Source organism: Myzus persicae, unplaced genomic scaffold, assembly GCF_001856785.1.
Source record: "Myzus persicae strain clone G006 unplaced genomic scaffold, MPER_G0061.0, whole genome shotgun sequence".
Taxonomy (NCBI): Eukaryota; Metazoa; Arthropoda; class Insecta; order Hemiptera; family Aphididae; genus Myzus; species Myzus persicae.
The window spans coordinates 1,688-73,776 of NW_019104135.1; the positions used below are offsets into that span (position 1 = coordinate 1,688).

The 72,089-nt window shown below is 30.5% G+C and overlaps 3 protein-coding genes across 7 annotated transcripts; 1 reads left to right on the forward strand and 2 right to left on the reverse strand.

The window, feature by feature from the left end:
- Positions 1 to 12,857: 12,857 nt before the first annotated feature.
- Positions 12,858 to 19,234, forward strand: LOC111039124 (M-phase inducer phosphatase 3-like). Of its 2 annotated transcripts, XM_022322452.1 has the most exons (11): positions 12,858 to 13,318; positions 14,115 to 14,322; positions 14,849 to 14,879; positions 14,971 to 15,136; positions 15,315 to 15,430; positions 15,499 to 15,634; positions 15,700 to 15,831; positions 15,900 to 16,197; positions 17,546 to 17,714; positions 17,775 to 17,960; positions 18,722 to 18,998. In XM_022322452.1, exons 2-11 carry the CDS (start codon positions 14,166 to 14,168, stop codon positions 18,996 to 18,998), a joined length of 1,668 nt encoding a protein of 555 aa, XP_022178144.1. In that variant the 5' UTR covers positions 12,858 to 13,318; positions 14,115 to 14,165. The 2 variants fall into 2 exon arrangements, with proteins under 2 accessions (XP_022178144.1, XP_022178145.1); XM_022322453.1 differs by lacking the exon at positions 12,858 to 13,318 and having other exon boundaries at positions 14,166 to 14,322; positions 18,722 to 19,234.
- A 5,207-nt stretch (positions 19,235 to 24,441) lies between these two features.
- Positions 24,442 to 41,073, reverse strand: LOC111039125 (hexokinase type 2-like). Of its 3 annotated transcripts, none has more exons than XM_022322455.1 (9): positions 40,737 to 41,073; positions 30,315 to 30,477; positions 30,112 to 30,254; positions 29,823 to 30,041; positions 28,451 to 28,550; positions 26,961 to 27,150; positions 26,701 to 26,856; positions 26,031 to 26,304; positions 24,442 to 25,371 (listed from the first exon to the last, which is right to left on the reverse strand). In XM_022322455.1, the coding sequence occupies exons 1-9, from the start codon at positions 40,836 to 40,838 to the stop codon at positions 25,261 to 25,263; spliced, it is 1,458 nt and encodes a 485-aa protein (XP_022178147.1). In that variant the 5' UTR covers positions 40,839 to 41,073; the 3' UTR covers positions 24,442 to 25,260. The 3 variants fall into 3 exon arrangements, with proteins under 3 accessions (XP_022178147.1, XP_022178146.1, XP_022178148.1); XM_022322454.1 differs by lacking the exon at positions 28,451 to 28,550 and adding an exon at positions 29,567 to 29,675; XM_022322456.1 differs by lacking the exons at positions 28,451 to 28,550; positions 40,737 to 41,073 and adding exons at positions 29,567 to 29,675; positions 31,843 to 32,171.
- An 18,729-nt stretch (positions 41,074 to 59,802) lies between these two features.
- Positions 59,803 to 64,948, reverse strand: LOC111039126. Of its 2 annotated transcripts, XR_002605071.1 has the most exons (5): positions 64,469 to 64,948; positions 64,266 to 64,401; positions 62,676 to 64,182; positions 62,331 to 62,543; positions 59,803 to 62,271 (listed from the first exon to the last, which is right to left on the reverse strand). XR_002605071.1 is itself a non-coding variant. In XM_022322457.1 (3 exons), exons 1-3 carry the CDS (start codon positions 64,671 to 64,673, stop codon positions 64,121 to 64,123), a joined length of 351 nt encoding a protein of 116 aa, XP_022178149.1. In that variant the 5' UTR covers positions 64,674 to 64,855; the 3' UTR covers positions 63,905 to 64,120. The 2 variants fall into 2 exon arrangements, 1 of the variants encoding a protein (XP_022178149.1); XM_022322457.1 differs by lacking the exons at positions 59,803 to 62,271; positions 62,331 to 62,543 and having other exon boundaries at positions 63,905 to 64,182; positions 64,521 to 64,855.
- Positions 64,949 to 72,089: the final 7,141 nt, after the last annotated feature.

Sequence of the window (72,089 nt, forward strand, 5' to 3'; positions counted from 1 at the left end):
TATGTAAATAACACCAACTTCTACAAAACCCTATACTACAATATTAATGACCTAGATGTCGATGTATTGAATGATCGATAAAAAAAATATTGTGACCAACTTAAAGTGGTGAAAAAAATTGTGAACGTTAAACAAAAGTCGCCTTGACTTATACGTGCTCGGCCATTTTATTTACATATTGATGATCCGTGATAACTTACTACGCACACATTTAAAAGACCCGCATGTATACATTTTGAAAATTGCCTATTTTTAACTCCTTAAGAACGGTCCGTTTGCAATATTCCTAACGTTTTGAAAAGAACCAATGGCAGATGGCGCCATTGTATTCATATTTCTGCTGTTAGCTGTAAATACTTTATTTGGCGATCAGGAGTGACCGAATGCAACCACTGGTACGAGGTAGTATAGTCGGTTTGTGCCATAGTGCCTCGATATTTATGCTTTTTGTGGAGATAGTGAAAAAGTAGATAAATGTGTTAACTAACTATGAATGTATATGTATATTAAGAATGTATACTTAGTTAAACTAAATTTTATATTTAAAAAACATCTCTCGTAAACCTCCATCTATGTAATATGTGAAGGGGGTGTCAAATAAATATGTTCCTAAATATTCTCTCGTCAAATTGAATTACAAATTGCAATGTAATTATTGCACCAAAACTGAATAATATAATAACAATTTCTATTATAAAATAATTTATATTTTGAACATTTTTGCTCAAAATACTATTGTGTCAAAATATATTTTTTGCATGAGTATTTTGTGTCAAGTGTCAATGCCAACTAGATAATAAATTAATTGATAGCATAACCTGAGCAGTAGCGTACTAGCGTATATATACTGTTGTATCGGTGGAGTGAAGGGGAGGATCCACGGAAAAATCTTACCTCTTATCTTATCAAAAACATTGGCATTTTTAAGTATTTATAAAAACACTTTTAATTTTCATTAATTCTATGGATAAAATATATTTCAAACTACAATATAAATAAGAAAATATGTACAATGTCATTATAGACTTTAATACCACGGGATATTTTGCCCAAAACCGTGAACACGATCATTTTTTAAGTATGCTCAATAGTCAATACATTGAACTATATAATAACTAAAATATAGTAATATATAATAATATAATAATAACTATTATATAGTTTAATGGCTCAATATAACTCGAATCTAGGGCGTTTCCTCCGTGCCTCCCCACCACACAAAAAAGGATACTTCTCCTTCGAACGAAAAATTAAAAGTAAAAATATTAAATAATAATATTCAATTAAAATCAATAAATTCACAAATGATTAAATTAATAATAAAATTAAATAAGCAAATAAATATAAATATATTAATTAAATTAAATAATAGGTTATAATAACACTATTGGCAATACAAAATGCACCAATATAAATATTAAAATCTTAAACAATAAACAAATCACAAATTCAAATAAATAAATGTAGGTACTGTTTACGAGTTTTTTCATAAGAAAATAATTTTACAAATTGTTATATTAATGTATAGTTATAATTCAATAATACTTTTACATAATTTTGGTTTACCAATCATTACCCACTGAATAATATGAATGATGATAGTCGATAGATGATTGTGTATTTCGGTTAAAACCAAAGAACCTATTTTCCGACCTATTATTATGTGTATAAAAAATATATACCCAATGATTCAGAGAGTCCGGTGGAGGGGAATCTCCAGTACTGCTAAAATCCTAGGGAGGGACGTCCAAATACCATTTCACTCATCCCATTTTATAAAATGTTAAAATTATGCATAATTTATAGAAATTTGAATAAAATGGAGTTTAAATTTTGTTTTTTTTTCAAAATGATTACCTAGTACCTATATTTTTTGTTGCAAACAGTTAATAAGAATAACAACAGAAATGCCGCTTCAATCAGTATGCGCGCGCTTCCATTTGCGCCAGCGTCACTGATATCCCATCATGATAAATGATAATATAGGCAGGTGACGCTTACCACGGTATAAAAAATAATATAATATTTTTAATATTATGTCCTACTCATATCCAAAGAGATATATTATATTATATCTGTTTCTGTGTTCACATCGTATTAAATTATAATATTGTAAAAAAAAATATTTTGCCTATTCTAATATGACGCGTACACGCCATAGCCCGAGGTTCGTTACGGCGACAACTGTAAACAAACACAAGACACGTACGACGTACCTGAGTTTATAATAATTAAAATATACGTGTTTCGTGTGTGCACAAGCGACGGACGATTCCGCTTAAAGCAGATAATAAAAACTAAAAGGGAAAACCTCCCTTGCGGTATATGCACACAAAATAATAAATGGACCAGCCTTTCGGAAATGTATCACTATCGTGACCGTTTTTTTTTCTTCTACTATACAGGAATGATACCGCGGTGAAGCAATATACAGGACGGAGTATAATATACCTATATATATTATATAATCGCAAACTACACGCCCGGTCGAGTGCAGTCAACCGGACGGGGTTCTGTCCGTCTTTGTCCGGCTGTTCGGTGATGGCATGTGTCCGGGTGCAACACGGTGGATACGCGTATAGGTATATATTATAATATTATGCATAATATAATTTATGTAAAATTAAATTTAACGTTATAATAAAATACTGATGCCGGGTTGCATGAAAAATGTAATAATTTAAAGGTCCAATAAAATTTAATGGACCAATCATGGGCCACTAAATCATGTTCAAAGGACCATCACTATTGATTCCTTAAATGTTTAGTGATTGTTCGTGCAACCCGGCATAATAGGAGTAGGCAGTCAATAGCTCATAGACGAGCTAGCTGCATTGGCCTGCACGCGAACACGTTTGTCTCTCCCCGCTTATACGAGTGTAGCTCTACTTGTAAATATTGGTATACGCACATTTATAGGTACTGCATACTATAATATAATATTATTTGTTTATTTTATGTACTGATTATCATTGTAGACAATAGACATTGCTTAATATTATATAATATTATACCTATGACAATGACAATATTTAATCGAAAATAGGTAAATATTGGTATCCATAAATCGACGAACCAATTAACTTTAGCATGTTAGATGATTTTGCAGCTTTGGAATTTGATATTCAACTTGATGTTGATGTAATTTTTACGGATTTTTTCAAGGGTTTTGAAAAAGTAAGCCACGCCATTCTCTCTATAAATTTCATTCTATGGGAATTTGTGATCCTTTTTTTTATCATGGTTAATTACACATGCCTCTATCAGAAAGAAAATTGTCAAGGTTAAAAATATTAGTTCTGTTCATTTTCCTCTCATGTGGCTCCTATGTTATTTATCTTATTAATTTATGATTTATATTTTCTTAAATCTCGGAAACTTCTTTTCGCAGATGATATGAAATTCGTTTGGTTAGTAAAATCGCCAGGGAATTCAGTGTTGTTACAAAATGATTAAAATGTCTTAACAGTTTAGTGTAAATATAATAATTTATCGTTAAGTAAAGTTGTCATTCTCCGAGTCTTGTCGTGTTCCATTTACCCATAATTACTATTTAAATAAGCATAATATTATGCTTTAGTGTGTCATAGTTGAAAATCTTGATTAAGGTATTACGTTTGACTCAACACTCTCTTTCAATGCGCATCATATAAATATTTAAAATATGATTGTACACTATGATATTATCTTTGACTCTAAGAGACATGGTTTTACTAGCATTATTACTTAGAAAATATTGTATTTTTCATTGATACGTTCTACTCAAGGATATAATTCTATAGTCAGGCTACCCTCTACCAATATTCAAATGCAAGCCTTGAAACAATTCAAAATCGTTTTTCCAGATTTTTATCATATAAATGTGGTATTCGGTAATCGCTACTTAAACCATTTTCACTAATTCACTATATAAGACAGTGTTAATGTGTTGTACCCATAAAATATCAATTAAGCTATCAGAAGAAATAGTATAGTATAATAGTATGATTAGTATGAACTAACTTGTATACTAATTATTCATTGTACTTTTATAATATTAATGATTTGAAGTTCTTGTAATAATTGGCTAATGGATATTTATCAAGTGTCCTGAAGTACTAAATTGTTTTATTTTTTAATTCCCTTATTGTCGAACTAGGTCTACCAAGACTTTTATATTCCAACACAAAAAATAACTATTATGCTCTGGTGGCAATAAAACCATGCGATTAGCTAATGATGGCCAAATCGATTTAATTAATTTTAATTATATATTAAGTATTTTTAAAATTATATTATTAGCTATTATTTGTAAATTATATTTCACTATCTACATTAATCTGTATATTATATTATCATTTTGTATTTAATTTGACATCTGAAATGCATACCTGAAGTTATTAATTATTATATTTTATTCTGGTATACATAAAATTGTTAAAATAGATATAAATAAACAAAACAAAATATGTACTGCACGTACAAATTTTACATGACCTGAAAAATTCTGTTAAAATGTTTGAAGACGTTATTATAAATTATCGGCTGTATATTATAACGTTATGATTTATAAGACTTGACTTTGGATTCAGATTTCCAAGCTTGATTTTAAAGCCTGCTAAGATTTTATTGCTTATTAGTTATTATTTTAGATATAAGTATATTATATCAAGTAAATGTCTACGGAATTCTTACACGTGTCTTACATGCACAATGATATACGTACCTAACTCGTAATTTATCATTTCAATGAAATTGGATTTGTATGCAAAATAAGAATAAGAAGTTTCGGAGTGTAAGTGGCGGGGAAGGGGAACATTGAGACAAGTACCTTCCGGCCATATGTTGCTGCTCACCCTAACTTATGCTTGATCCACTATAGCATAGGAATGGGCAACTGGCGGCCCGCGGGCCACATCCGGCCAGCGTACCATTTTTAACTCGCTCGTGCTCTATTGAATATAGAATTTCGCTCGGTGTTAACGTGTAGTCTGTGTAAATACTGACACTGTCCGCACGATTAAAAATCCGATGAAATTTTATTCATAAGTGTCACTAGTAAATAGTAATGGTTTTCATAATTTTGTTTTCGTGACACGAGTTTATTTCGACTTATTTGCATACCTACATAATGATTCTTTTACGAGGGACACTCGTATTATATACATCGATGACTAATTCTTTTATCATCATATACCACTATAATTGGAATTATCAGTAGATATGTACCTATATATATATACATGAAAGTGTATTATATAATATTATTAGTTCATATAATATAAGATATTAAACTTATGCACTTGTCACTTAATATTAATGATATAATATGGCATGAGACTACAGAGTGTATCAATTATGTAGTATTGACTATTTCACATATTGAAATAATAAGTCAGACTTTCGAGATGCGCATCCTGTACACGAATAATACACGATAATATAATAGGTATATATAACTGTATATCGTCTATATCAGTATATAAATTATGTACCCCAACTCCAATATACGCCTGTGCGGCCATGTACAATAATTATCGTTTTTATACAATATCTAAGGTATAATATTTACACAGGTTCCGTCTGTATAAAGAATTTGAAAGACGGCGATGTACAAACATTAAATATATATATACTATTACGATGCCACGACTCCAATACAGTTGTCACACTCACTCTTATATACAAATACGTTACATAGGTATATATTATATTGTCAGGATTAATGTTAAAATATAAGTTATTGTCTAACCATATAATATTTATGTCTATATATCGATTTTACACCTGTATAGATTCATAACGAAGTAAACACAATGCTATTCTTAAAGAGAAATTATACCTATACGTCCTGTAGGTACCTATATAGTGTAATATAATTGTACACAATACTGTGCACTGCAAATACATCATTATAATGTATTATTCCATAACGATTTGATAGCTGGAGGAGTGTACCTATAATATTATACAATATCGTACCGTGGAAAATAAATTTAAAAAAAACAATGTGACTGCGAGTCCTTTATAAGTTTTTTTTTCTCACAATATAGGTATAAAATATACAATATAGTTTTCAATCGTTTTTCGTTTCACTCGTTGTTCGTGTTCGTGTGTGTTGCGCAGTTAATATCAAAATATCACGTACTAAGGATTTTTACATCTTTGTAGTTTTTATTCAATTTAAATTTGGCACATTTAACGATACATTTTTGAACGTCTATACACACCTAAACGATGGGCCAACTATACAATAGTTTTCGAATCGGCAGGTAATATATATATACGTAATGGAATTATAAGTGAATATTATTGGTACTTTTAGTACAATATGATTCCATTTCACCGTAGTTTTACTCTAAAATAGTGCGGAATTACTATAAAATACTAATAATTTATAAAATAGTTGTTTATCAAAATAACAATAATAATATACTGTGCTTTTCACATAATAAAATAGGTAGTTTTTTTTCAAATAATATAATATGTTATTATCGGATGGATGTATTTGTGTTCATGTTGAGTATTATTTTGGTCGTCGGTACATTTCATTTAATACCTACAGAAAATAAATAATACCGACCATTATAATATCACTGATTCGAAACCGTTGTCGCTCAACGTACACTCGAGCGTCGTTCATCCCTTGTACCAACGTTATGTTTTGTTAAAGATTTGAATGGATGCTTTTAGTTCTCAGAATTTCGTTGTTACGCGCATCATAAGACATGACGGGATAAAAAGAAATCACCTGTTGCACCTATATAATTCTAAATACTTTTAATTTCGTGGTTTATTATTCAACTTTTAAGAGTTTATATTTATGCACCTATAGTTTACATGCATACCATACAATTTTTACACAAAGACAAAAATAATTCAAAAGTGGTTCTAAACAGAAATATGAATAGTGAGTTATTTACTTATTTTTATAAGATGCACTTATATAATAATCACTAGCCTATATGCTTAGATTATAAAATAATACCTACATATTACTAATGTGTGTTAGGAGTGACGAAAAATAATACATTTTTTTAACTTGAAAATTAATTGCCGGTCTGAGATTATACCATAGATCTTAGGTTATTTACCATTTTTTCAATTATTTAATGTGATTAATTTAATAATTTACACAAAAATGGATTTTTATTTTAGCGTTCAAAGGTTTCTTTATTCTTTCTCCTACTGACGGTTGGGCTGTTACTTGTTGAGGATTTTGCGAATTGAGGCATATTTTTACAAACTATAATTATACGGTTTGATTGACTTCGCAGGCTTGGTGCCTATATATATAGCGGTCATAGGTTTTTAATTTTGTATACATATAGTTATTAATTATATATATTTATTGTTTATATTTTGTAGTAGACACTGAGTACATAAATATAAAACGATAATATTTTCCAACGTTTATAATTGGCAGTGTTTGGGTATTTTATTAATCCATAATTAAATAACATATAAATTAAAGCGAAAGGGTTTCTTTTACAATTCGAAAATGAATAGTGAGCGGTCATAGACCCTATATTATTCCCTACCCTATTTGGATCCACCCTTATAATAATAAATTGGGGATGATGGTATTTTAGAACACATGAGAATATAACTTGTATAGGCGGTATTACGTATATATATACTTATACAGCAGTACTATATTTGTTATTTTTCTTTTATTGTCGATTTACGTTGTAGGTTATTACTTGTTAGTTGCAATATTTTCTCGTCTACAAATATAATTGTCTTATTTTTAACGAGTTATGTATCTACACAAACATATAACTGATAAAATGCCTTCACAACTTCCAAATTTGTCTTTAGTTATGTAGTATAGAATAGCATTGATTAGATATTTAGATAGCATTATACTGTTATATTTATTACTATAATTTATAATAAATTGTAAACTGTAAATTGTAATATTAATACATTACCTATATTTAATTGTTAGTAGCTAATAAAAAAAATGCTAAAAACGACCAAATAACGTTCAGAAAACACATGTTTTTATTTAATAATTTTGTAATGTGCTCATAAGTTTTAACATGACGTATTAACGTGTCTATACATTTAATATTTCAACGTCAATAATGAAAATATTCATACCAAAACAGTAGCTACATTATTACTATGTGTAAATGTATAATGTCTAAATGAGAAATATTTTATAAAAAAAAATATATATATATATGACATTTTATTATTTATATCGGCGGGTTTCGAGTTAAATATAATATATGGTAGGTACCTACATGATAATATTGTTAAATTATTATGGTTTAATACGCACGCACTAGCGCTCAAGTGAAGTAATAACTTTGCTGAACCGGAAACGTCGAAAAAGACAAACATTACATGTATACTGTATACCAACACTCAGCAGTATATTATTGTTTATACGACATATACGTGCGTGAACCAATTTCTCATCTACGTTTAATGCGTATATGTACAAACTTCCGAGTGTCCTGCTGGCCAAGAGTTAACTTAACATTAACTAATTATTTAATACTTTTATAGTAATGTTATTATAAAATGAAAATTTCCTTGAAAATTATAATTTTTAGTTTTTAGGTAATTTACTTTTACGTAGGATATATATATAATATATAAATTATGTGCTATGTAGGTATTATTTATTATTAAAATATTGGGTATAATAATATTAATTTTGAAATACGTCTTAGCTTATATTCGATCATTAATTATAAAAATTTATATTATTTGGTCAAATATTTATCTGCAAAAACCTAGTATTCTCATTTTTTATATACCTATATATTATAGCTAATATCTATAAATGTTAAATTGTTTTATATACCTATAGCCATATTTAGATAAAGATTAACCAATCCGAGTGCTGTTGCCTGTTAACGTATAGACACCTATACATAACAGATAATCATAACTGAATTAATATTTTTTATCTATATTAACTTCGATTACTTATTATATTATAATATGAATAAATGATACGTAGGTTTATGGATAAAATGTCGTGTCTATAAAGTAATAAAAGCGTTTACGTAGGATAAAATGTAACCTATTAAGAGGAAATGGTGTAGGTATATACAATATATACATATTATATGTATAAATACACAATATATAAGGATTAAGTTTATTTATATTAAATAAGGAATAAACCTATGTAAGAGTAAGATCAACGTCGGTATTTCGACGTTTATGCCTTGACCGAAAAAATCACATTTGAAAAATAACCGTCTGCAGTCCGATTGTTATAAGCCGTCCAACGAAATCTTTGTATATACGACACACACACGCATATGATATATAATATTATATATATATTTATACACGTGTTAGTGCGACTACCTACGTGCCCCGAGTAGTCCCACCGCACCCCTATAACACACACACACACACACTGTAAAACACCCGTACCGGTGCGTATTCGTAAGTCCTGACTACATATAATAATATATTACCTACCCTTGTCGTTCCTATATTCGTATGTTTATTATACAAGGCGCCCGCGCCGTCGTTCTCGTTCGGTCACCCCAAATATATCTATATACCCTGATACCGCTCCCGTTCACCCTCGAGGCCAAGACGCACCCGATATAATACCTATACATATTCATATATATATATATGTTTGATTTTAAGGTCCATATGTGGTTCGGGGAAAATTTTTTCAAAAAAAAAAACGGTTTCTTTCTGACGACCTCCCCCAAAGCTTGTTATATTATACGCTCGCAGTCGCCTCGCACGCCGTTAAAATCTTTTAGATTATAACATAATGTAATGTATTACCTATACACCTATACTACATATGTACCTACATTGTACGTTGTCACACATCGTCCGCGTCCCATATATATATACTTGACACATATTGTATAATTCTATATATAATATGGCACGTATAATATGCCCGGCGAGTTCCGAGCGATGTGCATAAATATAATAATATATCGTCGGCCTTTTTTTGGATCTGGACAACGATATATGCGTATAATATGTGTGTTATTGTCACGGAGTGCACCCACAATACCTGTATATACCATTTATAAATTATTATGTACTTTTTTCTCTCGAAATTCCGCAGCGATTCCGTTCTGGTCGTAAAATATACGTATTTCGTGTATACAATTTATATTCTATATACCTATAGGCATACATACGCCCACGATCACAACGCTGCACTGCTATTATGCTGCAGCTATAAGTATGCAGGTACCTCTATTATATATATGTACAACATGCATCTTAACGTATTTTTCGTGACGACGCGTTTGAAAATAATCACAGTAATACGCATGCGTCTCGTATCACATAGCAGCGCAATGTTACTATAATAATGGGTGTTTCACTATAAGGCCTAACCCACGACGTATATAATACTAAGTACATATTAAATATAACATATTATATAGGTATGCGAAGAAAGGTATAGAAAGGTAATCGGATGCGAGTCCTGAAGTCGTTCGATTAAGCGCGCGTTGGGTAAAAAACTGTTCGTAAGGAACCGTAGGAGGTGAGGTATGTATTATAATATATACGTGATATGTCCGAGACCATATCGTATGTACAACAGTATATACATAACATATTAATATATATAAATGCATTCAATATGTTATGTATGTATGTATAACACTACTCCTGGAACGACGTCGTCACAAGTGCTGTTACTCGTTAAAAATGGAACCATATATTATTATTATTATTATTATTAATATTGCTATTACGATCGACCCACGCAAAGACGAGTTTTTTTATTGTACGTCGAGTTCGTCTACGATTATTACAGTGGAAAAAACACATCTCAACATAACATTATATTCATTATAATAATAGTTAGAAATTAATATTTAAAAGTGCTCTGCGCAGTGCTATAGCGGTAAGCATATTATATCATAACTATTTCAATCGAAGTAATGTAAATACAATTATACGTACAATGTGTATATAACATGTATTTCGTATCGTTTACTAAACGAAATTTTTTTTATTGTTGTTGTTGTTGTTATTGTTAGTACGAAATGATTATTATCGTCTTTGTATAATCGACAATCGTCATAATGTTACTCATTAGTCATTCATTACTCATTAGACTGCTGCCTCACGATGATTTTGTATGCTTATGATATCAAAAGTCGAACGGGCACAGGTCTATTACAATTTCAAGTATTCCCTACTCAATACTCATACAATATTACTTTGTTATGTAGTTAAAATAATTTAGGTCACCAAATGCGTAAATTACATACTACATATTATATATTATAGTTCTAATAGATATAGCCGTATCGAGTGCTATCAACTAGCAATCATTATTATTTTATACGTATCAGCAAGAAAAAACTATATTATAAATTATACTAAATTATCGGTTATTCGGTTATCACTGGTGTCTGGTTTTGTGCATATTTGTATATACTGCAGCTATTACTCTATTCATTTATAATTACTATAGACATCTATGATTGCGAAAGTGTTTTGTGGTGAATTTACACAGGGAAATTATACAGACTATAATACTTACTGTACAGACTGCAAATTGCAATACAGTACATACATCTGTACGTTTAATTGTAAACGAATAAAATAAATAAAACGAAGAGTTAACTAGGATGATATAGGTATGTCGAACTATTCAACTATACAATATGTCTGCAAACCTGCTATTTTACGTGATGAATTTAAGTTTTAAGTTACGATTTTGTCTGAAAATGAGGTAATAATATAGTTTATACTTAATTATTATTAAGGTTAGGTACCTTAGACATAAGGCTAAAAACTTATCACGGACACATTATATTAGTATTATAGTACCTATATGATCGTTGATTAAATATACAATGACTGTTATGATATGACGTGATCATGCGAGTACGCGGTTAATAATTTCGCGTCGACATGCCAATATATTATATTATATCTACTTTTAAACGATTACGTGCAGCCTAGTCGGCTTTCAGTAGCCTTTTTCAGAGGTATTTCAGCCCATAGTACTCCCGAAATTCCGATCTATAGACTAGAATATTAGATTTCCTAATTTTATAAACGATAGGTATACTGCATTAGGTAGTCTCGTTTATGTGCTAATGACGATATTCATGGCAATTTATTTTTTCGATTTCTGATTCAACGATATAATTCTATATTGTATGTAGTCGGCATGTTTTACTCTCTATGATTATGTATACTGTACTATAGTGCGACTTCAACACGCAATATTATCGTGATAAGTTAGGTGTACCGCGTGCATTTACGTATATCCACGATTCTGGCACCCCCAAATCCTAATACATATGGATTTCGAGCCCGGCTGCACACTCAGCCCCTATATGTATGGCCTCACCCTTTGAAACTGCGGCATGATGAATATACCGCGGTGGAAACGAGTATACCTACGCTCGGCCGCGACGTCGAAAAGGCCATGCTTAATATTATATTACTACAATACGGTACAGAGGCGTGCGGGTGATTGGCGAAAAATAAAAAACGTCACATGCCACATGGTGGGTCCCTAATTCCCTATGCATTGTACGATGCTACCATTAACGCGGTAACGGATTGGCGCGGTCGAGCAGCACGCGCGCTATTGCGAAACGCATAAAATTGTACAATAATTTATAGTAATAATAATAATAATAATAATAATGATAATAGCCGTGTAGGTACCTACACGTCCACGGTCCGTCGCAGCTAGGGGTTGTCGAACCGACGGCGGAAAAGCGCGAACGCCGCGAACCGAGTTGTGTAGTCTTTGTGCGCGATCCCCCGCCCCGCGTCGGCCCGCCGACGACCGCGACCGTGAGTCCGTGACGACACGACGACATACGGTCGGTCGTCCCCGCCGACTGCGACCGCGACGCTACCTGGTGGCTGCGGCCCGTAGCTTGGCCCGTCTGACCATACTCACGGCCGGTTCATACTGATGATCATAGGCCCGAGGCGCAGCAGCTACCACCACCACCTCAGCCGCCGCCGTAGCCACGTCGCCCGTTAAATTTTTTGAAAAAAAAAACCGAAGCGGACCGGCCCGAGCGTTGCCGTTGTAATATTATTGTTAATACCTCGCAATAACATAATAATATTATATCGTCCAACGGCGGCCGTCCGGTTCTGAGTTCTTTCGTCGTTTCGCCACCGAGTATAGTTTTTTTCACGTTTTTCTTTTTCTCGCAATCGTTTTTGCGGGCCCACCTGCACCACCCGTGAGAATCGTTAACGACGACGGCTGGACTCTCCGACGGTTGGTGTTGTCGCCCGACGAAACGATGTGTCGTTCGCCGGTCATCGGTTTGTGTGGAAGCAGCAGCAGCAGCAGCAGCAGCAGCAGCAGCAGCAGTTGACGTTGTAAACAGTGAGTATATTGTTACGGAAAACTGCGCTATACAGTTACCTAGTCCGTGCGAATCTCGAACCGGAAATGTAGTTCCGCTTGTCCCGTTTGCATCCGAATTGATTTGACCTTAAATATAAACATGAGCACACGTATGCCTAGGTTCACCTAATACCTAGGTGTCAAAGACACATGCTATAGGTCATTGGCACTCTTTCTTTTGCCTCCACCTAATGTTTTGCTTGACTTTTCTGTTTTGTTCTTCTACACGTCTGGTGTGCACTCGACTGCCAGTGTCAATAACTGTATCCATATACAATATAAAAAATGTTCCTACAACATATCTAAATTAATTCTCTGTTGATGGCTTGCTTAGATTTTTTTTGTTCGTTCATAATAATACACGATTATTCATAACTGGCTGATAAGCTTACATAGTCAATGGTGTGGCACTATGACCTAATCTTATTTATAAGAGCACCTTTCTGATTTACAAAATATCTTTGACACAGCTGCAGCTGTGTAACTACTAGGTAGATTTTAGCTAGGTACTTACCATAAGTAAACTAAATTTAAAATCAATTTTGTTTGTTTCTCGGTTTATATTACAGTTGTATGTGTTTAGTTGTAGAAATTGAAGGTATTATGAATTAAAATCCCATTTAACAATATGTAGGCAGTAGCCATTAGCCAAATTATATTAATTTACTTAATCTATTAAGTATCTAGTAATTACCAAAGTAATTACATATTATAATGTATTTGTGTTTCTACTTAATCATTATGAAATCATTAAATTTCTTGTTTTATTTTACAGTTTATACTACCTACTCATATACATTATTGTCAGTAAATAACAAGTGTTAAAATGAGTTCATTCAATGATAGAGCACCAATCCAAGAAGTCCCATCACCAATAACACATTTAGCTAATTGTCTAGGAACATCACTAACAGTCAGACGCAAACTAACATTATCTGAACCTAGTGAAACTCCAAAAAAATGTTATGATAACATACTCCACGGTAAATTTAAATGTTCTATTAAAAACCATTAAATAATGTGATTTTTTAATTCAAATTGATCAATACCATAATATCTATTTCTAACCATTTGATTCTTTTTTTACCTAATTATATACATGGTTAATATCTATTTTGTAATTACCATTGTATACACTACAACCATCATATTTTGTTAAGGTTTCAAAATGTTTCAACATATCCATATCTACTTAGTAAAATCAACATTTTATTTTAAATTTAAATTCCATATTTAATATTACATACATTAATAATAATTTCTATTCGCCCATGTCTCTTTCTCTCTATTTTTCGTTTTGGATAAATATCCCTCTTGAATGCTTTTATATACAAATATGTTGTTGTCATTTATTACTATATTTTAATAAATTTATTTTTTTTGATTACCTATTAAGATATATAGGGATATATTGATTTTTGAATGATATGTGTTTAAATAATTTTATTGTTGCATATTTTGTTTAATTAAAATGATTTCCTATTTTCAATTTTATAAACAAAACAATAGATCATGATTTCAACAGCTCATCGAATACCAGGTAAATAATATTTTTATAGATTTTTGTTCTATTTTAAATATTTATGTGACTTATATACCTATTTAATTAACTTTATATTATACTATTAAAGATTATTTAAAGGAAGTTCAAAAAATATTAATGAAAGTCCAACATTCAAATGTTGTTTGATGCTTCAAAAAATGATAAACAGTCCAGTTGAGAAAGAAAACACAACTAAATGTATGGATACGATGGTCTCTAAATCAATTTTATCACCATCCCAATCAAGTCCAACTGTAATTTTATTTTTTAATAATTATTTAAACTTTTATTCTAATAAGTTATTTGTAGTACCTAACTAGTAATTTATTATTACCAATTAAATTTGTTTGAAATACTTAATTGAAATAATATTTTTAATATATTCTTATTGTATTAGTAAATAATAGTTATGTTGTATTACCTACTTTGTAGTTCTTGATGCACGGTCGTAATACAAGAGGTCGTCACCCATTAGAAGATCATGATCCTAATTCCCAAGACAGTGGGTTTTTTTCAGTGCTCTCTGAAGATTCTAGATCATTAAACAGGTAATTATCTATAATCAGTAATTTAACTTTTATTTTCAACTGAATAATATATTTTACTGTGTTTGAAGATTTGAACCCAAAATTGTGATTGAAAAGAAAAATTCATCATTAAATGTTCCTCGATCAGATTTAGTTGTTTGTCACAAAGGAATCCCAGAAATAGATGATCCATTTTTAGACAATGTTAATTCTCCAGCAAGATTGGTAAATAATAAATAAGAATACATTATATTTTAGTACTATAATTAAATTATTATTCATGGTTGAAGTCTCAAGATTCACTTCCTTGTGAATTTAATACTTTGATCGATGGAGATATTCGTGCCTTTCAATCACCAATAATTAAACCTATTGTCAAACGGAGAAATTCTAAATATGATTCAGAGACACCTCGAAAAGTTGTAAGTAATTATTTTATTTATGCATATAATTTTTTTTTCAATTTATCATTGTATTTTCTTCCAAATAGGATTTTGTTCTTGGAGAAATTAAAAACACTGATGTTGTTGTGAAAAAACGTAAATTATTTAATGAATTTGAGTGTCCTTCTGAGAAATCAATTGTATCCAAACGGTTAAAGCCCAATGTAGATCTTTCAATGTCATTTAATTCTCCAAGATTAGACACTGGAAATACTTCTTTAACTGCTCCTGTATCACACAAGAAAACAACACTCTTTGACTATGGATTTTGCAAAAATAGTGTTTCTAAGCTTCGAAGGTCATTTTCAACTAATGAAGCCACAATAAAAGCTGCATTTGAGAAAGGTAAGTAATCCACTAGTACATTGAAAACTAATCAATATTGTTGGATTGAAATTATAACAAAGTAAATACATTAATTGAAAAGTTTAAATTATAAGAATTTTGTGAAATTTATTTAGGATGATATAATCCACCACACTCATTTTCTTTAGTCAATTATATAGTTAAAAAATATTTTTGTCCGATTTTTATTCTTGTTTGTACTCTAATGCAGAATATATTTTATAAAAATGTGATATAAATATTAATACTCAAATTTTAACATAATAAGTATTATCAAAAATAGTGTTAATAGTAGTTTTTACTTTCCAGTTTTTGACTTATATTTCAAAAATATTGTACGTAACATTAAATAATGAAAAACCATCAAATAGACGTAAGAAGTGCTACAATATAGCACACTTAAGAATTATTAAGGGGCCTGCTCGTGGGTCTTTATTAATGGGGCAATGTTTAGGCAATAAGCAATTTAGTCGCTGCCGCCCATGGCATTAGTGTTAGTCGTCAATGATAATTAGTGTGAGTGTGATTGTATGCGGGTACCGAGCCATCTACGCACTGCACGCATGTCGACGGCACTGCCGACCAAAGGTTAGGCAAAAGCGTGACTGCACAAAACACTCTTTACAGGAAAAATTTTCATGCATCGTAGAGTGGTAGATTTGATTAGTTTTTTTTGTTAGAAGATAACTTTCTACGGAGTGCATTGAACTTCTATTTTCAAATATTTAGCTTAAATCAAACATTATAAAAATAACAAAAGTTTGTGGAAATTGGTAGTATTCAAAATCCTATCACATTGTTTAGAAATGTGATTTCAAAAATCCAAGTCCAATGCACCCTGTAAGAAGTATTTCTCTTTCAAAAAAAAAAAAAAAAATATATTGAAATCAGATAGTTCTACAAGGCTGGAGAGTTTTTCTTTTGAGGCATGTTTTTAAGCAAAAAAGGAGGCCCCTTAATATTAAACATGTAATACTTTGTTTAGTTTATTTTTTCATGGATAAATGTTAGATAGGCCGTATGTGTGAGAGTAAAAAAGTGATAATATGTGTAATTTGGTTTATATAATTGGTATTATTTGATTTGTATTTATTTAATTAATAGTTTTTATTTAGTCACATTTAATTAAAGTTTATATAAGATGAATAATTACCGCCAATTTGAGGTAAACCCACAGCTTTCAGTTAACCTATATTTTAAATGCTTATAATTAAGAGGATGCGAGAGTTTGTTTTCTCTCTCTGACCCAAGTATTAATTATCATAAATAATTTGTTTGGTTTCTAGTGTTTAAACCACATAATATTCTTTTAGTGTTAAAATGTCTAAATATTATTTTTTTTTCTCAGAGGATAATGCATCAAATTTAATTGGTGACTTCAGTCAATCATTTATATTGCCTTTGTTATCACTTGGTCGTCATGCAGATCTACGTAGCATATCTCCTGATACATTAGCTCATTTATTGGAGGGCTCGTTCAATGACTGTATCGACTCCTATCTAATAATAGATTGCAGGTAATTCAAATAATTTGAAGTAAAGTTGTGTTTTTATTTATTAATTGATTTTATTTGTAGATATCCTTACGAGTATGAAGGTGGTCATATAAGAGGCGCAATCAACATATTTACTAAAGAGCAACTCTTTAAAGATTATACTGATGACAAGTTGGGTAAAAAATCTCACAAAACTGATAAAATTAATGCGAAGAGAAATGTTTTGATATTTCACTGTGAATTTTCATCAGAAAGAGGCCCAAGTTTGTGAGTATTATTTTATGTATTTAATATTTTTATTGTTTATTAATTATTATGATAGACTCTAAATTATTTTATATACCTGTGCTCTGTCCAGTAAGATAATGAGCAGATTCTGTGCAACTTTCTCATCACCCTACTATCAAATCCAGTTCCCCTATGTCTAGGGTGTCGCATGGGTATGCACAGAATCGGTTTGTTCTCACTGGACAGAGCATAGGTATAAAAATAATTTTAAGTCTATTATTTTGGTTGGCCCAAATAGTGTTCTCTCGCCGAAGAAAGTATAAGTAAAGTCAGTTTTTTTTGAGTATATCAACTTAACAAGGGATAAGAAATGCTAACACATACCTATTTCAACTTAGAGTGACAACAAGAGATATTCTTAAAATATTAGATGGAATATATTAAGCTCTTTAAGGACATAGAGTCCTGACTTTAGTAATAATGATTTATTAACAGTAAAGTTATTTTGTTTAACTATTTATAACTTTTCAAAAATCTCTAAAATAATTAGCTACTAAAAAGTTATATACTTAACCAATGCAACAATAGTTTAAATAATGAAATATACACCAATATATGGTTATATTAATCCTAAAAATCTTAAATTTAATCCACTGTTCTCTTATAATACAATTATTAAGGTGATTTTAATTAATAATTATATACTTTCTTTTTAAGTACTAATTAAATATGGTGGAGCTATTTCACATTTTTTTTAAGTATACCAAATAAATTAATAACTTGTTTTGTTTACTGTGTAGGTCACGGTATTTACGTAATGCTGATAGGCAAAAGAACAGTATGTGCTATCCTTACTTGGACTATCCAGAAATGTATTTGCTTGATGGTGGATACTGTAAATTTTACAGTCAACACAGTAATTTGTGTGTGCCGTCTAGCTATCGGTCAATGTATGATCCTGCCCATACATCAGAATTAAGAAAGTTCAGGTCCAAAGCAAAAACATGGGCTTGTCACAATGATGCAGCGCCACGATTAGCTGGAAAAAACACGCTCAAACGATTGGGTTTTAATTAATCTCTTTTACGTATTCTTTCATGTAAATAAGTGTTGAGATTTTTTTTTTATTGATTTGTATTTGATTACTTTTTTTTTGCGTTTTATTTTTATTCTTTTTAACCATTTAACCAATTTTTTTTCTATTTTAAAACTTGATGTGTTAAAGTCTTAAATTAGATCCCAGTGCAATTTTGTAAAACTTTTGTGATGCTATATTATAGTAAGTGCACTGTTAGCTAAGTTTCCAAAAAAGAACATATAATATTTATCATTTAATCATCAGCTTTTGTGGTTTTAATTATTTGATATAGATCGTTAATATAAAATCAAATACATATAGTTTATTATGTACGTGTGTTTGTGTGATTTTAATATATTTGCTAAGTGCAATGTGATTTTTTATAAAATATTAAACTAAAAAAAAACAATGTTAGTCGGTGTGAAAACATTAAAAAAAAAAGACTTGTAGAATTAATTTTATTTTTTAAAATGCATTATTAAATTAAGTAAGAAATAAGTGAATGAAAATCTATTGAATGTGTTCATTATTATTATTATTATTCATATCGCTTTGCCCATATTCTACATTTTTATGTGTAGTTAGTAAAATGTGTATATATTTGTAGTAAATCTAAGTATTTTTAAAAAATGTATTTTTTTTTCTTCATATTTTGTCTGGAATATTAATAGTTTAGAGATCATACGTACATTATATTATATTTTAATATATTTATCTATGTCATCGGCTGTTAATTACAATATTATATTATTATAATAACTTTTAAACCACCTCTATCATCTTTTTCAAGAAACCATTAAACAATAAAAAAAGTTAAAAGTAGCTTTTAATATATTTTTTATAAATTTAATAGTTTCTATTTTATAACAATTAGCAATAGATTTATGAATTTGTTTATTATTTTTTTAGTCTTCTATATATTGAGGTTGAGGGATACAAATTGTTTTAATATTTTTAACCAATTTGTTTCCTTCTTTAGATAAGTCAATTTTTTTAATAATATTTACTATAAAACATTACTTACGCTAGGAGTCTATTAAAAGAAAAAATTATACGCGTGTAGGCAATTTTGAATTTTTAGATAATTATTTATTTTTATTGTATTAACTTGGTAATGTTATTACTCAAAATACAGAAATTTAGTTTGAAACTAATTCTTTTTTTCATTTGCCGATGTTTTACATCACTTTTGTACTTCTAAAAAAGCACCGAATTTGCACGGGTCTGCCAAGTAATTAGCGTGTTCTAAAAGAATATTGTCCCTTGTATGACAACTAGATAACCAATTAAGTGTAAATGCCAACACAAATATTCAGTGAAAATTTCATGTCATTTTTTTAGAGTTACACTATAACCCAAAATTGATTTTTTCGAAAACTCAGGGCCTGATTAACCAATAGACTAGTATAGGCTACAGCCTAGGGCGCCAATCGGTCAATGTTAAATTGGGGGCGCCACAAAATTTTTGTTATTATTGCAATATTGTTAAAATTCTAAGTTGGTACTTTCCATCCAATATAACTATATAAGACACGACAAATATACAATGAGCATACTATTATGGCTAAATTCTGCTGCACTAAGTCATATACTTTAGAGTGGTGAATATTTTCACATTTCCGATATAATTTTTGAGGTAGCACATCCTATATATTCTTTATGTTTAATAATTTAAAAAAATAAAATTAGGTACCTAAAATGGTTATATTTTAAATTGATTAGTTCAGTTTTGCAGTATGCTGTACGGTCGATAGGTAAACGTACATGATAACATATTCAAAATAAACAAATTTATCTCCAAAACTACTATGCCCCGGACCTACGGACACGCCTGGGGTCTATATTGTTCATTTATTCTATACATACTAACATACGATAGACTCGGGACGAGATCGAATATTTTCGTCGGTTTTCCAATTCGCAAATTGGCGCGCGAAACGTGACCGGCGTACACCACGATAACCGTTTCGTGACACGCGCCGTGGGTACACTAGCTACCAGGGGACCATGAAGTGCCTAGTCCTATGTGCCTAATTTGCATGCACTTCCAAGGGAGTAATAATTTAAAAATTTCCAAGTCCGCGTTTACGAAGGTTCACTAACTATTTCAACGCCAACACAGCCACAGCCACATCCACTTGCCACAGCCTATATAGGGTCGGCTCCAGATCCATTGTAGGGGGGGGGAGTCATATTTCTCGATATTATAATATGTTTTTTAGTAATTTTGTTATTAACAATATACGATGTTTTGAAGGTACGAGCTTGGGGGGGGGGGCGGCCCGTAGTCCCACTTGCAGGCACGGATCCAGAGCAAAGATTTGGTGGGGGGAGGGGGCACAATTTTTTTGTTAATGTAAAACTATAATATTGGAATTACTATCCACCATGAACTAAGATAGTACTATCCTTAGTTTGTGCCCCCCAAAATGATACGTATAATAATATATTATATTATCTGACATACATGTAATTTGAAATATAGTAATATCAGGATCTGTAGAATTATTAAACACATTTTGGAAATAATATGTCTGGGATTGGAGGCCCTGCCCCCCCCCCCTCTTAGCACTATAAACTATACAGTTATACATAATAATCATCATGTCGGCGACAGACGATACACGAGGACGTAAACCTGCTGCAGTCGTCTCTTAAACTAGTCCAACTTATCGATAAGTATATACCTGCCTGACTGCCTAGTATTTAGCCGATTTTTTATTAATGTCTAGATTTGTCTTACTTGTTTTTCAGCATAACAGTTCTTAGGGTTGGAGCTTACTGCTTAGGACATAGCCACATAGGCGCGTGTAGGATTTTGTTTATATAATTTGATTATATAATGTGACAAACATTTTTAACCGGCCCAACAGTTTCCGAATTTCCCAATTGCCCACTTATATTTCGCTGGTGGGCTGTGGGCATAAACAAAGGCAGAGGATTTGAGAAGAAAAAATTATTGGAACAGATTCAGCTTAGCAGCCATTCGAAATTTGGATTTTTTTCAAATTAGGTAACATGTATCTAATTCAACGTTTTAAAAGTGGAGGGACCAAAAGTTTTTCTCGGAAATGATTAGTTTTTTATTATAAGTAATGCAGAAAAAAGTATATGATAATATCGTATTTCCATCAGGGGCGCACCCAGAATTTTTTTTTTTGGGGGGGGGGCTAAATTCAAAAAATTGTAATATTAATAGGCAGTATTTATTTTGAAATATGTACAGAAATCTTAAAGCTTGTTTACAACCTTATAAAGTTGAGACGCCTTAGTCATTTTTTCCCCATTATTGAGAGTAATTCTGAAGTTTGAACATCGATTTCTCTGTGAATATGAAGCATAGCGGTTTGAGATAAATTAAATTGTATCGATAAAAATGTATAATCTAGACGTTTCCGGTATGGCGGTATCCTACACAGTACACAGTTTCAACTAACGACGTCGCGACGATAATAATAAACAACAGAGGTCTCTCTCGTGGCCCGGAATGACAGGTATAAATATAATATAATATTATGACATTATGTTATACCTATTGTTTAAATTTCGATAGTTGATACTTTTTTTTATAATTATTTAAAGTCAAATATCAATTGTCAATAAACCTAATAAAATGTTTTGGGGCTAGCCATTTGGGGGGGGGGGGCTAAAGCCCGTTAGCCACCCCCTTGGGTGTGCCTTTGATTTTCATGAACATTTTATTTTTACCTAGTGTAAAATGTTGGGTTTTTTATACGCACATATGTATCAGGTGGGGTCACTCATTTGCTTCACTCGCTCGGACAACTAAAATCGAAAACACCCTTTGATTTGTTATGCAAAAATGTTGGGGGGAGTTACATATGTGCTTATGCTTTTTTTTATAGGGGGGAGCGTTTAACGGAAATTCATAATGAAAATTCAATTTTTTTATCAATCAGTTACTGAAATACGTTCTTATTGGGAATGACGATTGCCACTTCCACCCCCCTTAAATAGTTAAATTACGTGCCTGTAGGTACTACGTTCAAAATATAAAACTCATTGTTCTCATTATTTAAAAATACAAATTAAATAGTGAACAAGAAGAAAAGTAACCACTCTGCTGTATAGTGTATATAGGAGTCAGCGTACCATGTCATTGCAGAAAAGGAACATTTCAATGGGTGAGTTAAATTTTGAATTCAATGGTAAAACATAAGATCATATGGAAAAAGATTTTCAACGGGGAATCAGTCTGTCACTTGTCAGCCTAAAATTCAAAAGCCTATAAAAAAAAAAAATGCGTGTGTCAGTGAACACGGCAGAAGTGAAAAATTATATTATGAATATTTAACTTTGATAGGAATTAAAATATTTTATTAAAAGGTATTGGGTACACAATTTTAACATTTTTAATCATTGGTTCGACATGTTAACTCAACATATTTTATTTTCAAAAATCGTTTAGTGTTGGAGCAAGGAATATGTAAACAAAACTAGAGGGGCGCACAGTGCTTCCCGCAGGTAGTGGGGCTCCAGTTGTAGGCAGTTGGCAGTAGTGGGGACGTTTAAGAATTTCAGTACTAAACTATAATCTTTTTTCTATGACTATACTTGTGTTATAAGTTATAAATGTTATTAGTAAAGTTTATGAATTAAAACAAAATAAAGTCGAGATCTGACAAAGTGTCAAATACTGATTAGTGATTTTGAGTGAAAATTCAAGTGTTTTACAATTATTGAGAAAAGTATGAAGAATTTTTTATTTTTGACTTTCCAAAGTACCAACTATAGATTTTCTACCAGAAATTATAATATTGATGAAGATTGAAACATTTTTACTGCTCCAGAACTTTAGAATGTAAGTTCTGATTTTAATATCTTATAACTTTTTCACATTTAAAATGTCATGCGGAATACATATTTACATCTCCCCTAACTGTTAATATATACCATGGACCATGGTTATTTAGATTCTAAAGTAGGTAGGTATACAACTGTGGTATTGACTATTTAGTAGGTATTTTTGTGACATTAGTTCAAATCTTGAGCTTGTTTACAACTTCAACTTACAAATCTATTATTGTACAAATTTCAATAAATCTTTGAATACCTATAATAGTTGTTGTATTAAATGGTTAACGTGTCTCTAATGTTAAAGGAATAATTAGTAAATACATATTAATGCTCAATATTTTCAAAATTAGTATTTTTTTTTTATTAAGTTTCAACAATAAAATATTCAAGAATTTGTATATAGTTATTATTTAATATTTTTACAATAAGTGTACCGATTAAGTACCAAACTATGTAACTGAAGCTTTTACATTTTAAATAATGTGTGTAGGTATTATATTATATTATAGTATTAATTATTTGAACCTAATTCGTTTATATAATAATTTATTATAAATTAGCATTTCACTAAATACAACCTTAAGTACAAATAAGTAATAATATAAATTATCGTATTACATATTGGTTTCAAAGAGGATAAGATATCATTTTTGTATAGTTACATATTATTATATAAAAAAATAATAAAAAAACAATGGCATCATCCTGATGAAAAAAAAAAAATTGAATTACGGTTCTGTTTGTAACTAAAATTATCAGTATGATAAGTTAAGAAAAATAATTTAAAATGAACAGCAATAATAATAATTATGATATAACTAATTTTGTGTTCAACAGCAATGACAATGGTAAAAATCATATTGATGGAACAATTCAAAACTAGACGTACACGTACATATATTAATAATAATAATAATAATAATAATAATATTAGGCTTACATTGGGCTTTATCACTATTATTGTCATAGATACATAACACCCGAGATTTATAAATCAATTACATAACACATATATTGTAGATTCTTCATATAAAACTAAAACATAGATATAACTTTTATTTCTTTGTTTTTTCTTTCATACATACATAAATAATATAATATTATTGGTATAAAAAATTATAATGGATACATTTATAGCGCTGATTTTATGAAAATACTAAATATAAATGTATTATCATCTAATATAGTAATATCTAAAAAAAAAAAATATTTAACAATGAACAATCAGGATTCAACACTCAACAACAATGACAACACTCTAAGACATACAAGACTCGCGCTGTAAAGTGAATAAAATACGCCTAAGGGACACTTATTAGCGTTAGCACCAACGTTTTTTTCTTAAAAAAAAAAAAACTCAAATCATATAATGCTAAAAATAATGTTTAATGTACTTCGAGCATTTTTGGTAACAACTTCGACTCACTAGTTGAATACCACTAATTATTTCGCCGAGAATCCATTCGTCATTGATGGTAATTCATCCCTGACAGCTACAGCAGCAACAAGGGCAGCTCCACGACCACTTCCGTCTTCAGACAACATGAGGTCAAACTGAAAATTTAAAAGAAGTTATGATTTTGTTAGTACTGTAATAACTTAAATACCATCTACAAGTATCATATTCATGGTTACATAATATAAAAGTGATGTTGTAATAGTTATTACATTATATCAAATTGTAGGATAATTTATAAAAAAATACAATAAAACATTTATTCTAATATAATACTTTACTTATATTGTTTAGTAATAAGTAAAAAAAATCTAGCAGCTCATTTTTAGCATTGACTTAAAAAATTGGTTGTTCTACAATGTTTACACTAATAAAATAATTTAAAACAATAATCATTGTAAAATGTAAGCCATGGACTTATTTTTGACAACAATTAATGACTTAAGGCAGGGATTGGCAAGTAAATTATAGTCAGGAAGATTAAAATAAAATAAAATAATGAATAAATGAGTGCTGGAGAAAGAAGAATGTTTGTCAAATTTTTAAATTTTCATAATAGCAATATGAAGACATAAGAATTGTAAGATGTGTTAACACTCTACTTTTATACCTTCCGCTGTCCGCTAGTTGCCGACCATTGACCTAAGTCTTAAGGAAATAAGTATGCAACACCCCTTAATGAAAACATTATTGTGCACCAGTATATCACAGTGTCTCAACAATCAACTACAGTGTTTAACACCGTTCTTTCACTCACTTTGATGTCAGATTTGGTCAGTTGTTTGGTCTTTTCAACCATGAGTTTATGGAAGTACGGATGGAAACGGTAAACGGAACCGTCAACGCCGATTGTGACAGACTTCTCGTCCATTTTGTTGAGAAGTGCGGCCAGACCAGCAGACACCAGATGCGCCGACCGCCTGGACACGCACTCGCAAATATACCGTACGTTGGCACAGTCAACCAATGATGGGTCGTTGATGCCCATCTCGCTCAGAACCTTCAAAGTTTCTTTGTAGTTGGCTTTATCGCTGAAAAACAAAAATCACAATAATTAGTCATGTTACACCTTACTCAACAATTATATGAAAATAGTACACTATATTATATCAATCAAAACGAGGAGTACACAACCAGTGTCGCACCGAATACTTTTTCAGCGACGTAAATAAGCATATCGTTTAGTGGGACGTAAATTATAGGCTACATCCTTCTACCTACAATCTATAGGCTACGGGGCATTAAGAGAACGCCAAACATTTACTTATCTAAGGGGTTTTATATAGGCAAATTTAATGACGTTTTGAGGAAACTTAAAATATTACATTGACAATCAATACACAATCAATGCAATCATATAGTACGATATTAACACTCGGTTATTAAAATATGGTAGCGATTATAATTATATATAATTCAGTACCCACCTTTCAATGTCGGATACGTATGACGTGCCAAACGCTCCCTTGGTCTTCATTTGTTCGGACAGTCTTCCCTCGAAAAGTTTGTTCTGGTTGGCCAAGTCCACGATGGCCAATCGCACGATCTCGCCCATGTACATGCCACTAATCATTTTTTCGAATCTAAAATACGGAAAGCGCACATTTTAGTCACCAGTAGGTAGTATATCCACGTATAATATCGAGAAAAACGTCAATATTGTTTATGAGCGACATTCGCTAACTACCTCTGTTGTCCCGGGTTCAACGAGTCCTCGTCGATTTCCCGATCGTACTTGGTGCGAACAGCGTCCAATTTTCCGTCGTCTCCGAATGCACCCCATTCAGTGTTGACAATTACGTGTGGTTTCGTCTTGTCACCGTCGAAAAGTTCTGCGTTTTCCACTTTTTCCACGTAACACGCGTTGCAGCCCGTTCCTGCACAAACAATAGGGTTTACAGACAACCGTACTCAAGAACGGTTGGGCTTTATATTTTGTCGTCCGTAGATATTCGTTTCGAAACGCATGACAGATACGGTCCAGCTGTGAACCTATATCCGTCGTACGAATACAACGCATATCGATCACAGGCGAGTTAATAAAAGCAAAAGCGACAGTGATATTATTAATATTATATGATGATGGATCACGTCATATTCACATATTGTATGTATGATGCAGAATACTTATATACTACAGGTAAAAATTGTTAGATAACACATAGCTGCGGCAGCATTAAGACAATAATAAAAATGTGGAAAAGTCAAAAACGCAAAACGGTTTGTTTTTAAAGCAAATTTGTACATCGAATGAACAATACTATACCTATATATCACACGATATTTTATTGGTAGTTTGCAAAAATCATAAAAGTATATTAATAGTATAAAAAAAATTTGATTGCACCTGTTTACAGTTATAATTTTATAAAACTGTGTACTATTCTATTATTATCGTCGCATTTGAAAATGTCTGTTAAAATAGTCTACAAGTTGTAACACACTATTGATAAATTCTATTCCAAATTGACGAATATTAGACATATTAGTTATCGGATGAAGTTTTGTCTCGTTCAAATAGTATGCGACCGACAAAAATATCTATAATGCAATGTACAAAATCTACAACCTCATTATAATGTTACGTGCTCAGACGACTTCGGATTAGGTAATTTCAAATTTGATTCTTAACCAATTACAATAGGTAACATTAATGTTGAGGTTATTTGATTTCACTGTGATGGCCATCAAATTGATATACCTAGTAACTATATATTTTGATGTTTGATGAATCAAGACGAACTTGTTTGAACAATATGTATATATAACATTAAGTAAACACTTAACAAAAGGGGAAAGGAATAGGAAAATCTAAATGTATTTATCTAAGTCTAAGAAAAAAAACAGGAGCCATGCACTACTTAAAATCAAATTAGAGTATACAATATAGAAATATAATATATTAAAGGTGCATTGTTAATAAAAGAAACTTAAATTTTTAATACTTAAATATTCCTAGTTAATACTTATGCAACACATTATTAAATTAATGAAAATAAATAATAATTCTAATATTGTTAGAAGAAAATGAAAAATGAAAATATACTAAAGTAAGAAAGTAAGTAAAATATAGTGTGTGTTTAATACTCGAGTGTGTGACTCAACACTTTACAGTTCACACATTGAGCTAATAGTATTAACTATTAACTCCCTTAAATTTCAATATACTCAACATACCAACAATAAGTCCAATTTTGGTGTTCGGGTTCTTCCAAGCGCATGACATGATTGTACCGGTAGTATCGTTCAATATTCCACACACATCAATCTCGACGTCCTAATAAAATTACCACCGAAACAAACCTTCTATTATGTTATGTTCTTTTATAAACAGAGACATATCTTTAGTGTCTAAAAGTATTTATAATATTACTAAACATTTAGTTTTTGGATAACATTATTTATAAAACAGTTTCAATAAAGAATTAGCACATTATTTTTGAACCTTGAACATTGATTTAGATTCGAGGAAGTAAAGAATTGGTTCATATCATATTGATTTCAAATATTCTCAATAACATTTAAGGAAAAGTTGAGACGATATAGAAAAGCCAATTGGGGAACTGTAATTTCAAGAAAACCGTGAACAACTGTATACTGTAGCTATAGGCACGTCCAGACGTCGATTGCAGGTGTTGCACAAGTTAAATATCTATGTATATGAATGTGTAACTGGTTAGACCAGATAGGGATAAGGAGTATGATTCCCAAATTTTGAAAAAGTATTACCTGAAACTAATAACTAATGAAAAAAGAAAAATTATTAATATTCAAAAGGAATAGCAATATTATTGATATCACATTTACGCATGTTTCATCAAATTTTGCTCGTTGTGTCTATGCATGATAGACACGTTCATGACTGTAGGTTCAACAGAAAGCATTCTTGAAGAATTAAAAATAATGCAACTTATTTATCAAGTATCATACATGAACATATACAAAAATTATAAGGGACAATCATCAGCAGTTTAAGCAAAATTATATGATAAATAGCAAATATGCTTATAAAGTTCATAGATATAAAATACCAGTTTTACTTAACTCACGTTTCAATTAGACAATCACAAACAGTTTTTGTACAATTACAATACATATTTCATGCCGAGTTTGTAGGTAAAGAATATTTGTTTAAACAATTTGACATAACAGTACAATATAAAATGTATACAAGTTATGTAGGTACATATGACCAGAAAGCATTCATCAGACTTAATTAAACGTCGAATCATGTTACCCAATGCAAACAGCCGGCATTATATATTTTGGAAATTTTGGCTTAGCCAAACTTACCAACGATCAAACCGACAAAACAGTTATTTGAAAAACGTGTTTTGTGGGCACAACTCATTAGGGTTCCGGTTGCATCATTCAATACAGCCGTTAAACGTAGATTCAGGCCCTACATTAACATTCTAAGATCTTAAATCTGTTGATACTTATTAACATGTATTATGAAAATACAAACCATAGCGGATATTTTATGTATTAGGTGTATTAGGTATTATAAAAAAAATTAACTGATTTTGGTAATTTGATTATTATATACCTTTCTCCTCTTGATAGCATCCTTAAGAAGTCTGACAACGTCTTCATCAACTACTCCTGAGCAGTTAAATCCTTTGGTCCAACTATTTAAATATCCTTTGGTAAGTCCAACTTGTCTAAGTGGAAAACTAAAAGTAAAGCCCAATGGTAATGCCTTTTTGCTGTCCAAGTTGTGTTTTTTAATAAATTCTGCCAGGCATTTAGCAATATGATCGAATAACTACATAACATAACAAAATACATAATTATAGAGATTGTTAATAAATAACAAGATTATATTTAATTATTACTTCTGTGCCTTTGCCAGTTTGGATATGAGCAGGCACTTTGAAAATTTCAGAGTCCATATGGAAGTAGTTATTTTCTCCCAGTTCAATCAATAGCACACGGAAATTGGTGCCACCTAAGTCCAGAGCCAAGAATTTTCCTCTTTCTGAAAGAAAAAACAATCCATAAAATATGATCTACAACCATAAGCATCAGCTTTTTTTACCTGTGCCATTAGGCAAATCTTGTACATAAGTGACATAACACTTGACAATAGAAGATGGATTGGTATCTTTGCCCAAACCATTCCTGATGGCTCCATCCATATCTTTCATCAAGGTGGTCAGTTGTTCATTGGACAAAAGAAGTGATTTGCAATCTTCTTTGATCTGAGGAATAAAAATACAATATTGTCAGTCCATATTATTTGAGTTAAAACACAGTATAATATATTTTAAAAAAACTTGATGAAAATAATTAGGTAGGTATTTATAACTATGGACATAATATTTGACATTTCATATACAAGGAAAACTAGACCAATTTCTCAATATGTCCATAACATAATTAAATATACTCTCATGAGCATAATATGATGCATTGTCCTACTCCAGTATAATAATATTAGGTAGTTCAGTATTTATACAATAATTGCACACCATGTGTTAAATCTGTACTAATGAGTTATTAATAAAAATAAAAAATGACTAATTTTAAGTGTCAATACCAAAAAAAAAGAGATAGGTAGGTGCAATAAAAATAGGTTTTTAACATTTCATTTGTAATGTAGACGGCGTAATACATTATTGATATAAGCTTATCGTGTATACTGAATACACATCGCATAATTTACAATCGAAGTATAATATTTGTATACGTATTATAATATGGGTATATGTCATTATTCAAATCCGGAGTAAAAGTATTCCGTTTACCTAGACGAGAATGAAAACATCCGTAAATCGTAAGCAACAGCCAATAAAAAATAACGAACAATAAAAGCATTTCCCAGTAAAAATCGTCGTAAAAGTCACCTACAAAGTATGATTAATATCATATTGGCGCGAAACTCGTAAAATCCGCTATTTTTTTTTACATAAACGCCACTACTAGTGTACTATTGTTATACAGGTTATACTATTGTAATTATTGTTTTATGCGTCTTTACTCTTTAAGTAAAATTAGTCATGAGCCTATACGACAAAAGGGGGGGGGGGTATTTCGGAGTAATATTACCTATTGTAAATTGCAATTACACGATGATATATCGATTTTCTGTCTCGAGGAAAACGATCGACCATTCAAAAGAGTGCGATGGGCCGGTACGATCAGTGAAAGGGTCGTAGTTTTGATGAGCAAAAATAGAAAGCTCAAAAGATAGAATTTCTTTACGAAAAACCCTCTCGAAAATGTGTACACACTGCATTATATTTTTATGATTTAGGACTTTAGGTACATTTTAACAGAATAGCGACGGCACAAAAAATTTCGCCGTTTCTCATCCCCTACGGCACACGTTTCACCCCTGGAGGCGGTGGTAATTCATGTGGGAGCTGCCGAAAAACGGGCGGCGCGCCGTCGCGTGAAACATCCCGCTACCCCCTCCTCGCTCGGACATCCCGTCCGAGGCATAGGCGTAGGCGAAGGGGCGATTACAGGCGGTGGAGCAGTCGTGTAGATTTCGGCGGTTTCTCCCCACCATACGACCACCCATCAAAACTTAATCGCCTTGATAGGGCGAGGGGAGGACTTACGGTCACGCGGACGGCGGACGAAGACGAAGTGGCTCCAGTGAACAGGCCGTAGAGGGCGCGCAGGATCGGGTGGATTACGATGCACATGGCGGCGGCGTTTAATCGACAAAATTTATAAAAAATAAAGTACTTAAATTTAAACTATCGTTATTTTATAGTTAATATTATAATTATAAAGAAATTAAAACGGCGGAGAAAATTAATCACACTCGCACGTCAGATCGCGACGATCGAGTAGGAGGTAGATAAATCGAGAAAAAACACACGACGGCGGCGAGACGACACGCGAAAAAAATTAACCTCGACAGCGAGACGGACGCGAAACTGCTGGCGAGAGGGTTAGACTGCCGACTGTCGGGCCGCCGACAGAGACCGAGTGTGGTTTTCACATTTTCAACGCGCTGGCGCACTCGTCACACGAGTACACGACGACGCGCGTGTGAGTGCACACCCCTCCGCCGCCGCCACCCGTCCAATCGCACGGACGCGCATGCGCGACACACGCACACATACACACACACGCGACCATTCATCCGCGCGCCAAACAGGTCACCGGCGGCGCTCGCGACCGCTATCGACCGAAAGTTGCCCTCGCCACGCCGATTATTATTATTATTACGTCACTCCCGTAATAAGAAATCGGTCACATTTCCCCCCCCCCCCACCACAACTATAAGTTATTACTACTACTATCTACAATTTTTTTCCCGATTTTTTTTGTTGATGATACCATCTACGAAAGAGTTTACTACCACGCGACGCCGATCCGTACGATTCGCCCGAATTTTGAAGGTTACGCGCGGCTCTGTCGCACCGCCACCGCGGGTTTCATCGAACGTTCATAATCGATTATCATTTCGCGGGAGAGATGGTTTCATGGTTCTAATATAAGTTCGCTCGACCGGTTCCATTTAGTCTAGACCACTGTTATCAGTGTAGATAAGTACTAATATCCAAGTATTATTATGGCAGACGACCGATTATTCGTACATAATATAATTATTATTAGGGTACGATATTAATATACAATATTGTTTAACGATAACGATTTTTTGTGGTAGCCTTCACGGGAGAATTATTGCCGATATTCGGGGTTGTGCTCGATCTATTTTTGGGGGTACCAAATTCCGCTTCCACCCCGTACCCGAGACGTGAACCACGCACCAGTACAAAAAAGTGTAAACGTCGTTTTAGGTGACTATGCGATACGTATTGTATTGACGGGACTTAACTATTATACACCGTTTATTATAGTTCAGTGGACAGTGAGGTTTACTACTGTCACTGTCTACTATACGAGTAACCAGTAGGATTATCTTAGTATTAAAAATTGATTTTGAGTATATAATAATATAATAAGCATTTTATTTGTATGAGCTAATAGATTGAATAGGACACGAATTATTTATGTGCACATGACGATTATGACGTGTACGGCCGTTCGTTTTCATTTAGAATGATATGAAATAATATACTCATAACGTTTACTATACACGACACAGTCGACAGACACGCGAGTACGCAAGTAGTTTTGACTTTACGTCCAACTCGCAAATCGTTGGGCAATGTCGACCGCGACTAAATGCGACCACCTGGTGGAATGGTTTTAAGTGGTTTGACGTGTCTATTTTAAATTCAATGTTCAAAATCATAGTGAAACTATTATCGTACGACATTTGACAAAATGACAAAAAACGATTCCCATATGAATTTAAGCCATGAATACATTATAAATTTCAAACTGTTTTCAAGCTTTATTAAGCTAAATATACAGTATTGTATTTTATCGTAGTATGATATAATATATAAATACGGTGTATAATAAGTAATAACTATACTTAATTTTACTTTCATAGCTAAAACGCATATCGCTAACAAATATTTAAGTACGTAAAATAAAATGATACCTATATAATAATCGCCGAGTACCTGTCAATAAACTTTCATTACTAGTAGATGTACTAAAGTGCGATAAAAGTATGAATAATATTTACTTTTATATTATAGTCTATAGTTTGAGTCATTTTAAAGAAATATTTTTTTGTGTTGATATAATATATGGCAGAAGTAAAATTATAGAACTAAAATTTATAAATCACGGAAACCGACGGGTACAAACGTTTTTAATTGGCGTTGTCATGATGTTGTTAATGAATAATGAGTTATGTACACATCAAAAAACAATGTGTATATTCACAAAAAATTAAAATTTTAAAACTTTTTTATGCTTACTCTCTGAAGTTAAACCATAGAAACAAAATAGAAAGTACATTATTTAATATGCCCACGTATTATCGTAAATATTAATTTATAGTATGTGACCTAATAATATACTACGCTTTAAACGTCAGTTGTTAATATATATGTGTCAGGTATTATCGTTAAATTATTCAATAAATCGACAAGTTCGAGTTATCGTTATGGTTTTCTAAATTTATTATTTATGATTGAGTTTAATGGTTACATTGGAATATATAATTTATAATCTTTTTAAATTCATACTGTTTTTTCCATGTAGGTATAGCATTTCACAAAATATATTTAAAAAAAGCAGAGGTCATAAGATAGAAATATTTACTCAGAATGTCATTGTATAGATTATATAACCAAATAATTCAAGTGAAAATGTTCGTCACATGTGTCACAAATAAAAATAAATAATTATTGAAGTATACGAGTAACTACCTAATTAGTAATTATATAAACAATTTGAAGTTTTTAATTATTTCGATAATAATGTAGAGGCAATCAAATATATGTTGAATCAGTAAACTGAATACCGGTTAAGTTTTTAAAATAAGTATTAATTCAAGAAATAAAAAACAATTAACAATCGCAATTGCCAAAAAATTTGTAATTCAACTATTACATTATCATTCGAAAAGTATTTGAGTAAAACCTGCTACCAAGTCTGAACATTGTTGTAAGATATTGTCTACAACGCCGCAGCGTTTACCAAATAAAATAAAATTACTATCAATCCGAGTCATCATCGACTTCATCGGTCGTTCGCAGGAAATTTGTAGTTTGTACACGGCTCATCATTGCTGCCAGGGAAACATCTCGTATTTTCGAGTACCTATTTCAGATATACTTTCGAGTACCTACAGACCACCATAAAATTCATTGTTAGGTCATATTATCGTTACATTATCTTCGGGACACGACAAGCGGTGGTGGCGTTAACCTTGGAACGCATTTCTAACTACGTACCGGTCTATATAATATCGTCATAATATCATATAATATGTACCTATGCACCGTACTTTCGTACAGAGTTCACGAGCGAAATACCGACTAAATAATAATTCGGTTTAAAAGTGTTATAAAAATATTAGGATTACAAGTATCTTCGTGCGCATATTAATATACCTATTGTATCAATATTTGAATGGGAAAAAGAATAACCGTGATTTTCTCCGGTTCGAGACGCGCCATCGTCCCGCAGACATTCCTGCTCTTGCTCGGAACGAATTATTTACGACGCACTATGTTATTATTATGACCGTCGTCATCATCGGCGGCGGCGGCGGTGGCGTCGTTCTTCCGCTGCCAAACTACGTCGTTCGGCATCTACCCTGTGCATTGTCGAATGGTCGAGTGAATGTCGAATTGCTCACGTTCTAAACGATTAACGCTAATGGGACGCGGTATCGTATGAAATCGATTATTTTTCGAACGGTAATGATATTATTAATTATAATAACAACAGCAAAACGGAAATATAACGAACGAGCAGTGAATAGCTTGGTTTGCCAGCAGCTGCAGCAAGAAGAGGACGTCTCGTCCCCTCGACGGGAAGGCATTTACCGGGGAATAATATATACTTTGTCCTGGTGCCACGACAACGCTCGAGGGAGATTTATAATATAAATACTCAGTGTGACCGTGTATCACGAAATAATAAGCCTCGTCTAGTCCTATAGTTACCTAGTGTTAACGCACCACCGTCACCGGTAAAAAGCGGCGTTTATACAAAGATGGGCGGTTTGTCCAAAAAATCGACGAGTGACGACGTGAGAACCATAATATTCCAGGTCTTAAATTTCTTGAATCTCCGCTCGGAATTCGTAAATCTCAAATGTCTATATAAGAATACAAATCTTTTTATATTATGTATAATGTATATTATATCCCGAGTCGTACCAGGGGCATCGCGTGTGCGCGCAGGAATGCGGCCGATGTATATTTCCATTATTATGTCGGCGGCACTTCGATAGGCACTGGTTTTTTCTCTAAAGCGATTGTGCAGAATATACGCATATAGGTACTGTAATAATACGGTATTCACTTCATCGATCGCAGAAAAAAAATCGGAAGAAAAAAAATCGACTCCCGAGGGCAACGTGAGCGTCCTTGGCGGTGGTTCACACCGTCGACCGGTTGCGATATATTATTATATAAATATTATTCTAATAATGTACTCCCGCGCCTATACACGAAAGGTGTAAAACGTGTTAATATATCTGCTTCGTAGAACTTATGTAGAATTTTATAATGTATGCCACTCGTCGATTTTTCAGCAGGTATATAGTTGAAAAGGGAAACGCGTATATATTTTGCGTGGTACACCTATACACATGGCTGCAGGTAGATTAATTCAGACAAGTGCGCAGTTCTTTTTTCGCCGCAGACGAAGGTGAAAAGAAAATAATTCAAATTTTTTAAGAGCATTTCAAGGTCTCACCCGTCGGCCCTATATAATATAAAAACGAGGGAAAAAATCCAATTGATTTTTAGGAACCACTTATAATTGCCTTATTCTCAGAAAACGTCAATTATTATGTGTGTAATATATTTATTTATTGCTGTCGTAAAGTCCGTGTCAATTGGTTACCAATTGTGTAAACACTATTATTAATCGGAGAGTAGATTATTATTGGTTTTCTATACCGCACTACTGTGTGTTTATGTTACTTTTTATTTATTATTATTTTTTGACATTAATGACCGAGAGTACGCTCTACAATCGACACAAACGCGTGTGTATTGTACAGGGTCGAATTGACAGTTTGTGCGAAAATAATGTATAACTAATTTCGAATTGCTATAGACCATAGTTATATGTATTGAATATATTATGCATGTATCAAATTTAATAAATTGAAAATTATTGCTGTAGGTCTATCATCATAAATTGCGGTTTACATTGCAGATGTTTTTACATTATGCGTGTGTTAAACAAAATTGCATCATATTATAGTTTTTATGTCCTGTATTAGCTTAATTAATTTATAAAATAATCTAATAAAAAAAAATATTTATTGAAATATAACTATACAGGTAATAATAATATTTGTATAACATAAGAAAGATCTTAAACTTTCACATTTAAAAAGACTGGTTGTGAATTTAAAAATAAATAATTAATTTTTCGTCAATTCTTATACATATAGGTACGAGTATTTATAATATAATATCCTGTAGGAGCTCAATACGAGAATTATAAAATGTTAAAGTTATTGTAAGTTTTCATTACTTTCATCCCTTAGACAAAAAGTACTCCTTATTAAGTAGAACACCCTGTATTTTGTGCATTACATACATACTTTGCGCAACATGTTACACAACTCTTTTTATTTAAATTCTGAAACAAATATCATCAGCAATATATTATTAGTTAGAATTTTTATACAACACAAGTTTGAGCCTCTCTAACCTTTCTTAAAATGATAATAATCATTTAAACGTGAGGAAGTATGTACGCTTTCAATGTTAGTAGAAAATTTCGAAAACATATTCCTAATATATAATAGTATATCTACTGAAAAACAATATGGTCCATAAAAAAAAAAAAATGATCGTAAATTAAATTCTGGTTTGATATGTGAATCAGATAAAAAAAATGTGATGTGTGCCCATACACAGAACACGCACACATACACACACATACTCGCACATACACACGTGTATAATATATTGTATTTTCTCAAAATTGGCAGGGGCACTGAGGTCGGATGGAGCACCGGTGGAGACGTGGAGTGACTATATGGGATGACTATACTATAAATTTGGCAATCGATATTCATGATGCACACATATATGACATAATAAAGTATTATGTACGTCATTTGGACTCATATGCAGGTCAATGCCTATACCGCGACAACGAAGAAAACTGACCCGGTCGCGTGACGTACTAAAGGTCGTTGCAAAGTCACATGGCCCGCCGAGAAACCGATTTGCGCTCGGCTAGCGGTGACGATGGATTCACGCTGCAGTCTCTAATAATTGGTATAGTATATGTAGATAAGACAATTTTTTTGACCTCTCATTCGCCATACTTGTCCGTTTGGACGGCAATAAAAAAAAAAGAAATATTAATAATAATAATAATAATAATATGATTATTATAGTAATAGTAATAATAATAACAATTCGCCAATTATGTAACCTTGGAGAAAAAATAATAAAAACTGTACCACGAATTCACGGAAGTACCTTGACCGGTGCCACCGAGCCGGTGCAGATCATGCTGCAGCGGCGGTCCACGCCGAGTGGGATCAAATCATATTAAGCTCCGGCGCTAAGTCCGCCCAGTCATTTATAATTATATATTATGGGTAGGTACCTACCTAGGTGTATGGGATATTATAGCACACCGAATCGCAATGAAAACAACGTTCAGCTGCGACGCAAAGAGAGGTGTAGACAGAATATGATAACTATAATCCAATGGCAATTATTTCGCTTCTCAGCGAAATTGAAATCTTTTGTAGGATTTTTTAATACCTATGGATCGTATACAATGATTGAATAATATAAAATATGACTCTATTGAATTGTTATTATAATAATTTAATAGATTATTTGTTGTCAGCAAGATTACTCTTATAAATACTATTTACTTAATGCCAGGAATAAGATTAGGCATGCTATAATATTATAATCTTAAAAATATTACTATGCTTACTTATTTGAATAGGTACATGTAATATTATTAAGCCACTACTTACTAGAACGATACCGTTTTAAAATAATATTGCAAAGCTGTCTTCTTTTCTACATAATATGCGTTCGTTATTAACCGATTAGGTTAGGTTCAGGGATTCTCCCCCCTCAAATTGGCTATGGTAATTTTATTACTATTAAATATACACGTATAAGAGGTATAGTAAATTATGGATGTTGAGAAGAGCATGAAATTGGACTCATATAATAAACAAATCAAAAGTTTACACAGGGCTAAACTAAACTCGGATTGTTTCTAAGAATCGTTGACGTACTGGAAACTTAAATTTCATTGAGAGGATCATTAATTAGATTTGGGAGGTACCCATGTATGAATACGATCGGCGCAAAACTTGAGAATGCTGTGAGTACAGAAAAGCTAGTGGACTTTGCAATTTAGTGTGTCATTCTAGTATATTCCACTATTCAATAATAGTAACTATTAACTGCTTGTAGATACAATATACAAATTAATAGTTATCCATAATATTATTACAATATTATACAAGTAATCTTATAATAATTTATTCTTATCTCCAATTTAAAGGAATAATATACCAAATAACAATACAAATCATATTTTATATTTAATTATTTTTAAATATTTAATATTAAAATCTTGGTAAAATCATAAAAACGTAAAATAATATTATTTTTGATTCATATAGGTACTCATTGAAATTTGAATAGTGCAACATTTAAAAAGTTTAAACATACCTATACTATCGCGTGCGTAATCGTTATATTACTATATATATTTTATACATTAATATATTATAGAATTAAAAAAAAAAGTTAAAAAAGAAACTAATTATTAGTAGTGTTAATGTGTATATTAACAGTTTACATAAATACCCGAAACATTTTAATATAATACTTGTATATTTGTAATTATTGAATTTATACTGCTATTTCGGGAGAACGCCGAGATTCAAGAACGGTATAATTTATGCAGGTGGTGACTGTGTACGTATGAAAACGACATTACATTATAATTTATAATACTAATATTATGTTAATGACGCGTATGAAATGATTTACAATCGCGCGACAGTTGCATTTATACCGACTGTCTGCAGGTACGCATTATAATTTTATGAATTTTTTTGTAAAAAGTCGTCGCGCAGTCACGCGTTTTCCGCGCACGCTTGAACGATCTGCCGTGGTCGAGTCAAAATTGCTATCAAATTCGAGTTATCGTATGCGGTACACGATGTCGTTCGCTTAAAATATTATACCCAACAAATTACCTGTCCGCCGAGTGTGTGTTTAACTGACAAAACAATCGTGATCGACGGAGTGAATAATAAAAATTATTATTTTAATATTTACCATCGACGAAATGTACTCAGTGTTAGTAGAAGCGAGGGAAAATCGTGTCTGTACCTACCTATACTGCAGTGTTATATTACCGCTGTTGCCGATAATTATTATTACGCTGTGTTATTAAACTGAAGTGCACTATTTATACTTATACCTACCATCTAATAATTATTGCGGGACTTGCATTCTTATACGGTTTCTTCGCGAACGGTCTTGTAATATTATATAATATTAATTATTATTAATATTCTCTACCTTTACTTGCAATACGCTGGCGTATATTCCACGGTCAGGACATAATTAGTCCGTAGTCGTATGATATGCCTATTACGATTTACATTAACATTTATTATATATCAATAAAGAGTTATATTATATTGGCGTATGCACACTACGCTGAAAATCATTTCGTTAATATTATTTGGTGGGCATATTATATTAGTAGTTTTGTAATGCTTGAAAAATTGACTCAACTGGTGAAAATACTCGTATGTACTGTAAGTATAGCTACAGGTTTATACCGCTGTCACCTCGAACTTTATCGAAGAAATCAGACGCCCTCTCGCGGTAACGTGTTTGGGGGGGATGAGTGAAAAAACTCCTAGACAAAAATTATTTACCTCGTTGGTGACGATTTCGGTGTCGAATTCAAAACCTTCTGAAATATTGAGTTCGCTGAACGCGGGACGCAGTTGGCCCATCATTTCCGGCTTGGTCCTCATGTTTTGGCAGTTGTATTGACTTGTACTTAATGTAGTGGTCGACGCACTTGCGTTAAGTGAATTGATATATGATCAAAAATTTGTGTTTTCGGGGTCGGCCGGCAGTCGTGGACGAGCGATTAAACTCCGGATCTTTTGATTTGCGGATAATTAAATTATATATTTTTCGTTCACCTCTGTCGTCGGTGCAGGTGGCAGCGGGACTGATGAACGTATATTATATCACAAGCACAACCTTACACGGAGAACGAACTGGCCGGGACGTCGTCTTATATAACGCCGAAACGGGTCTCTCCTACTCCTACTTCACGGGCTTATTTCGTCGACACTGTAATAATAATTTATGCACATGATAATAATATTATGTGCATGCGTGCTGCGGTGGCGAGCGGGGATTATACTACATAATATACTAAACAGTCGGGTGGTGGTGAGATGGTGTGAAGTGGCATTCACAGGTTGAGGGGGAGTGGGATGTACGATTTTACTACGTATTTAGTTGTGTATACACATAGCACGCGCTGGTTAACAATAAACAATTTATCGTAGTAAATAGTATATAGTACAACCAGTGTGTTGATTGTCGTAGTATTGTTTTTTATTTCCTCGTGGACGTGGAATGGGAGATAAAAATCGACCAATGGCGGTCGGGTTACGCTCCCGCAGTGATTCAATGAATACAGGAGGCGCGCGCGCGTTCGTTGTTATCTCGGTTCGAGCTGATTACGCTGTCGCTGCCGCCTCTGGTATCAGTCGAGGCTTTCGACCTTTATACTTTCGGCTCAACAGTTATCGACGTTTCATGCTGGGCCGGTTTGGCTCGTTTAGATGGTACTAAGAATTTCAAACTTTTGTAATTTTGTGAGTTCAATTATGTGTAGATACTATTATGTTTCATATTTCCGCAAACGAAGCATTGATGTCCACGTGTTGTAGCACATTTTTTACCACAGCAAATTCGTAGAAATTGAATAGAAGTTATGAATGGTTTAATTGGAAACGAGGCTTATTCTAAGGACTTTCAATTAGAAAATTAATTTTCTATACGCTATGGAGAATAACCGAATACTTTATAAAAGATCCATGAAAAAGTATATCAACTTGAGTCTTTGTATCGAAATTTCAATCTACCAAAGTGTTATCGTACGATAAAAACATGTTCGAGCAATGCAATATTTTCCTAAATATATTTTATTTAAAAAAATAGTAAGCCACACAACTACGTTTAGTAAAATCAATATACAGTTTCCATGTCCATGTAGCTTATAGAATCTAATAAAGTTCTTCCCTTGGCGCTGCAGTGTATATAATATTAACATTACGAACACTTAAATTTTTACGAGACATCGCATAAACTCTGCCGCCGCTTCACCAACTTTTCGTACTGGTTTTTATTCCTTTTTTTTATTGTTTCTTCTATATCGGCTATTTCCGCACCCTTATATCGCATTTTTCCATGTGTACATATTATTTTTTTGCCTTATCCATATTATGTTTTGGTCGTTCGTTTTTCTCGTTCAATATGTATTGACTGCTCCTTTCCGAGCAATTTTCTGTTCGACGTCAATTAGATTTTCGATTAATAGTAATATTTTAGATGTCACGTCATGTACTAACGGGTATCAGGTAGAGCTCACCGGTCACGGTAGGTTGTGGCCACCGTCTATAAAACAATTAATGGGAATGGGGACAACATTAAATATCTACATTTTTTTTGTATTATTATTTACTATTATTCTCGTAAATGCATAAGATTACGTGTAATTTAATGCTTATTTATTAGCTTTATAATTGTTGATACTACTATAACATGTTTGCTTCTCTTGTGTCAAATGGTAATATCAATAATGATAATCATTATCATGTAAATTTTATTCTTTTTCGTTTTTCCGGAAAAATTGATTTATTTTATGAATGTACGCATTTTTTAGATTTTATAAACAATTTTCAATTCATAAATTCACTTAAACTATTTATCTTTATTCGATGTTACCCACATCATACAAAAACATTACATTTTTATTTGGTACCTATTTGTGTTCTTTAGTACGTTACAAATGCATTTCAATAAAACTAAACGATTGTAAATCATTCAAAAAGTTTTAATTTTTAGTCTTGGAAAAGCTATTTAATCTCTCCTACATTATTTTTAGTTTTTAACTCACTGACGGCTAAATTGACATTAATCAGATACAAATAATTACAAAACCAAATAATATATATTTTAGTTATAATAATAATGATCATTCTACAAAAAAATAATAGGTAGTATGAAATGATGAACAAATTTCTATGAAATAATTTCAAGGCTCAGACGTAGTTAACTTGAAAAAACGTTTAGCTACAAGCTTGTGTCGATAAAATTAGAACGCACTTATCTAAAAGAAATGATAAAGAAATTGAGCCAAAAAACAATATCGTTGATGGTATTTTTAAAAACACTAATTCAAAAGAAAATCTTTTATGTTCGAAGTATAATTTTTTTCATACAAGTTTTACAATACTGGCGCATATTATATTATTATACATACCATTTATAACACATACTATCATATTATTATCATACATAAAAAATTATCATAGTTGCAAAATATTGTTATACAATATCAATGTATTTATGAAATTTTAATTTTATTTAATGAATTTAAAAGCGTAGGCAAGTATTTAATTTTGTCGTCGGACAACGTGTTTTCTTTATACGAATGCAGTTTATATCATTATAAATTTGATAGTTAAACTTATACTTACTATTAAATAATAAAACATTAGTTGAGCTTGAATCAATTTAAAAAAAAACATTGTTTTGAATATCAAAGTAGTTTTGAAAAATAATGTATATTATAGGTAATATATTCATTATACAAAATACATAATATTAGTATATTAGGTATTTTAAAGCTATACAGTATACATAGACGAAACAACTTAATTCACAATCACGAGTCACGGCGACACGAGTAGGTATACCTTGACATTGAGAATTGAGATATACATATTATAATAATTCTGTGAAAAGTAGGTTCCTATTTACATATTTCTCATTTTAAAGTTTGACTACCAAAATTGAATTACCAACGATGATATCATATTTTGCACTTTCGTAAATATCATAATTTACTTTCCTAGTTACCTACTTGCCAATATAGCTATATTTATTTAGGTAGTTGATTTATATAACCCGACATTTTTAATTGCCAATAGTAATGAGTATAATAATATACAAAAAGGTGAAATAAAACATTTTTAAAATATTTTATGCGTTCATAACTAATCGGCTATCTGCAGTAGTTGTCCGTTAAATTGGACACTTCATTTTAAATAGAGAAAGTTAAAAAATTAGGTTTTATATATTTTATGTGTTTGAAAAGCCACCGCCTTCACATTTGTAGATATCAATTGAAGTATTGAACATTGTATATTTGTTTTACAATGAAGTTGTATTGATTCAGGATAGTGTTACTCTATTTTATTTTATCAATAGACATAAATATACTATAATATAACATAGTACAATTAGTAATTATACGGTATAAGACAGTGTACATTAGTTTGAATAAATAATACATTGTACCTTTTTCAATAAATGGATTGTGTTTTATTATTGAGCCATTTCACGCAAGGTTATAGTTATTGATGACATTTTACACGAAATTATTCTCAAATATATAGAATATTATGTGTATGCAATTTGATCACTGAGTCAATAAAATAATTTTTTATAAAAAATGGGAAGTATATCTATAGACAAGCGGTTCCCAACCTTTTTAGCTGTGCGGAACATCAATTTTGTAAAAAACCTTTAAGGCCCACAAACAGCTCACCTATACATGAATGCATAAATATATATATACAATATACAAACGTCAGTTGTTAGAATTAAACAGAATAAAAAAAATCAATTATTTATCATGAAAGACACTTCATTAAACTACTTAACCACAAGTTAAACAATTTATAAATAAGCTATAGGCAATAATAACTAAATAGTTTAGATATAAAGTTTTTAAATCAAAACTAAATTGATAAAAATTCGGTTCCCGAGTAAAATATATTTAAAAATGAACATTTTAGTATACGAAATGTACTAAAGAATACAAAAACATTTAGCTGAGTTCTTTAATTTAGCAGTGAGTTTCTATAGTTATGTGTGCTATATATTAAGTCTAATTGTCTAAGATCAAATTACAATTTCATAGGTACTAAAAAAAAATGGTTCAAACTTAGGACGGGTATGAGTTTTTCTGTAATAAACCATAAACGGTTGGTGATTTATAATATACGAGGAATTGAAAAACAATAAATTATTAACTTATTCGGTGCTTATATTCTATAGGTACCTATCCTTTAAAAAAATAATCTAATATTTGTTGTAAATGTATATGTAATATAATAAATATGGGTAATTATTTTATTTTTGATTGTCGATTGACGGGAGGCTTATTATATCATGTTTAATAAAATATTTCTGATTTAAAGTTTCTATAATATTCTTATCAAGAGATTGTTCGTTTTTAAGGAGTTAAATGTAGGCAGTTTGAGGAGTGTGTGTATATGAGCCATTTAATTGTGTGCATAGTAAATGAACACTTACGTTCGTGCAACACCTACCATAACGCCTATCATAATATTTACCTACGCACACTGTCGCAGACTAAAACTTTTTTTTTAGCTTTTCAAAGTTTTTATTTATCATATCGAATTATCGGATAAGGCTTCTGAAAACATTTGTTTTTGAATTCGCCCTAAATATCGCTAACTACTTTCCCATTTCCTCCCCCTTTTTTTTAAACTCCGTCTGACGAATCAAAAATTTAAATTTTTTAGATTTCTGAAATACCTACTAAGATCTGAAAATCGAATTTTGAGTGGTTAAAATTTAAAAAGATGGATAGCCAATCTCAAACGTAAAGTTGATCAAAACAATAAAACTGTACTAAGGTTTTTGCATAAAACTGTTTCAAAATTAACTGTTTATTTTTCTATAAATAAAATCTTTCATAAATAGTTTTTTTCAAGCTGTCAAAAAAAAAAAACAAAAATCAACTTTCTTGTTTTTTTCTTTTTTTTGACAAAATATTGATAGTTTGTGTTGAACTTAATGCATGTGATATTAACTTATGATGTTGTACTAACATTGGCAACTTATTCAATCTGTCATATTGATTAATCATCTAAATTCATGTCATTATTATGCAGATTACCAAGGTATATACTATATAGTACCTATATTATATGCATTTATCTATATATTATTATGTTATCCTATAAACTGCTGAATTACGTTTCTATAAATTCATTCGAAATAGGGATTTATGCTCTCCACTATAAAATTCTGCCAAATTTTTAAAAGTCATTCTTCATCTTCAGTTGATACGGATTTATCAGAATTTAGAAATAAATAGGTATTTATGTAATTAAGTATAATATTAAGTACTTAGTTATGACTGAGGTCCAAAAATTGTTCGTACTTATTATATAGCAGATATTCTTAATGAAAATTTCAAATTAATTGAATTATTTTTTATTACATTACTAAGATTAAGTGCTTTACCTTTTGAAATTCACATTTGAAAAATATAGTACATTTAGGGGGATCCATCACCTAAATCCCCCTTCCCAAAACTACACCACTGCATATTATACAAGCAGACGATCAATATAACAAAATATGTGCGAATGTCGTGCATTCCGTATTTCACTCGCGCATTAATATCACTGAGTTTTGTAACATTAATCCGCTATCAATAGCTACATCACTGAAGAGTGGGTTTTTGACGAATAAACATTGGTCCGTGGCTATTATTATTATTATTATTTTTTTTTTTTATTTATCGTGTTTGGTTCAATATGCAGTTCAAACAATGTAATAATAACAATCATTAATATCGTGCAATGTATTTTATCGTCTGATTAATTTATTAATCAAACAATTATTTTCTATTCTTCGTAGATCATGGTTAATGCATAATAATTTGTTCATGATATGCAAGCATGATGCATGATGCATGTACTTTAAAATGTCTATTTACTTTTGGCTAGTATTTAATAATATTACATTCGTCATAAATAAATGTTATTGAAAAACGAATACAATAAAATGAAATTGTTTTTCACAGTTTACACTGCTATCGTGATAGTTTATTTAATAACAATATTCAAAGGTGGCTAAGTTAATAAAAAAAATTATTTTAAGTTAAGTAAATGTTAAAAACTTTAAGTTATCAGTTGATAGTTAACATACCTACAAATTACAATATATTCAACTCGAAAAGTTTAAAGTTAATATATTGAGAAAAATAAAGAGATGATTGATTTTTATTTTATTTCCATTTGTGTCACACATATGATAGTGATTTCTGTGAAACTTAAACTTTTATTTATACTACTCATTAAACTACTAAATATAATGCGTATATACTGGATTTCAATTTAACGTTTTAGTTTTAACTGGGCAATTGTATTACAATTTAGTTATTATTCGACACTCGACGAGTTTTTCCATTGATAACTTCCAGGAGTAAAGACTCATAAATCGGACGACATATTGTCAATACAAACCGTTGATAATATTTTGTAATTTGCACGGCGATACCGAAAATACTATGTGAGGAATGCGAGACAACACGCCCGCTACAGTAAAATATTCCAAAAGAGCGATTTTGCATGGTGTTTTTGTTTTTATTGTTTATAGTCTATAGTTTTATATATACTGTTCAACTACATATACGTGTTCGTTACACACACCATTGGCATATTAATTTCTTATTTTTTGTAAATTACAGCCAGGTTTTGGAATGAGGAATGGTATCATAACAATATATTATGATACTTTATAGTGTAATATAAACGTGAACCACTAAACCGTTTTAGAAGCATAATTTCCAAATTCAAATATTTCATTTGGATACCACCTGTAAAAAACGGATGAGACAAAATACTTATTATAATACTTTATATGCTTGAAAACATTAATTCTATTCTCTATAACATAACAGGCCGTTGTGAACGATTTATTACTAATCTTAAGGACTATTTATATTGTTTTGGAATGAGTTAAACGTAAATAACAAAATTATTATTATGACAAAACTCGGAATACTATGCAACGGACTCGTAAAAAAATAACTCTGAAAAATAATTACTCTGGAAATTCGTTCCCATCGAGTCGTATTATACGTCATTAAAATCAGGAAAAATTAATAACGACCGACGGTTATAAAAATTGATAGGTATGCAAATTTAAAATATATTATATAGTTTTCGAGAGCAACGAAGAAGGTCGTAATTGCGAGTAAACAAACACATCGTTGTAGTTTTAAGCACGTATTACACCAATTTGTACAGACAGCTTAAGTGATTAGTACAAAATTGAAAATGTGAAATTATATGTATAGACGGAATGACTAATGAGAGTAACGCAGCGTTTTGTTGTGATTACTCAAATTTCATGTACTTATGTATATACTATAAAATAGAGTGATTATTTTAAAGGTAATCACTCATTTTCTGAAAAAGTAGGATTTTTTTATTATTTGAAGTTATTTATAAAGGTATAAGAAATATCTCTGTCAAAATTCATATTTTTATTGTTTTTGTTTTTTCGAAAGACAAAATATATTTTAGATTCTGAAGGGAGCGATGAATGTATTGATTTTACAATGATGTATGATGTGTGTTTTTATATTAATTTTTAATTTTTTTTTTTTGTATCTGTCATCACGGTTTCTTCAAAGTAAAAGTGCTTCAATTTCCTTCAACAACAACTTCTCTGGTAGGAAAGCGAATCTAGTTGATGCTTCGAGAGATCAAAATTTAAATTTTTTTATAATAGTTTTAAAAAGCGACCGGTAAAACAAACAAAAAATAAAGGAAAAAACGAGAATTTTTACGCAAAACACTTAATTTTCAAAATATTTTGACTTGTGTTGAACTATTTATAGGCAATAGGCACATGAGTTGTTTTTTTTAAACTTAAATCGCTAAAACATTTTTTGGTCGGTCAAAAAACTTGTAAATATAATACAAGATTTCTAATAAGATGTTGTTAGTACACATTAAAAAAAGATGAGCGTAAATCAACAATAATTTTTTATAAGAGTTTAAACTTAGAATTTTTACAACATTGGGTATTCAATCGATTTCTCTTGTAGCGATTTTCTTATTTTGTTGTAATTCAAAAAACAATTACTGTGGGCACTTGGAATTTATACCATATGTTTATTTCATCAATTCATATACTTGATAAATTTTTCAAAATATTTTAACTCGTTTTAAGTAGTTGACGGACATTTTCAATTTTGCTTTTTTTCATTTTTTTTTCTAAAAATGTCAATAAAGTTTTATTGGTTGGGCCAAAAAGTATGAAAATTTAACACAAGACTCTTGATATATTGTTACAATAGCAGTTGAAAAGTGTTAAATATATAAAGGCACGATTTTTTTTGTAAGGATTGAAAATTTAAAACAAGGTTCCATTTAAGCATATTTTTCTGCAACTAAAATATCTAAAAATATATAAATTCAGTTATTTTTTATAGATATTTTAAGTTTAAATTTGGACAAAATTGCTTATTACACAAAGAATAACGTTTAACATTTAATTCGGTTCCAAAGCAGTCTAATAATAGGTACATGGGTATATTTAAAATTTTCCAGCATCACTGATAATTTAAGAAAAATTTTAATTCAACTTACCGCCCACTAAATTAATAATAAGTAATAATAGTATAAAATATCTTAAACTGACATACCGTCTCCGCTTAGAATCATTTTTCGTTTACAATAATATGATATCAATGAATTCAAATTTAATACCATCTATTACAGCGACCTCTTAAACACCTAATGTACAGCAGAGCGATATTCACTTACCTGACTTTTTAATTTCATATTCTGAAGTAGAATATTTACCTGAGAATTGTATGTATGAATTTGGAATGATTAGTAGATACTTGTCAAGACTTACCAATTTTAAAGTTATTTAAAGCTTAAATTAGTAGAGTAGTAGATCAATATTTTGCTAGACAGTGTGACATTGTGACACTTCACTATTCACTATAGCTAAAATATTAAATACTTATAAGTTATAAGTTATTACTAAGAACTAATCAGCAAAACTATTCTGAGTTGAAATATAGTATAAAAGTTTATGCTTTCATAGAAAAAGTAAAAATATAAGCAATTAATGTTACGTAAAAGATAGTAAAATTTTTTTTTCTATAAATAATATGTTGTCTTGAAATTTAAATCATATAAAAAAAACCTTTCTTAAAACTTTTCTAGAAAATGAGTGTTCACCTTTAAATAATCATCTAGTACCTACCTGTTTCCTATATTGTGTAACATAGGCAGTTAGGTATGTAGTGATGGTAATTCGTTTATAATTAGATGTTTTGCCACATTTCTGTTGGGATTAATCGCTTAATCATCAAGTCATGGCTTATATATCAAATTTACTGTAATGATATGATTCAAGGAAGTTTTGAATGCCACGTTTCAAACATAAATACAATGCACTATAGTATAATGGCACTGTATTGTCGGAAAAAACATTTAAAATAAAACCGTGCGAAAAGAAGAGAAATAAAAGTCGTTATTTTAGGGACATGCGCAAATGTGCTAGATCCAAGGAGAACTACTCCTCTGATATAATATAATATGTTATGTGGGTATAACTCTTTCAAGGTTTTACAGAGTATACAGCTGTACACTTTGAGAGGGGTTGCGATGTAAGTATCTCGTATCGAACTCAAAAATATAATTTTTCGGACGATGTATTGTAGTTGTTTTGTGCCGAATAAACTTTCATTATTGTTATTGTTAATGTATTTTGTTTATCGTCTGACTGAGTGAATCACCGTCAAATTTTGTTTTTGAATTTTACAAATGGAACGTGATTGCGCCTGCATTCTTTGTTATTTTATGGCGGATGCAAAGATAGGACTAGACTACTAGATACTTGCAGGTAAAAACTAATGTATCGATCAGAAAAATGTGTGATGTTTGATTAATATTTTCGGATAAGAGATTATAGTAAGGTTTTTAACCACTAACCCGACAAGTTTTCCGTCGTAACAAATCTTAGTCCATAATAATTACTTTAAAATGTTATCGTAGTAGCATTGTATTATGTTCGAACTTTTACTGTTGGGTTTTATTAAAATCGATTTTATAATAATGTATCTAGGGAGTTTTTAAACAATGAGGGTACACCCAATGCGTGTGCATGGTAATTATTTTAACTTTAAACACTCATTAGTCATTATCCCAAAAGTGTAAATATTTTTGAAAATGTTTTTTTTTATTCTACATCATTTGAATTTAGTACAAAACAACATGTTTGTAAAAAAATTATTTTTATGGTTTTTAAGTTTCTTCAACGACAACATACATTTTTATTTTATATTCTGAACAGGAATATTTTCTGAGATTTGTAATGTACCTATAAGAATTCAGTTTTGTACACATTTAGTCTTTGTGATGTGTGGTGCGAAATATGAATTTATTGTTTCATTGTTTCAATTACTATAGGTAGATACATATAATTTATGTAAATTGAAAAATATGTATTATATCACGTCATTATCATGTTATTTCATTAATTAAGGTCTCGTCATAATAACTGGCTTATAACAAATTCTGTTTCTTAAATAAAATACAATATCTTGTCTTGATTAATCAAAAAGGTATGTGCATTTTATTATCAGTTTACTGTAATGAATGAATTAGGATATCTTCAATTATTCAAGCATTTTTTTTTAAAATTGTTGTATGCCTTGTTTATTAATGTAATGCTGATCGTGTTAAAATGTATAAACGTTACTGATGTTGGTACTATATGATAATTAATTATATACATATTTTAGTGTGATGCATCTCTAAAAAAATCTAAAGAATTTTCTTGGTTGACGCCCAGCCTAAAAGCATACTATAATGTCGGAAAAATATATAGGTATATTATATTAAGTATATCCGACTATATACATGGGTAGAGTGGAGTGGAGTGTCATAGTGTCAGCCTGCAAAATGTTTGTCCACTACTCTGCTCATATGAATTTTAAATTCTGATGACTAATTAACTTCAAAAATATTTTCATTGTATTATTTTGTATTTTTTTTTCATCGTGTTATTACTTACTGGCTACCGCAGTTTTTGTCTATAACGCTCGTGTAGCTGCTCTTTCACTTCTCCGTTAAATAATTATTATACCCATAGAAAATTAGTATTTTTCAAGGTCACATCACGTACATTGTGGAATGTGGAGGTATTGGTAAATACCAGGGGTGGCCACTAACTTTAATTTTGGGAGCCGAAAATTTATAAAGCAAATTCGAGGCGAGCCCCATTGTAAAGTGATTGTATGTAAAATGAAGACACATTTTTCATTTTAAATCAAATGAAAAAACAGAAATAACTTATGTGGCCGCGAAAATCTATAAAAACCACTGTAATGATAACGAAACCGGCGGACATAAAAACTCTATCTAATGGTTCTAAAGGAATTATATAGTTAAATATTAATTTTAGTCTAAGCTTGTTCCAAGGTTCAAGAGCCGCAATAACGAGTCTCGTTGTGACCACCCGCCTGGTATATACCATTATAGCCATTATAAGTATAGGTATACTTGTTGTTCTGTGTTCAATATTTCGGAATTTTGGTTTGACGTTTTTTATTCCCCGCACACTGCTTTCATACGACACAGTCTCTTATTTCTGTGTCAAATTCGTACGCAAGGGGTTTGAAACCCACTATTGTTATTTGCGCTAACGTCTTTTAAAACTGTGACAAATCCTGAAGATCCAAATCCGTCCACTCACGTAATGTCCATCAATATTTCATTTCAACATAAATTATGTCCTTTACAGACAACTTGTCGATTGGAACACTGTTCGTATTGTACACTTATTACATATAGGTATTATCTGGTGTATACACCTTGCGCTATAATATATTATTATATTCCTTGTCGATCCTATCACATACTATTGAGTATTTGATCTAATATTTCGCAATAATTAAATGTGACGGTATTGTGACGGTTCACCTAATATAATAACTATAAGTCTCCCAATAAGTGTTTATAAATAAAAAAAATAAAAATTGGAAAGTTAACATCTGCGTAGATCGTTGTTGAAATGAAATTATTTTTCAGTTCGCCTTTGGTTAGATTACATTTCGTGGGCTACGTTATAAGGCGAAATTCGAACAGACCGATATTTCTACGGATTCCAAAAAACAATTTGTTTTCTTCTCTGTCTTATTTATACAACTATATTTATATCATATTCGTATCGCCGTTTCGATGTTTTAACAGTTATTTATAAAATTGTAAAGAACAATGTAGTTTCCTTCTGCGGTATAAAATAATATTATAAATGGTTGTTCAAAATATTAAATTATAATACAATATAATGTAGGTTCTCATTTACATTCACAGTCGTATTTATTGTTAAATGTTCTTAATCATTATTATTGAACATTTATATTGTCTATGTATGTATTGGTAAGTATCAATATTTGGTTTATAATATATAATTTATCCGTTATCAAATGTTACTGATTTATTACCTTTAAGTACGTTATTAGCTAGACATTAATCAAATGTCGTTAGCCAAAAGCTAATAACTCGAATGAATAAATGTATAGAAAACTGATGCAGTCAATCGGATATTTAAAGCGTCTTCTATAGGTTTAATCGATATTTCGCCGTAAAGATCGAAAATTATGGTCATAATATATTTTGAGTGATTAACTTAATATAGAAACATATTTGGTATTGTTGGGCTTAGATTACATTTTTTGTTTTGCCACTCCCTTCTTCCGAAATATTGACAATTTTGGGTAGGTATATATTTTAATTTTAAATAATTTTAAAAAAAACTAAATTATTTATGAACAATACATATTCAATTATTACTTTAAATAAAATATATCTTTATTATTAATTCTAAAACATTATTATTACATGATTGTTTATTGAAATTTGATATAGTTAAATTATTTAAAATACATTTTTACTTGCTTTTAGTTTTAAGAAATTATTCATTTATAGTAATTAATAATACCCATTATAATAATTTAATCAACTGTCTAGGTCTTACTAAATATTTAGTATGACATTGCAGTTTTAAACCCAACCATAGGTGATTATTCTTTCCACTTCTGAAGTATCTCTCTCTCTTAAAACTTTAAAGACATATTTAGCCCAATATTAATTCACTAAACTCTTTGAAGAGTAAGACAAAAAGTTAAACCTAACAAAAAATTTTTTTCTTTGTAAAAATTAATTATACCTACATACAATTCAATAAGGCCGTGATATGTTTAGTAAGAACTTAGATCCACATTTGCATATCTTGAAATATCGCAAATAATGCACATCTAATGCAACCCTTGCATGGAAGTACCACGAGTATTTCAAATTTCTAGTTATCATATTTTTGGCTGTTTCGTTGATTATTAATCGGCCGGTCAACATTTTTTCTTTTATGTACTTATATAAGGTTTTTACGTTAATGTTTAACGTTATTTATACAAAATGTAATAACATTTAAAGTAGAAACTACTCGTTCGAATTTTGACTAAGATATAGGTACTTACTACAATTTTTAAAACATCATTTGATTAATAATTTTCAGTAGAACAGAGTGGTTTTTATTTGAAAAATGTAAAATTTGTATTTTTAGAACCCATATAGAATATGCACTCCAGACTTTATACTTAAATAGTATAAAAAATCTTAGTATTAAAATATAGGATTTACCTAAGTATACTTCGAAATTTAAAAAGTCAAAATTTGAAATTTGTATGTAATGTTAAAGGATTAAAGAAGAACACGAATATGCGCCATCACACAGTATATTTTACAATGATAATAAAATATCAGGTAATATTAGCGTTTAATAATATTATATGCGCACATAGATTGAGACTTAAGAGAACATAATTTATTATTATTATGACCTGAACTTAATTATATAGCGATGATTGTATAAACATATGAAATTGATTTAAAATGCGTTATTTGGGTCAGGCAAGTATCTACTAATATTTAATGCAAATTGCAAATACCAAACTAAGCGCGTACTAATGGAACGAGATTATTTAATGGGTGTTGTTTGTATAGTATAATAATATTATTATGAGTAACGTAAAGTACGCCACGTGTCGAAACTGATACAGGTAGTATTAGGTACATGATACATATTTAATTTTGTCCACGAATTCAAGCAAGATATACCCAACAGTCGGGTCTGTTTGATTTAATTTTCTACGATTAACTATACTCGTCTGCGACGGGTTAATTTAGTAGGTAAACTAAACATAATTCAACCCAATATCGACTATAACTATACCTACGGTGGGAGTTATCATTGCAAAAGCACAAATATTCCAAGTTCGTATTCAACTTAAAGACATTATAATCATTATATTATTTTCAAAATCGAGTTGTCCTTATAGATTCTTAAGTTTTATATCATCTGTATAATTTTACAACAGTTAAATAAAAAAAAAATATAAAAATCTACAACAATAAAAAGCAATAGCGCAAACATCATAATAAATTTGTTACTAAAATTAGTAACTTTGCCAATCAATTAAAATTAAAATGTATAATATATTGTGCAAGCTTATTGCAGTTACGATAGTCTTTTTATAACTATGCCTTGTTGTTTAACTATCAAAAAAATATTTTTTTTTGATTATATGAAAAAAAAGTTGCTTGTAAGTATATATGGTGGCGTAGGTAATAATTAATAGCACAATAATTAATAATCTTTTTTAACACTTAATAGGTACATCGAATATCTATAATTTTTTTTATCTTATAATTATCGTTCTTACATAAATATATAATATATTACATGATAAACAAAGCGATTATCTACCTTTTAAAAGCAAAGCTTGTGTTGAAGGCAAAGAGCGACAATTTTTACTTACAAATAATTATTAAATAATAATATAAATACAAATAAAATAAAATAGAAAACTATTACATCGTATGCCAAATGTTTCCTTTTTGTTTTTGCATTATTTATAGTTCTCTAATTATTTATATTTAAAATATTTATAATATCTATATTGTACTATAATACTAAATTATTATATGCATTTTATCCAGGTATATGCGGATAGTTGGAAGTAAAAAGTGTAGAATGTATAATTTGATAATAAAAATATGTTAGACGTTCAATTTAGTGGGCGAATGCAATAAAACGAGTATATATTATACCTATGTCGATCTGGGATAATACAATAGTATAATAGTATTTGTAAATTACTACTACACTTTCATATTTTATGGTAATTACTATTTTACTTCGCACATGAACTTACAATTTTTTCCATCGAATAACGGTATGGTGGTATAGGTACTAAAAATATATTATTATAATTTTTATAAAAAAAACTCGCATTAGTGTTACATCTGTTTGAAATGTTTGAATAGTTGAATTATTTTTACACTTGTCACATTCATATATTATTATCAATACTCCGTATTCGATTTAAATTTTAAACGACTGTCGACGTTTTAGGTTCCTCAACATATTAAGTTTAGAGCACCTTACATCGCTATTGTTTCTGGTCGTCCGTCCATTAGTTACCACTTGCCAGAATAATACATAGTTTGTAGTTACGATTGTTGACAATATCAGGTATTTATTTACTGTCCGTAGCTACTGTACATAAATTATATATTGAATTATAGTAAATTGTTTTGTACCAAAATATGTTTAAAAAACGGGAATTTAGCAGCTTTTTTAACTTGTTTTTTCTTTCTTTACCTTAACATTGATATCCCTATCTACACTTACAGGGTGGACAACGGGAATAGTGCCATAATAATATATAGATATAACTTTTTTTTTGGCCTATTCCTGTGGCTCATTCTGTACACACTTCACATTCTCTCTGTATATATTCTCTTTATATCAATCGATTTAAATACTGCTTTATTGACACTAAGCTATAACTAAATATATATTATATCAACACGAGATATAAATATGCATAATGGACTTGTATTAGGATTCTAAATTTCATATTAGGTACAACACTTTGAACTAGGAAAATTAAGGAAAACTGTGTTTAAAGTGTCAACTGACTTGGTTTTTAAAAGAAGATGGAGCGTCATATGGTTTCCATACTCAGCTTGACATTTCATGTAATTGGTGATATAAATATTGACAGAAAATTTTTTGAAAATATTCATTTTTTTCATACTTAAGCTCAGCCTATACCTGTTGCTGGGCCAATTTTATTAATACTTACTTGTTGAATTTTGTGGTAGATGGATTTCCGAAATTAGCTAAAAAGTTCATAGGATTGGTAGATTACATTTTTGCAAAAAACAAATTTGAAAATGTTAGTTTGAACTATAGGAAAAGGACGGGAAATCTTGATTCAAGTGCTAATTATGTGACATGGATTTTAAAGGATAAGGAGTGTTTTGTGATCGAAAATGTTAGTTTTAAGTATATATGATCATATGGCTACTATAATGTTGTGTGGCCGTTGTTTACTGCGTTTCGATGATTTCAGTTCGAAGTGTTTGAATACATTGCATTTTGATCTTCAATGAAGCAATAATAATATAATATATGAACATCAGTTATGATATTATATTATAGGCACGCATATTGGTAAGGTGCATTTAATTTTAGACTCGCACTAATCCATGTATATAAAGCAGGAACTTGGAGCATGCTCGTTGAGTGTACTTTTCTTCATAAGTAGGTACACTAGTTTGAACCTTCGATAACATAAAGTGTATAGTATATACGTATAATATTTAGTAGATGTACAGAAATAATTAGCAGCATATGACATTATTACAGATTATTAAAATGTAATTTATATTTGTATTTATTTTTTAATCGATATTCGCATGCAAATTATATTATTAATAATCTCTATAAATGTGTTTATAATACGCGAATAACGTCGTAAAAAACGAGAGAATCAGATTGCCATTTAGGGCACATAGGTTATCCAATGCTCACCAGGCACATATTAATTACAGGTGCAAATACATATTGCAGCCGGCGATTGGTGGGTGCTGAAGTCTCAGATTTCTTTTGCTATTTTTAAGATTAATGTTAATTAATAAATGATTTTTTAGTAATTCTACTTATTCGAATACCTAATATTAGAGTCGAACGATTATGCCTAACCTAACCTAACGATGTATACTTTATTACACGGCTGGTATAGAAGCGCATTGGCCGTCGAAACAATATCACAAAAATGAATATTATACTTTAGTGATTTTTTTGTTTGTTTATATATTTAATGCCGAGGAATAAGTTTTGTTGTTCGTTAAAATTAAATTCGAAAAAAATCTTCATCAAGCAAAACGAAATAAGCTATAATCAAAAGGTGACTAACCGAAAAGGTACTTGTGGTCTAGTGAGTTGTGGATTTATGCGCCTTGAGTCTGTTTTTCCGCACGTGCCACCGCCATTATTATTTAATAATAATTATTTTAATTTGTAAGCCATAAAAGATTTCGATTTTATAAAAGTACGCCGTAAGATATATTCAAATAAAAATTCATTTCCAACCCAAATATATTTTAATATAATATGTTATAAATAGTTTCGGTTTCGATTTTTATATTATATGGCTTCTCCAGAAAACGAAATTTTATAATAAAATGTATAAATGTCGTGTACATGTACAATATGGTTCACCATTCATGATGGTCTTTTTTCTTCAAAAAGTTATTGAAAATCTGATTTTTGAAAATGCTTAAATATAATAGTATGTACTTAAAGATCACATTTTTAAATTCTTGAATATACTTAAAAATGATCAGAATTAAGTATTTTAAAGATAGTTTGAGATAATAAACAGGAGACTCTATTTGACCATTTATTAAAATAATAATAAAAGTTAAGTTAGCTGCATGTTTACGACCAGCTTCGGAATCTAATCAAAATAGGAGTGTAATCTTGAGGAGGGCAATACATTTTTGGTAAATAGATTATCAATTTTTATTGGAGCCTTTTTAGTTGAGAGTAAACTGTTGCTATACACTAGGATTCCAAAAAAAACTATCCGCTCTCTAATATTATTAGCCTACCCAACAAATGCGCACTATAAAGCCTTCAAAGGTGTTGACGATTTAAAATCAATTGCAACTTGCTTAGACAAATTCTATAGCACATTATATTGGGGTGTGTATTCGTCTTACACTCAACATTCGATCAAGACTGTACCGATTTCATCGATTATATGAAATGGTTTTTATTGTCTTGGTGCATCATCATGACGTATATATAAGAGCGATTATGTACTCGGGCTATCAAATAGACTTGTCTCCAAAGACTACGATCAACACATATTATTTTAATGCTCAGGATCGAAAAACGAAAGAGGATTCGATTGTGAATTATAATGATAGGGATGCCTCATAGTTGCTGCGATGTAGTATATTATTACCAGAGACAACGTTTTCAATGAATATTGTAATGGAATTTTAAAAGCATTATAATTAAACACAATTGCTTACACCCATTACTTATAAGTATATAGTCTACATCTAATTAATTTCTAACAACGTATTGTATGTGTTAGGGAATTTCCCAACTATAATAATTAATAATTATCGTGAGATAAAATTAAAAAAAAAACAATTGTTCGATCTCATTAGTAATTCGCAAAACATAAAAATGCAAAATATGAAACGATAACCTCGTGGTTACCTTTGCAGTTGTTTCAAATCGAATGAGTTTTTTTTCTCGTACCGCGGCACGGTCGTCGTCGAATTTTTGAATATTTTTAGTCACGATTTCGGACATTTTTGAATGTTTTTTCCACCCCTCTCGCCTAAATTTAAAAACACATTCATAACTATATTTTCTTTAATATTCAAATACTTATAATGTTTTATGACTATGGAGATCAATAATTTTATGTAACGCAAAAATAACAATATTTTAGTTATTTTATTAGTTCAAGTTCTGCAGGCATAGCATACAATGTATTTTATGCGTCTTTTTAGTTCCAACTCTCAGTGTATATACAGATTTTAATTAATGCCTTCGAATAAAATCAATTTTATTAGAAATGTAATCACTTTTGTGTATTAGGTATTTAGGTATATTATGTACTCAAATGTGTAGACTTCTAGTTATAAAAAAAAAATTAAATTCTTCATATAAAATATCTCTGTGATACACATTTTTGTGTTCCTTGCAAAACGTTGTACTTTTTAGTATAATATGCAAGATTCTCTGCATTCTGGACCATGACACGACCTTCCAACGAATCCGCCGAAATCAGCTACATCAGTAAAACACAATAATAAATAATTGTACTTTGGTTGTTTGCATAATATCATAATAAATTACCCAGTTAAAGTGGGCTGTATTTATTCCCATATCAAATTATTATACAGAGCCAGCTCGTTCGTTGTTTATCGTAAACGAGCCGAGGCGCTTGCACGCGGACGGCTGAAAAACTGGGTGAGGGTCGTCGGGAGAATTTTGGGAACTAGGTCAAGTGCTCGGCGGCCGAGCGACTGCGCGAAAGGGGTTGTGCCGTTATAGGCCGTAGGTGGAAATCCGTCCATATAATTTTTTCGGAGGGCTGATGCAGTGATGCCGTATATCATTGATTGTTTGTCATTGTTCACCTTTAATATGAACATAGTCACCAAAGTTGCAAAAATGGAATATCATTTGCGCCAAACTTATAGTAGTATGCGTACAAATAAATGTAAATTTGATAAATCAGTTGATTTTGTAATCCCACTTTTGTACGCATTCAGGCATTCTATACGATCTATTACACTGCACTGGTATTTATTCATTGTACAATTATTTCTTAGTGAGATATCCTTAGTTTTTTGTTAGAAGGAGAAATAAATAAATATGTTTCACTTTGTAATTTTAATAATACATCAATTATAAACAGAACAACGAGCCACGTAAAATTGATCTTATATAGTTACGATATAGTTCTAAATTGAATACCTGTTATTTGATACTAACTAGGATTTTGATGCTTTCGTACTGTTAGATTTCGGAGTTTACGATACGACTTTTTTTTGAAATCTCATTTTGCCGCTTATGTTTTCCACAGTGACCGACACTAGCAGATGGGGGTTTACTCTTAAAAGAATGCGAAAATTATACATATTATAAACCGGTACCATTCTCTCGAGTACATCCAGCAAACACTTTAAATCTCTAAGAGGAACACTATTCCGCGGATTGCCACAGTGAACAATACCTAAATATATAAATATATAACATGATGTATATATAATGATCTGTTATAGGTGTATCTATAATATGTTATGTACATTTTTTCAGTAGTGTATCGCCCAGTAATTTGGTGGGCAGGTCTTTATTTGTTTAGCATAATATTAAAAAGACGGCTGTCGGAGTGTTCTCTTATAATTATCTTAGATATTATTATCATATAATTTTGGTACTACCTAATCACTCGGTTTCGCTCTTGAAAAATTTTGCCCGGTGTGTGAGTGGTTAAGGTGTGGAATAATATAATAAATAATAAATAATAAATATATACTAACGATTTAAGTGTTTTTTTTCAATTTAACCTTATATTCCACATTAATTAAATGTTCCTGTATATTTTTTTCTCATGTGTTAAGTTTTTAATTAGTAGTTTTCGAATGAAGTTTCGAATCATTAACAAAAATGGCGTAAATACGAAGTTATAAAGCATGCATAAGTTACGAATGTAATTAACAAAAATTAAAAAAAATTTGTCTAGCCTCTAGCGCCAACATTTGGATGTGGTTCAAACTATTTTTTAACTTTCCTTTTTAACAATCTTTCAAATTTTTGTTGAGTTTATTAATCTCAACTACACACACATTGCCTTTTTATATATACGTCATCTGGCTGTTCAAGATGAAGATTTTTTACTTTCATCTATTACTATTAAGCTTTCTGGTGAAGTTCTCCTGATATTTATATAAATCCGGAAAGTATCGAATATGGATGAACTGCAGTATGCTAGTATGGTCACAGTGTCATTCACAAATACTTAAATAGTTATTTAGATTATATGACAGATATTTTGCAATGCAATCATCTAGATGAGATAATGGAATAGTTTAAAATTTAGTTTTTATATTATTGTTAGTTTAATTAAAATAAATCGTTCAAAATGCTGTAAGTTAAACAGTCGATTTCTTAACAGTAGTGTATTTGTTTTCAAGGAAATTTTTGATAGTGTTTAGGTTATTTTTATCCGGAAATAATATTAATTTTTAAGGAAATTGTGGAAATTGTATGTGTCGCTGGATTTGACTAAAAGTTGTCTATTATTCCCAGATATTATCGTGCAATTTAACCCTTTAATCCGAAATATTGCTGATTTGTCGTGCTCCGTCGTCCACTACACGTTATTTTGGTTTTTAAATCGGTCGGCCCATTTTCATGCTTCGTGTCCTGTTATTATCATTTACAATTTTCATATTCGTCAATCATAATAATATTATCAAACATACAGTGTATTGTTATCACATTACGAAAAACATGCGATATTTCAGCTTCACGGCGCTGTGGTTTCACATATTTTGGTTTCGGTAAGTAACGCGGGATTTTACCATTTGATAGACATGGTATAGAAAGTGTGGTCCGGCCGATCAAAACGCGGAGGAGGAGGCTTGCAACCGGCCTTATCGTCGTTGGCGATTCTGTGTACACCGAGGCTGAGGAGTCTATAACACAGATATATAAAACTTGTTTTATACATATTATCTGTGGTCTATAATTGTCGGACGTGGCCATCGCCAGCACGGTCGTCAAAATATTTTATTATTATTATGAATAAGTCGATTTTGTGTACGTACCTATTGTGATGACAACGTGTGTAGACAACCACGGACACGCGAAACGATCGTTATTATAATAAAGACCCACACCTGAAAAGAGCCGCCGACCTTGGAGCCGTCTAAAACTGTGCCGAACGCGAATCTATTCCTGGCGGTTTTTATTTCGTTTCTATTCGTTTTTCTTTTTTTTTTTCGCCCGTCATCTGGCTCGCACAGCGGCGCGTGCACAATATTTATTATAATAATATATTATTGTTGTTCGGCCGATGTTCGCATCGATAGTCCGACCTCCGCCGTTCATTTTTTCTGCTCACATTTTCATCTTAACTGATTCGACTGTTGCGCGCTATAATGACCATAATCATTACGAGCTCTTCGACGTATAGTTTCGCATCGCACACACCCGATATTTCGCCAAATCCAGCTGGAGCGCGATTCCACCGATCAATGTCTAATAATGGTCTATACCCTAAACCTCCATAATAGTATACCTAGCAATAGGTACACCCACTATTGAACGACTGAGATAGATATTCTTCAACATTTTTCGACACTCGACTTATAATCTGTTATCCTCACACAAAATCAATAATAAATTGAAAGCCCTTTTTTAAAAGAATTTCAATGATATGATAAAAAATAAAAACGATTATTATAATTTATAGTATTTATTATTTTTAGCGATTGTGCTTTAGAAATCCGCAATAAAATGTTAGCAGCTGAATCATAAACAAAATCTTGTACCCACTAAACCTTGTACCCGCCGACTGCTAATGATAATTGATAAATGTAAATACTAATAGGTATAATTATGTGTAATGTAGACAATATTATAAATATTGATAAATTATTAATGTTTGTGTAGACTTCTAGAATTCTAGAAGATTCCCAGAATCCCTTCTGGACCTGTATTACTGTCATATCTGTCATAAATTCATAAACAAATGCTCGAAGTGGTGCAATACAATAACTATTGCGCGTTTCATCTTATTATTTTCACCCGAATCGCGAGACGTCCACAACACATAACAATAATAATATGTTGTGTTGACCTATATTTAAAAATCTCGCGTAATCTGCGAATGTGCGTATGTAAGTTTTTTGTCAAGTCGAGAATACACATCATTGTATACAGGGAGATTTTTTTTAACAGCAAACACTCATTGTCTCATAAGGAATTAGCATTTTCGAAAACATTTTTTTTATATTAAGTGTTCGAGAAGTCATTACAAACACACGAAACAACATATTTTAAAATTATTTTAATTTCATATTTTGAAGAAAAATACATTTTTGAAAATTTTTAACTAGTCACTAATTAGTATTAAATATTTTCTAAGTTGAGATGGACAGAGTGGAGTGACATAGTGAAATTTAACTTTAAATACTTAAGTTATGAGTAATTAATAACTCGATAAAATTGTAATTTATAAAATCATAAAATATTGAAATTCTCAGAAATATTATATTATCTGCTTAGGGATAAGAAATTTAAAATGTATGACGTCATTCAAAAAACTAAAACCTGAAAAACACAATAACAACCGATAACTCTAAAATTGAAATATTTTCAAAACATTTTTACTTTTCGAAATAATGAGTATTTACGATTAAAAACATCATCCAGATTCATTATTTGCGTCATATCGATGAACCATCGAACAATGTTATTATGGCTCAAAATCATGACAACGAATATTCGGCGGTGGTGTCCGCGGATTCTCCATGCCGCGATCGACTGTACCTATAAAAATATAATATTTTACAGGAATATCGTTGTTAAAAATACAAATACCGTGCGATTAACGAACCTTAGATATTGTTAAGGCCGAGATATATATTATTTTAATTCATAACACTCACGACAAATGCCGTTTTGTTTTTAATCTCTCCGTTGCCATCGAATTGCAAATGGACCGCTGCTGTTTGTTGTGTAGGTACACCGCAAGTGCACTGCGTTTTTCCGGAGCAAAGAACTTTGCACTGATATAAATATATAATAATAGTAATACCCATACCTACGTGCAGTGCGTTCCGGTCGAGTGACTTTTTGCAATATTATTTTTAATCGTACTTAGCACGATCATCTGTTTCAAACGTGAACGATAATGAGATCAACGAGCTCACTACAAACCGATAATGTTTTCGATTTAAATTTAAATTTCGCGATACAATATTATAAAAGTCATATTGTATACAATGATGATGATGATGATGATGATGATGATGATGATAATAATAATAATAATTAATAACGTAATAGTTAGAGAAACATATATTACTAACGTGTTATAAGTATTATGTTTACACGATTGTTGCAGGTACACATATTATATATTATTATATTATATTAATTATTATTTTTACTTTTCGTGTTATTGATGTATCATTCTATATGCTTCAAATAATGTAAAATGTGTTGTTTAAACTACCATTTCAAGATAGGACATATCTTGTTTATTATGTTTAGCAGATATTAAATAATTAGTCATAGTGTGATTTTATAGTAGGTAAATCGTTTAGCTTCTTATATAATTAATAGGGATTTTCTATTTAAATTAGTTGATGGGAGGTTTTGTTCATAATATACATAATATATTCATAATATAATTAACACGTCAACAAACGATAAAGAGTTATGTAAATATTGAACATTTCTCAAAATATGTGACTTCCACAGTTTGCAAACCGATATAATATTGGTTTTGTTGTATTTGACTTTAGTCTAAATAATTTATAATATGCACTTGTTTAACTATAACATATTTTCAATAAAAAAATAATATACAAACTTCATATTATTCATATATTCATAATAATATTATATTGTGTATACGAAGGTTAGTAAAATAGAGGACCGTACGATTATGATGATTAGTCCATCATAATTATTATTAGTATATGAACACGTCGGCATAAATAATGTGGGGATTGCTAGGGGGGTTCAGTATCCCAATTCCCAATAGACGATTTTAGCCCCATACTTGGCATTTACCCCAGTCTTTGAAAAAAAAACTTTGTCATGCGTTCAACACATATTATAATTAATGATATCATAAATAACGTTATTGTACACAACAGATATTAATATTTTGAATGTTTATGTGCATTATTGGTTATTCCAGCTTTCGCTGAAACAGTGAAACAATTATATTAGTGACACATAGAAATGTAAAATATGAGATTGGTTCTTTTTCATGTACGAAGAGAATTAGAACATATTTAATACATTCACAAGGCCGGTCATATTAAAAAATAGATTCAGTTTCCTAATTTTATAAATATAGAAATTAGAAAAAGAAAAGATTAATGATATATTTTTAAAAATGTTTTCCTCTAAATTATTACAATACCATAAAATATCATGTGTGCTTACCATAAGATACAAAATATAATATACCGGTACATACTTTGTTGTTTAAATTTGATTTTATAGAAAACAATTTGAATGGAGAAATAAGAGATTTTTACTCTATGGCTAATTTCAAACTTATATTTTCTAGGACTCCAGCGCCTGTGGCCCTGTAACTATTTAGTAGTTAGTTACGATCGTGGATGTATCATAATATTTTACAGTCAAGGAGAAATACGCTGTGAAATGTAAACACATATACTTGTAGGTATACTTGCATTACACTATGTATTTTGAATTATTACTGTCGGCGATAGCTTTTTGGTAAAATAAAATATGTATAAATATAATATAATAAAATATATCAACAGGCATTTTAGTGAAACAATAATTTAAAGATTTATTATTAAATAATATTATGTACGAGTATGAGTATCCAACATCTAGAAGATACATGCAAATATTATCTATTCAATTTGTCACTAACACTGCAACACTTCAGTGTATCTATTAGCTTTCCCCACCTTATCAATACATATGATATGATTTGAAAACAAACATGATTCTTTATCCTCGAACGTTATATTATGTTGTTGCGCCCTATATTATATTTTATCTGAGTATCCAAACGACCTTAAAATTGTGTTTCCGCATGACTCAGTTATAATCGCGTGAGTGACTTACTGCCTTAGTATAATGGTGTTGAGAAAAATACGTTCTATTAAATGTAAACACACGATGTCCACCGAATTGTTAAGTAAAAAATTAAAAATTGGATAATTAAATTAATCGTTTTCAAAACGTGAGTGATCCATCAATCGATTGAAATAAAAGAAAAATATATTTTAATACCTTAGTAGTGATTAACTTTGCTTTTTGTACTAAAAAATCTGTCAAAAGAAAAGCATTCGAGACAGTGGCGTATATAGGGGGGAGGCCCCCTAGGCCAGAGCCCATAGTGAAATTGCAGGTTCAATTAAAGCATTGCATGTATATTTACACTGTTTACAGTTTTTCACCATGATTTAGTTAGCCGGTTGATTAAAGTCATTTTTGAGGAATCAACAAGGAAATGTTATATTCACAGGACTTGCTTTAATGACTTATTGACTTTGATGTTAAATTCATAGTAAGATAACATTAAAATATATAAACGACACTGCCAATATTTTTAAAAAAGAAACAAAAAATTAATTTTACATAATAATTATAAAATTGAATTACGCAATTTTTATTTACACTGTATAATATGTCATAATTATTAACTATATAACCACGCAGCTGCTCCCTTAAAAATGTACCTATGGGCTATGATTATGGCTATGCTACTTGACTAGTGATNCTTGACTAGTGATAATTGATAAATAGGCCCATAGTGAAAATAATTCGTATATACGCCACTGATTCGAGAAGTGAGGATCGACCGATTGCAACTAAACACTATTATATAATCGACTAACAATTATGTACACTGCGCATATATAGTTTTCATGGATTTAATTTTATATAAGTACTGTTTAATAATTGGTTGTCATATATTTAAAACGAAATAGTAATTATCTGTCGACCAATTCTAAACAAAAATGATGTGTATCATTTTAATTTTGATGGCAAACTAAATATTATACAAATAAATAACATGTTAAAAGTATAATCAATAGGCACTTAAACAAAAAATACAGATCAAGTTCTTATGAATTTACTTTAATTACAAATCAATTTTATGTGTAATTAAATACACATTCAACTGTTATTGTAATTGTTATTATTAAAGACCGGATTTATATGCATTTAAAATGTTAAAATATGCATGCAAATATGCACTTAAAAAGTTCTGAATATGCACTTAAAAATCATAAAACATGCAAAATAATTTTTGATTATTACAGCTTTTTATTTATGGTAAAATTATAAAATCAAAACATTTATGACGAAAATATGCACTTAAATATCACAAAACATGCAAAATAAATTTTTATTACCTATTACAGCTTTTTATTTATGGAACATTTATAAAATCAAAACATTTATGATGAAAAAAAAATAATAAACTACAATATTATATACAATATATTTTATGAATTTATGATTGTGATAAAAAATATAAAATTTATTTGTTATTGGAAAAACAATAAGTAACAATAATATGTTCCATATTGATCTCAGTTAAATTATGACGGCGATTTGTGACAATATGTTTGTATGCAGAAAAACTTCGTTCCACATCAACACTTGTTATGGGTGCATATTTAAAACTTGACAACATTTCCGGGGAAAAGTGTTTGATAGAAGAACTTAAGTCAACATTCTCACCTTGGTGTATTTTAGAAATTTCTTTTAAAATTAGCAGGCCTTTGTTTTTTTTAATAATGTCGGAACATTTTTTTTTAATTAATACGCTATTTTCATTTTCTGAAAGATTATTGATAGCATTTGTAACTTGTTCAAATATTTCTAAAGCATTTATGAGTAGCAAACCTGAAGTCTCAAGCTTTTTAATACTTTCAACAATAACCGAAAAATTTGTTTTAATATAAGTTAAATCGTTAATTATATTTGATTTAGTTAGAATTTGCTTACAGTTTTTAATGCTTTTTACATCGTCTTCTGGTAGGCTTTGTATAACATTTTTAAAATTTTCGAAATTATCTGCATAAAATATTGCTGATTCTAACCAAGCACCCCATCGTGTTATTATAGGTTGGGGCGGTAATGGTTTATTAGGTAGCATTTCATGATATAATTGAATTCTATAAGGAGCTTTCAAAAAAATCTTTTTTCCGTTGTTAATTAAATCGTTTATTTCATGAAAAATATCCATAATATTTTCTGCAATCCGATGAATCCCGTGAGCAGCACAAGTCACATGAATAAGATTGGAATAAAATGGTTTTAAATTTTTGGCAGCCTTAACCATATATGGGGCTGCATCGGATAACATCAACAAAACTTTTTCGTCATTACCTCCCTCTGGCCATTTTGGCATGATATTATTGGCATTATTCTATATTCTGACATTATTGGCATTGTAATTTAAAAACACAAACAATGTTATATAAAATTAATATGTGTTTATTTAGAACTACGTTGACGTCGTTGACTATTGCCGAATGTACACTTCGAACTACAGTCGTTAGTCTGTCAGTCTGTGTTCTGTAGTATAAATAAACGATAGTCGATAACTTGATAATGTTAGATAAGATAAAACTATACGACGGGAAAATCAGTATACAATCTGCCTATTATATTTTTAAAAATATTTTCAATTTTTATGTTTTGAACAAATTTGTGTATAATAATGGTACATACAGTTATAAAATTAAATAAAAATATTTAAATATATACGTAATATGCAAAAACATGCATTTTTATGGAAAATATGCACTTGTACCCAAAATATGCAAAAATATGCAAAATAAAAATTTGTAACATTATTTGTTTAACTATGATTGATGAAAATCCATTTACTACATGTAATAGCTTATAAAAATATGAATATGCATAATATGCTAAATCCGGTCTTTAGTTATTATTGTTTATTCTATTAAAAAAGGTTTTGGAACTCAATAACGCTGTAACATCAAACAAAGTACATAATTAATTAAAATATTGTACATTTTAGACTTCGATCAGAGCATCAACAAAATAAATGAAAATAGTAAATAATTTGAATACAATTATTACCTATTTCTTTATGCACTTAAATACCAATTTAGTATTTAACCTTAAACAAATGCAATTATGAATTACAATCATTATTGCATGTGCTAATAATCATTATAGACAATCTAATTTGACGGTTTGGAGTACTGCAGTTACTGGCCATATCAATTTATTTTGTGTAATATATTATTGTACGAATGATAATATTGTGTTATAGGTTACGGTATTGTAATAGATAGACAATAATAATATAGGTATAGTGTTGTATGTATAGTATTATACTATTATACCATAATAGTGCTATACCTATACCATAATATAGATCACCGATATACATAATATAGTCGATCATGTCCCACATATTTATTTTATTAAATTTAATTTAAAAATAAACTATAATTCAATACGAATAATTAGCACCAACCGATATTCAGATACTTTGATTAAATTTTTTCATGATATTATTGTTATCTAGTAAGTCGTAATTTGTATTTTAATGTTATATACCGGACATCATTTTGGGGTTTTTTTTTAAAAATTACACACTGATATTTTTTCTGGTTTGATATTTCTCGATACTTAACCCTAAAAAGTTATGTTTATAACATGTTCGTTAGTCATTACTCGTATGTTATCGATTATTATCTTAAGTCATAATAGGGTTCTGGGTTTGGCAATTATTAAGGTGGGTGTTGTAGATAGAATATACTAGCTAGGAAGGTAATATTAATATTTGTCTTATAAAACGGCGAAATTTAATACAAAGCTTGGCCTTGCATATTTTGTTATAGTATACAATAAATGCAAATTCGACAAATTCGAGCATTTTTTACAGCTATTAATATCACACTAGTACATATTTGAATATTTTCTTAAAAACCCTTTCCACTTTAACATTGAGAATTTTTAGTTAGTTTTAATTGTACATTTCAAAAATGTATTTTACATTTTTTAATTAAAACAAGACAATTTACAATAAAATAAAAACTCAAATTTGATAAATTGATGTATAATACATGTGATGAGAAATTCACCCGTCTTTACAACATTTTAATTCACAATTATTTATTGCGAAAAGACCAACCAAACATTAATAATTAATTAATCTATAATAATAATAACAAATCTTTTAGTTTATACATTATACATTTTTATTCAACCACAATACCATAAGCTATTTACAAAATAATAGGAGAGATAATTGCATAAGGAAAGTCTGTTAGAAGATTCATACATTAGTACATTACCTATGTAATGAATATGAAATTACATTCATTAATTATTTGTACAATATGATAAAATGCTGCGCGTTACATAAAAAACAAAACAAAGGAAGGTTCCTTTTAATCCGATTCGTAATAACTAATCGCTAATCATTTGGTTACCTAGTTTGCTATGCATTTTTTTTAAAGCGTTCACGTGATTTTGCACTGTCGATAAAGTTTTGTGATTTAAAATTTATCGAAATTAATTTATTTGCACATTTTTATACTCAACAAAGACCGTGTTATCTATCCTTTAGAAGAAGAAAAAATCGTTGAATTAACCTAAACGCCCTAACCTTACGATAACGTTCCACTTGTGTTTACTCAAATACTTCATATTTTATTAGAATACAATTTACACGTGCCAATCTGTTCGCAGTACCCATTGTAGATGTATACTACACATCACGAACATTTTATCAATACTTTAGAGTTTAGAGTGTAAATAAATTTATCAATTTTACACCTCACATTTGTATAGGTAACCCGAGGAGTTTAATATGTAATAAATTTCGCGAATAATTTAACTTCAAGGCTGACTGTTTAATACATTATTATTATTATACGACTGTAATATATTACGTGTATAATCCACGATATCAGTTAAAATCGCGAAGACAATATTGCTAACATTAAAATGTACCATTGTATATTGTCCGTAAATGAAATGTTGCACTTTTCACTTAATATTTTCATATATTAAATGAATAAGTAAAATAATATACAATTAAAGGTGGAAAATTAAAAACATAAACCAATCATTGGATGGATCAAAGATTTTTAAAATACCAAATTAAAATTATTAGAAACCGACGTGAATAAACGTAGTTGATTACTATTTTACCATTACTTGTAGTTACGATTTTCGCTTCTGTTATAATAAGTCAGTTAATTTAAGCTCCTTTATGCAATCGCAGATCCTCAAATAATTGTTTGTTGTAGTTGGTTATGGTTTTAGTTCGGTAAATTAGTTTTATAGGCCAGTTTCTTTGGAGTCTCCTATTTGGTTACCCGCAGGGATGTTACTGGAATTTTAATGGTTTTGGTTCGCGGTTAATTGGGCACAGTATCTTTTGCAGTGAAGTTTGGCAAGTGCTTCAATTGTTTGAATATTCATGTCTCATATGTATGGATTCATATTTAGTGAAATGC

Excerpts from the sequence above, each read along its gene's own strand:
- LOC111039124 (XM_022322452.1), top strand. The coding sequence starts at position 14,166 with ATGAGTTCATTCAATGATAGAGCACCAATCCAAGAAGTCCCATCACCA. Across the intron at positions 14,323-14,848 it reads TTATGATAACATACTCCACG|ATCATGATTTCAACAGCTCA; the intron begins GTAAATTTAAAT and ends ACAAAACAATAG. Across the intron at positions 15,431-15,498 it reads GATTCTAGATCATTAAACAG|ATTTGAACCCAAAATTGTGA; the intron begins GTAATTATCTAT and ends CTGTGTTTGAAG.
- LOC111039125 (XM_022322454.1), bottom strand. The coding sequence starts at position 40,838 with ATGAGGACCAAGCCGGAAATGATGGGCCAACTGCGTCCCGCGTTCAGC. Across the intron at positions 30,042-30,111 it reads AAACTGGCAAAGGCACAGAA|TTATTCGATCATATTGCTAA; the intron begins GTAATAATTAAA and ends TATGTTATGTAG. Across the intron at positions 29,676-29,822 it reads ATGCTATCAAGAGGAGAAAG|GGCCTGAATCTACGTTTAAC; the intron begins GTATATAATAAT and ends ATGTTAATGTAG.
- LOC111039126 (XM_022322457.1), bottom strand. The coding sequence starts at position 64,673 with ATGGGTATTACTATTATTATATATTTATATCAGTGCAAAGTTCTTTGC. Across the intron at positions 64,402-64,520 it reads AAAACAAAACGGCATTTGTC|GTACAGTCGATCGCGGCATG; the intron begins GTGAGTGTTATG and ends ATATTTTTATAG. Across the intron at positions 64,183-64,265 it reads TCTGGATGATGTTTTTAATC|GTTTTAGTTTTTTGAATGAC; the intron begins GTAAATACTCAT and ends TGTGTTTTTCAG.